We start from the raw sequence: 72,089 nt of genomic DNA, 5'->3' as shown, positions 1-72,089 counted from the left end.
CCCATATTTGGGGGTAAACCACTGTTTTGGCGCATGGCAGAGCTCGACTTTTTCAACTCAGAATTGGCTGAAATTCAGATCAGACACCATGTTGCGTTTGGAGAGCCCCTGATGTGCCTAAACAGTGGAAACCCCGCAATTCTAACTCCAACCCTAACCCCAACACACCCATGACCGCTCCTGGCACATAGTGATGGGTGTCAGCTGTGATAATCAGCTGACACCCAGCCGCGATCAGCCGCACTCCTCCCATGAGCGCGGCTGATCGGTGATGACGTACTATTCCATCCATGGGAATTAAGTCCCAGGGCACATGGAGCAGTACGTCATATGGCAGAAAGGGGTTAATATTTTATTGGTACCATTTTAAGGCACATAACATTTTTTGATCACTTTCATTCTGATCTTTTGGAGGCAGAATGAACAAAATCCAGAAATTCAGGAAATTTTTTTTTATGCTATTCACTTTGTGGTAAAAAGATAAGACAGCTTTATTTTTCGGGTCAGTGTAATCACCAGGCAGATCATTCCCTGCTATCCACCCCCACACGGTGTCTGCAGCCGAAGGAATTATGACACACACCGGTCTCGGGGATAACAGTTGCTTTTACTTCAGCAGGAACGGGAATTTTAACTTGGACAAATAAGCGTGTTACGGCACGTGCACATGTACTTAAAGGTGAATGTAGAAACTGTGGTGAATCCTATAATAAAGACTTTAGATGTGGTGAATCCTGTCAGCAATACTTTACATATGGTGAATCCTGTCAGAAATAGAATGTCTGTACAGGTTAGAGGGAAATCAGAAAAAATCAGAGGAGGTAAAAACCTCCTCCATGTGTGTTCCGCTTTCCCTGAAGGCATCCCTCAAACAAAAGAACATTCTAGACTTGCCTGAAAAACAGCTCCTCCTATTGACCATGTGACTAGGAGCTGGCCAATAGGAGACCGAATTCACATTTCAGATCCTTACAAAACAATAAGTAACTGTACACTTTCACCATTAGATGGCGACAGAACACAGCAAACGAGAAATGCGTTGCATCTAAAATGAAGGTGACTAGAAATGGAGAATTACAGCTCACAAATAATGTAGAGAGCCAGTTAGAGAGTGAGCTGTAGTGTACCGAAGCTACTCACAGTTCAGTATTACTTAAAGGGACTGACACACTCTGGACTGGGTCACTACATAAGTATGATTACAGCGATACCACATTTATGTCTTTTTTTTACGTTTTGCAGCTTTCACGCAATAAAAATTATTTTATAGAAAAAAAAAATTGTTTTTGCATTGCTTTATTGTGAGAGCTATAATTTGAATACTGATGGAGTTGTAAGCTGGCTTGCTTTTGTGAGACAAGATGGCATGTTCACCGGTAACATTTTTATTTCCAATAAACTTTTTGATTGCATTTTATTCTACTTTTTGTTTGGCATAGTTTTTTGCCACGTTTTTTAATTACATTTTTTACAGTGTTCACTGAAGGGGTTAACTAGTGTGACACTTTTATAGGTCGGGTCATTCAGAAAATGATAGCAAATATGTATAGTTTTTTTGTTTTTACATAGTTATGTATATTTATTGGCATATTTTTTTCATTGTTTTGTGATTTATTTTTAAAAAAATATTTTTACTATTTCTTTTAACTTTTTTTTACTTAGTCCCTCTATGGGACGTTAACTTGTATCTGATCGCTTGTATAATGAATTGCATTGCACTAGCAATGCAATGCATTATACCTGTCAGTGCTGCACTGACCATGATCTGAGCATGGCCTAACAGGCTTAAAGCTGGGTGACCTGGATGTTGTCATAATGACCTTGGGTTGCCATGGTAATGATGGGGCCCTCCTGATGATGTCACGGGGGCACCAATCTGAAGAGAGAGGGAGCCACTCCCTCTCCAAGCCTTCTAAATACTGCAGTCAATTTGATTGTGACATGTAGAGGGTTAAGTGGCTTGGGGTGGTGCAGGCACTGCTATTGGCAGTGACAGCCAGGTCTCACCTATAACTTAAGCCAAGCTCCCAGCAGTGTTCACGCGGGTACAGCTCCTGTGATTGGCATGACGTGCCAAACGTCAAATCAGGAACCCCTATCTAATGTAAGGGGAGTTTTGGAGAGGACTAAATTATGCCCTGCATCCCTTCATGCTAATTCCTAATAAAGCTGTACGTGTTATGTGCAAAATGGTGTGGTACTGTTTTATTGTGTAGTATGCTAAACAATGTTATGATGTTTGTGTACTGTGTAAGTTATGTATCTTTATGGACAAGGAGATATAGTGTTAGAATAAGGTCTAGTAATAGTAATGGGTAATAAACAGTTTAGTACAGTGGGGGGCACTGTAGATTAGGAGATAAGGTTAGGATAGGAACTGGATAAGAAATGGGGGATTTCCGATTTGGGAGGGGCCAGAGTAATGACAGTTGACACATTGGGCAAGGCCAGAGTAGTGACAGTTGAGACACTGTTCAAGGCCAGAGTTGTGACAGTTGAGACACTGGGCAAGGCCAGAGTAGTGACAGTTGAGACACTGGGCAAGGCCAGAGTAGTGACAGTTGAGACACTGGGCAAGGCCAGAGTAGTGACAGGTGAGACACTGGGCAAGGCCAGAGTAATGACAGTTGAGACTTCCTGATTTCAGTCAGAGTGTGGGACGAGGTGAAGTGAACCCCTCTGTGGTTCAAACTGCCCGATGGACAATAATATTTTGATGTGATAACTCCCTGATGCTCCCTGCTTTTTGCTGGGCTTTATTACATCGCTATGCCCTTCTATAGCATACTTGTGTCACTGAAGATTATATATTCATTGTGAATTAATACCTATCCACATAGTTTGCTGCCCATTTTTCTCTATGAAAGTGCCATCAATATTATCCTGTTTTTAATGTGTTTTTTTTAATATGTATTATAATAAAGTATGTGTTTTACATTTACTATCCTATGATGTGCAATATTTGTAGGAGTATATCATTGCATCATGTGTATTGCCCACAGATACTTACAGTGGGTACAGAAAGTATTCAGACCCCTTTAAATTTTTCATTTTTTGTTTCATTGCAGCCATTTGGTAAATTCAAAAAAGTTCATTTTTTTCAGTAATGTACACTCTACAACCCATCTTGACTGAAAAAAGCAGAAATGTACAAATTTTTGCAAATTTATTAAAAAAGAAAAACTGAAATATCACATGGTCATAAGTACTCAGACCCTTTGCTCAGACACTCAGTTTAATTAAACTGATAGGACTTGATTTGTAAATGCACACACCTGTCTACAGTATATATGACCTCACAGCTCACAGTGCATGTGAGGCCAAAAGAGAATCATGAAGTCAAAGGAACTGGCCAAGGAGCTCAGAGACAGAACTGTGGCAAGGCACATATCTGGCCAAGGTTACGAAAGAATTTCCGCAGTACTCAAGGTTCCTAAAAGCACAGTGGTCTCCATAATCCTTAAATGGAAGAAGTTTGGGACCACCAGAAGTTTTCCTAGACCTGGCTGTCCAGCCAAGCTGAGCAATCGTGAGAGAAGAGCCTTGGTGAGAGAGGTAAAAAAAAGAACCCCAAGATCACTGTGGCTCAGGTCCACAGATGCAGTAGGGAGATGGGAGAAAGTTCCACAAAGTCAACTATCACTGCAGCCCTCCACCAGTCGGACCTTTATGACAGAGTGGCCCGACGGAAGCCTCTCCTCAGTGCAAGACATATGAAAGCCCGCATAGAGTTTGCTAAAAAACACATGAAGGACTCCCAGACTATGAGAAATAAGATTCTCTGATCTGATGAGTTGAAGATAGAACTTTTTGGTGATAATTCTAAGCGGTATATGTGGTGAAAACCAGGCACTGCTCATCACCTGCCCAATACAATCCGAATAGTGAAACATGGTCATGGCAGCATCTTGATATGGGGGTGTTTTTCAGCTGCAGGGAAAGGATGACTGGTTACAATTGAAGGAAACATGAATGCGGCCAAGTACAGAGATATCCTTAATGAAAACCTTTTCCAGAGTGCTCTGGACGTCAGACTTGGCCGAAGGTTCACCTTCCAACAAGACAATGACCCTAAGCACACAGCTAAAATAACAAAGGAGTGGCTTCAGAACAACTCTGTGACCATTTTTGACTGTCCCAGCCAGAGCCCTGACCTAAACCCAATTGAGCATCTCTGGAGAGACCTGAAAATGGCTGCCCACCAACATTCACCATCCAACCTGACAGAACTGGAGATGATATGCAAGGAAGAATGGCAGAGGATCCTGTTGTGAGTTCATTTTCCCCTTCGTCAATGAGGTCTGGTGAACTCCCTTTTCTGGTAAAGGAAGGTAATGAGCCTGATTATCAGGCACCTGAGCCTAATGATGACTGGCAGAGTGGAGTCACGGACTGGATATAAGGCTGCCGACGCCCTTCTGCTCTGTGGGTGATTTCTCTGTGGACTTCTTTGAGACAAGTCTGATTCCTGCTCCCCTAAAGCTAAGTTTTCTGCTTTGCCTGTTAGCATTTGTGTTTTGTTTTTGTTTGCCTTGCTTTTCTGGATTCTGCCATTCCCTGCTGGGGTGAGCTGAGTCTCCTTTTGCCGGTTACTCTGTCTTCAGAATATTCCTAAGTACTGACATAGCTTTTTGAAGCTTAGCGTCTTCAGGGCCTTTTTTCACTGTCAGTTTGTTGGCTCTTATTTTCATAAGGTTTTTCTCGGATTGCAGACAGCAGCCTTCCTGTCCTTTCCTATCTAGTTAGCTTGGGCCCCGTCTTTGCTCAGTCTATCTTTCTGTCTGTGTTAGTTTTCTTTCTTCTTGCCTCACCGTCATTATATGTTGGGGGCTGCCTTTTGCTTTGGGGTCTGCTCTGGGGCAGTTTAGATTTCCCTTTCTGTCTTTAGGCTATATAGTCCTCCGGCTGTGATCAAGGGGTCTAGGGCATCGTAGGAACCCCCCACGGCTACTGCTAGTTGTGTTGATAGGTTCAGGGGTCTGCAATCCGATAGCTGCCAACTTCTCTGGTTTTCTGGACTTAGCTAGCATTTCTGTTTTTGCTTCCTACGGTGACTCATTCATATCAGGATCCACAAATCCAGGTGTGAAAAACTTGTTGCATCATTCCCAAGAAGACTCATGGCTGTACTAGCTCAAAAGGGTGCTTCTACTCAGTACTGAGCAAAGGGTCTGAGAACTTATGACCATGTGATATTTCAGTTTTTCTTTTTTAATAAATTTGCAAAAATGTCTACATTTCTGTTTTTTTCAGACAAGATGGGGTGTAGAGTGTACATTAATGAGAAAAAAAAGAACTTTTTTGAATTTACCAAATGGCTGCAATGAAACAAAGAGTGAAAAATGTAAATGAGTCTGAATACTTTCCATACCCACTGTATATTTGTGTGAAGGCTCCAATTTGTATAAGTTAGAGGTATGGAAGAAGCACAATTTGCCCTTTCAGTAGGGGGTGAGTGGTTGTATTTGGGACACTGGAAAGCCATAGTAAAAACTATGATAAACTTTATTTTCTTACGTACACTGAATACTGGGCAGCATAGGCACAATGTGTTATTTTTCTTGGGGAAGGGGGGTTGACTGACTGTTGTGGGTTCCCCTTTGGCTTTTAACCGAGCATGGGGTGTTTGGAAGATTTTCGTCTTTCTAATTGCTGTAATTTTGTGTAGGCGCGATCAGTTAACAACTATGCATATTTTTCAGACAAGGTTTTTTTTTTCAAATTTAAGTTTTCTTGAATTTTTCATCTCAAAAAAATATAACTAAAAACTACTAAAAGAAGAACGCAAGCACTTTCAGAGTCACAATAATGAAATACATAAGCGATAGGTCAAGACAGGAGTGTACAGTCCATACACATCTAATACCCTGAATAAGAGTTTTTGTGTGTAAAGTGCAACTATAGATAAGAAAGGCACATCCAACCCATGAACGGCAGCGCTTCCCAGGACTCACATCCAAAGATGATATTTCATATTTTTTTATTTCATAGGTTAAAAAAGAGAAGATACTACGAGTTTTGGATACAGTGTATATCCTTCACCAGGTATCATAAAAACACAGTACAAATCCTAACAGTATAAAATTCAGCTACACTTATATATAGTAGCAACCTTTTATCCCAGTCTCAGAAACTTCATTTAGGGCGTGGACCAAGTTCAGGAACACACCCACTGATTGATCCAACCTTGACAACATAGATGCAAGAAGGGAGAAAAAAAAAAAAAAGGCAATCTTCAAACTCTCTCTATGATATCATTCAATCCATTTGGATATAATGTTCCCAGGCGATATATCCAAAACGTTTCTTTCCGGTTTAAAAGAGCATTCCTATTTGCAACACCAGAGGGTATCTGCTCCACCGGAGTTACTTTTATGTTAAAAATTTTGTTATGTTTAATTAGCAGATGCCTTGAGAGACTATGTTTTAAAAAGCCGTTTTTTGCTCTATTTCTGTGACCATTAATGCGGGACCGCAGTGTCTGCACAGTGCGTCCCACATATTGCAAACCACAACTGCATGTGATGACATATGCAACAAAATCACTGTTACAGCTGAGTCTTTGTGAAATCTCAAAGACCTCACCAGTACTATTACATTTGATAGTTTTAGCCCCGTGATCTAGGATCCCACAGGTACAACATTTTTTAGAGGTGCATTTAAAAACTCCGGTTCCTTGAGAAACACCACACAAAATTTGATCCGTACTTTTTTTTATTGTTTTTTCCTTTTGAATCCAACTGTTTTTTTAATTTACTGGGGGACACCAAATTTTTCAAAGTTTTACCCCTTCTATATGTAATCCCTGGTTTATCAGGGAGATGTTTTCCCAAAACAGGGTCATGCTTCAAGATATACCAATATTTTGAAAGCACAGTTCTTATTACTTTATTTCCCCTATTGAATGTGGTCACAAAATTCAATTTCCAGTGATCATCACTTTTTTCTTCACTAATGGTCATATTATCCCCCTTCCTATTTTTTCCTTTTAAACATTCCTCCTGTGTTTTTACTTTGTTATCCCTATATGCACTAATTATCAAATTTTTTGGGTATCTTTTTTCCTTAAATTTTCTTTTTAGAATTTTAGACTGAGCTACATAATCAGATTCTCTCATACAATTCTTTCTTATACGAAAAAATTGGCTGTGGGGTATATTAACCTTCCACTTCTTGTAATGTGCACTGTTAAAATCTAAAAAGCTGTTTGAATCCACCTTTTTAAAGTGGGTTTTTAGTTTCAACGGTTTTATTGAAAAGGAAACATCATTAAACATGAAGTACATTCACATTAAAGTTCAAGGATCCCCTCGCAGGGGGAAGTATATAAGAAAAAAAAAACACAATATGTTGTACATTATCCTTGCCTTAGTAATATCAATCTATTCTTAACAGAGTAGGGAGGGAAAGAGGGGGAACGTATAATGAGTGCCGATAATATAAAGTAAATAAATAGACGTGAGGTACCAGAGAGTACACTTCAGAGACTATAATTGTAGGAGACAGCTACCATGTCAGCACGCTATGTGGATAAAGATATCATCCTGGAAAGGTCATCATCCCCATGTGCCTGAATCCAAGGGTCCCAGATATTACGAAAAACATCAAGTGAATCAGATCTAATGGCTTCTATTTTCTCGTATAACATTATCAAATTAACCCTTCTTATGCTTTCTCCCTGCGTTATTGATAACGTACTAGTCTTCCATCTGCTAGCTATGTGGTTCCTCGTTGCCATAGCAATAAAGTCAATAAGACGACAGGTCCCATTATTGGCATTCATTGGTCTGTCTCTTACCTTGTACTATGTTATTATTTATTTTTAGAGCACCATTTATTACATGGTGCTGTACATGTGAAAAGGGTTTACATACAAAGCACAAATATAAATTACAATGAAGAAAGCAACAAAGACAGACTGGTACACAAGGGAAGAAGACCCTGCCCTCGCTGGATTACAGTCTACAGGATAATGGGGAAAGTAACAGTAGGTTGAGGGGTTGCAGCAGCTTTCATGGTGAGGTGACAGCAGTGTCATTGCAGGCTGTAAGCTTTCCTGAATGGATGAGTTTTCTAGTTCTTTCTGAAAGTTCTGTATGTGGGATACAATTGGAAATACTGGTGCATGAATTATCAGAAGATGTGGGATGCTCAGGAGAAGTCTTGAAGGCAATTGCATGTGGAACATACGAGCGTGCAGGACAGAAGGAAGACTTGTGAAGTTATATGTGGGAAGAGATCGGGAGATTAATTTGGTGACATATGGTGGAGACAGATTATGATTGGCTTTGTAGGTCAGTGTTAGTAGTTTAAACTGTATCTGTAGGGGAATTGGGAGGCAATGAATAGAATTCCAGAGTGGAGTGGTGGAGGAGTAGTGAGTGGAGAGGTGGATTAATTGGCCAACAAAATTAAGAATGGACTGGAAAGATGTGAGAGGGTTAGTTGGGAAGCAAACAAGGAGGATATTGCAGTAGTTGAGGTGGGAGATGATGAGGGCATACACTAACATTTTAGTAAATTTGGCGTTGAGGAAGGAATGAATTTTGGAAATTTTTTGAGTTGGAAATGGCAGGAAATGGCAAGAGAGGATGTGCAGTTTTTGCGGTTTGAAAGACAGGGCATAGTCAAGGGTTACTCCGAGACAACAGACTTCCGATGCAGGAGAAAGCATGTTTCATTTATAGCGATAGATTTTTTTTCTACATAAGTATTAGTAAGTGTGATGAAAAGGAGGATATGGATGAGATGACACTCTGGGATTCTGTGAAAAGAAAAGGGGGAGACAGTGCGATTCCAATGCGTAGGTCTGTATGGAAAGTAGATGAGTGCACAGCGAGTGTTAGGCTCACCTGATAGGGTTGTGAGAGTCACAACACCTATAATCACATAAAACAGCTGCAGCAGTCTGCATGAGGTCCAAGGACTTGGTACAATAAGAGACTGCGCTGCTGTGGTAGAATTCAAGATATCTTTATTGCCAACGCGTTTCCTGAGCCAGTCCCAGCTCACTTCATCAGGGCATGTTACAGAAGATCATTGCAGAGGTATATATACATAAAAAAAAAAAAAAGGGGGAGGCACCAAGAATAGTGGGGTGACACGTCAGCATGGATACATATACATGAATCATACAAAGCAATAAAACTTTATTACAACCATATTAAAAACGATGTTTAAAATGCCATGAAAAGAGTGTTGGTATAAAAAACGTGATTAGAAAATAAAAAGACACGGGGGGGATCACGAGGTAAAAGATTAAAAAATGGCTCTCGAGTCCTGGGGTGGAATAGAACTTGCCTCAGAGGATATAACTCATGGTATTAGTCCACTATGCTACATGTGAAACTGGAAAGTAAGGAGAAAATGGTTAAAATCATGTGTAAATAGCCAAAACTAGTCTCAAATATCTTTTTTCTAGGTGGAGAAAAGAGAAGAACAAGAAGAAGAAACTCTCTGCTGGAATAGGTGATATAAAAATGGTTAAAAATTGAGTGTTAAGACTTAATAAAGATAAAAAAATTTAAAAAAAAATTAAAAAAAAAAATTCATGGGTGAAAAAAATGCATAAAAAATTTTTTCTTTAAAAAACGAAGATGATGATATAAAGGAATTGAAAGGATAAGATATTAAAACACAGGTTCAAAATAAAATCAATAAAAAACATCATTGATGATATTAAGACCATTGGGCTCAATAGATTTGAGTTTGTAGATCCAAAAAACTTCCTTTCTGCATAGTGATTGAAACCTATTGGGGATGTGGTCTGGTATGTGATCAATGGGATAAATGGTGGCTTTACTGAAATCTCTGGAATGTGTGGTGTCAAAGTGTCGTGAAAGTCCATGTTTTTGGAAGCCTATTTTGATATTGTGACTGTGTGAATTCATGCGACAATGTAGTGCTTGTGTAGTGCGACCTACATACAGTCTGGGACAAGGACAGGAAATGACATATATAACATGAGAGGAATGACAAGTGAGGTGGAATTTGAGGGGAAATTTTTCAAGTGTAATGGGGTGGACAAACACAGACGTGCAGTGTAAATGGTATGACAGCAAACACAATTAGGACGGTGACACTTATAAATCCCTGGTGATGAAATGGTATGGGTAGTAGGCTTCTGGGGTAGAAGTCTACTTGGAGCCAGAATATTCTTTAATGACCTGGCCTTTCGGAAGGTGATAGCAGGTTTGTCTGGAAGGACCCCATTAAGTATGGGGTCCTTCTTAATGATGGGCCATAAATTATTTAGAACATCTCTTATCCTGTTCTGTTGTGAACTGAATGTTGTAATAAAATTTGTTCTAGAGTTCAGCATCATCTTTCTTTTGTTTAGTCAGAGATTTGCTGAGGAGAATATTCTGGTTAAAATTTTTAAAAACATTATCACATGTAGAACTAATGAGTTTTTTGGGATACCTCTAAGCAAGGAACCTTTCCCTTAGGACCTCGGATTGTGTGTTAAAATCCTCATCATTAGTGCAGTTCTTTCTTATCCTTTGGAACTGATTGTGAGGAATATTAAAAAGCCATTTTTTGTAGTGTCCACTCTTAAAATGTACATAACTATTAGAATCCACCTTTTTTAAAAAACGTTTTACTGCAAATCTTGGAATCCCTGATGAAAAATGTGATGTCTAAAATATCCATGGACTGATTATTAACATGTGGGGTAAAAGTCAAGCCCCATGGATTATTCTGGATGGAACAAATAAGAGCACCCACATCTAAAACGTTATTGTCCCAGATTAAGAACAGGTCATCAATGTATCTTCTGTATAAAATGATGCCTTTATTAAAAGTCTCATTGGTGATAACATTTTGTTCAAAGACCCCCATGAAAAGATTTGCATACGTAGGTGCTACTCGTGATCCCATAGCGGTCCCACGTGTCTGGTGATAAAATTCCCCCAGAAAAGTAAAAAAGTTATTATGCAAAATAAAATCCATCCCTTTGTAGATAAAAGCTTTTTGTGCAACAGATAAACGAATGTCTGATAAAAGGAACCTGTTAAAACATTCAAGACCCAACTCATGTTCAATGTTTGTATATAAAGCAGATACATCAAATGAAATACAATAATAAGAGTCTTTCCATAACACATCATGAACCAGATTAATCAATTCAGTGGAGTCCTTCAGGTGGCTGGGTAACAAGAGAACATGATGTCGCATTATTCGATCAATAAAAAAGGACAAGTTACTTGTAAGGGACCCTATGCCAGAAATTATGGGTCTACCTGGGGGGTTGATTGTAGATTTATGTATTTTAGGAAGATGATAAATGAAGGGAGTGGATGGATTTTTATTGACCAGAAATTTCTTCTCTTGATCATTGATGGTTCCTTCAGTAAAAGCTTCATTGATTAAAAGGTTATAAGCAATGGTGGCAGAAGGGATGGGATTGTGGGGGAGTTTTTCATAAAAATTGGTGTCAGATAAAATCCTGTAGGATTCCTGTACATAGTCTTTCCTGTCCTGTATTACAATACCATCGCCTTTATCAGCAGATTTGATGATATTGCAGTTTTTCTCAAGCTTAGTCAATGCTGCCTGCTCCCTATTAGTAAGATTTTTGTTGATAGAGGTATGCTCCTTATCTAGATCTTTCAACTGGTCTAGAAGTAGATCAGAGACAGTTTCTAGATGGTGGCCTTTACTTTCCACAGGGTAAAAGGTGGATTTGCCTTTCACATCCAAGTGGAAGGAGGAATCAGTAGAATTAACCCCATTAGTGGGAGGAAGAGATTTTTTTTTTATCTCAAAGTGTCTGAGGAGTGTGATTTTCCTGATAAATCTTTGGGTGTCCAAAAACAAATCAAATCCATCACTCCTGGACGTGGGGCAAAAAGACAAACCTTTATTCAGTAGACTGATTTCTTCAGAGGAAAGAACCTGGGAGGAAAGGTTGAAGATATTAGATTTAGATTGTGTTAATGATCGTTTTTGCCTTTTTTTCTCAATTCCCTTTCCTCTGCATCCTCTAAAGGATTTTTTCATTTTTGTTGGACCTTTTGAAAAAAATGGGTTATGTTGTTCTTTTTGGGTGTTTTCTGTGCAGGATTCAGTGCTGCAGCTAAAAAAGAGACAGCAACTGAAGAGCCTGCAGTGGAGTTGTCTATTACAATTTTTTCAGGAATGGTAGAAGGTAAGGTCTCATCAGTGGGATGGATAGAGAGATCCAAGAGGTCTGGAGTGTCAGGAAAAACTTCAGGTTCCTGACAATCAAGGACTGTTAGAGCAGATGTGGTAGGGGTAGGAGAGGGACAGGGAGAATTAAAGAAGGGGAGTGGGAAGGAAGCAGATTTACTTCTATCATTGATAAGGTTCACCACTTCAGTAGTGCTGGTTAGATCCATAGTTGGGAAAAAAACATTATTAGAGGCAGTTTCTTGAAAGGAACTAATATTTGGGTTTGGATTTGGGAGCAGGTTTGGCATTTTGATTTAGTAGTGCAGGGGGTTCTCTGGATCTGTTCCTATGCTGAAGAACATTCCTACCTCTGTTACTATTAGTGAATACCCTCCCAGAGCCTCTATCAGAGGGTCCCCTGTGTGAGGTGGGGTAGGAGTTTGGTTTTCTAAGCTGTCTTGGAGCTTGGGGGATGGTAGGGGAATCCCTATCATCCTCAGGATCTTCAGGTGGAGAGCAGGGATCCTCCCTGTCCCTATTGAGTTTTTTAGATTTCTTCAAAATAAGTTCATGTTCTAGTTTTAGAGCAGATGTAGAGATGCTAGAGTCGATCTTCCTGAATAAGGGATGACATTCTGGAGTTGAGAATCTATTTCCAAAACATTCTGGGCAGCAGCCTCAGCTAAGAGAGCTCTTTTTTTGCATAAGCAGGCTAAAAGTCTCTGCATACAGTCTTTTTGTATGTTGTTCCAGGTTACTGAAAACTCAAGATCTTTTGGGAAAGGGGTCTGTAGAGAAATCCTTAAACCCTGAGGGCATAATTGTTCCTCTAGGTATATATATTGAGAAACCTAGCATGTAAGCTATGTACAATTTGGTCCTTGATATGGTTCTCAAGGGTATGGAACAGACCTTTCATGGTCTCCGTTTCTTCCTCTGTATAAGAACAGAAAATGGGATCCTCATGGCTCGATGATGCTGGAATTTGGCCGACGGTTTGGAGAATCAATCTCTCCCGAGATAATAATCTGTGTTGGAAGTAATCCATGATGGACAAATGCCTGGAGCTGCACCTGTAAGTGGATCACCAACTGCTGTACCCCCGCCAAGGGGTCCGAGTGAGCTGTGAAAAGAAAAGGGGGAGACAGGGCGCTTCCAATGCGTAGGTCTGTATGGAAAGTAGATGAGTGCACAGCAAGTGTTAGGCTCATCTGATAGGGTTGTGAGAGTCACAACACCTATAATCGCATAAAACAGCTGCAGCAGTCTGCACGAGGTCCAAGGACTTGGTACAAAGAGAAGGCTGGTAGTGCAATAAGAGACTGCGCTGCTGTGGTAGAATTCAAGATATCTTTATTGCCAACGCGTTTCCTGAGTCAGTCCCAGCTCACTTCATCAGGGCATGTTACAGAAGATCATTGCAGGGGTATATATACATAAAAAAAAGGGGAGGCGCCAAGAATAGTGGGGTGACACGTCAGCATGGATACATATACATGAATCATACAAAACAATAAAACTTTATTACAACCATATTAAAAACGATGTTTAAAATGCCATAAAAAGAGTGTTGGTATAAAAAACGTGATTACAAAATAAAAAGACACGGGGGGGGATCACGAGGTAAAAGATTAAAAAATGGCTCTCGAGTCCTGGGGTGGATTAGAACTTGCCTCAGAGGATATAACTCATGGTGTTCGTCCACTATGCTACATGTGAAACTGGAAAGTAAGGAGAAAATGGTTAAAATCATGCGTAAATAGCTAAAACTAGTCTCAAATATCTTTTTTCTAGGTGGAGAAAAGAGAAGAACAAGAAGAAGAAACTCTCTGGAATAGGTGATATAAAAATGGTTAAAAATTGAGTGTTAAGACTTAATAAAAAAAAAAAAATTAAAATAAAAAAAAAAAAAAATTCATGGGTGAAAAAAATACATAAAAATTTTTTTCTTTATGAAACGAAGATGATGATATAAAGGTATTGAAAGGATAAGATATTAAAACACAGGGTCAAAATAAAATCAATAAAAAACATCATTGATGATATTAAGACCATTGGGCTCAATAGATTTGAGTTTGTAGATCCAAAAAACTTCCTTTCTGCATAGTGATTGAAACCTATTGGGGATGTGGTCTGGTATGTGATCAATGGGATAAATGGTGGCTTTACTGAAATCTCTGGAATGTGTGGTGTCAAAGTGTCGTGAAAGTCCATGTTTTTGGAAGCCTATGTCAAAATAGGCTTCCAAAAACATGGACCTTCACGACACTTTGACACCACACATTCTAGAGATTTCAGTAAAGCCACCATTTATCCCATTGATCACATACCAGACCACATCCCCAACAGGTTTCAATCACTATGCAGAAAGGAAGTTTTTTGGATCCACAAACTCAAATCTATTGAGCCCAATGGTCTTAATATCATCAATGATGTTTTTTATTGATTTTATTTTGACCCTGTGTTTTAATATCTTATCCTTTCAATTCCTTTATATCATCATCTTCGTTTTTTAAAGAAAAAATTCATGCATTTTTTTTTCACCCATGTTTTTTTTTTTTTTAATGTATATATACCCCTGCAATGATCTTCTGTAACATGCCCTGATGAAGTGATCTGGGACTGGCTCAGGAAACGCGTTGGCAATAAAGATATCTTGAATTCTACCACAGCAGCGCAGTCTCTTATTGCACTACCAGCCTTCTCTTTGTACTCTGGGATTCTGAACAGCAGAGAGTTGACATCTGAGCCAGAGTGTCATCAGCATATAGATTATACTGGAAGCCATGGGGCTTTACGAGTTGTCCCAGGTGTGGTACAGTAAAGGGAGTTTTACTGGATGGGAAAAACATTTCTCCCAGCAGAATAATATATGGCCGGGTTTTTCCCTAAAGACAGGACTTGCGATGATGTCATGATCACGTGATCAGCCCATGTGATGTCTACCTCACTTGTGGGAGGGGTTATTGGCTATGTAATGGAGGTTGGTATTTGGCACATGGTGTGTGTCTGGAAGTTACAGGAACTTGGCTGGACTTAGCCCGAACTTGTATATAGGATCCCCGTGCTGCAGGACTATAGCAGCAAGACTCTCAACAACCCTGGGAATGGCACCTGCCGGATGCCGCAGGACCTGGCAGCCGCTTAGTTAAGCCCGTCACGTGCAAGGGGTGAGTCTGGGACCAGTGGTTCTCAAAGCTGGAGTATATTTATGTTTTTCCTTATTTTCTATTAACCTGCTGTTTGCAACGTGACATTAAACCACTGAAATTGGACTTTAAGCCTGTGTGTTGCCTCATTACTGCAGCCCTGCCATTACCTACCAGAGCGAATCCCTACACAGGGCAAAGTTATAGATGCAGAAAAGAACGAGTCCCAGGACAAAGCCTTGAAGGATAGAGAAAGATGGCAGGATGTAGAGGTGGTATAGGAAAGGGAGATGCTAAACATGTATTGAGATATAGAGAGATCCAAAAAGTGGTCAAATGAGTCGAAGGTAGAGTACAAGTCTAGAAGGAGGAGTATAGAAAAATGTCTATTTACTTTGGAGGTAAACAAATCATTAGTAATTTTGGTTAGAGCAGTTTCAGTGGAGTGTCGGAGACGAAAGCCAGATTGCAGGTTCTCGAAGAGTGAGTTGGATGAGAGGTAGGAGGAAAGGTCAAAGTGGATGTGCTGTTTGAGAGCGAGTGGAAGTAGCAATATGGGGCAATATCTGGATGCAGATGTTGGGTTAAGGAGATTGGGGGCAAATGGGACTAGCGATATGGAGTGTTGGTTTCTTTAGCATAGATGCGATTGTTGCATGTTTGAAAGCAGAAGGGAAGACACCAGAGGTAATGAAAGGTTGAAGAGATGAGTTAGGGCTGGGATTAATTGGGTTGTGAAGTTATGGAGAACATGGCATAGTATAGGGTCAAGAGAAAAAGTGGTGAGGTGTGATTTGGAGTGAAGAGTAATAAGCTTTTCTTCAATGATGTTGGGAAGGAAGGTTATGGGGGAAGGGCACTGGTCTGTTTTATGAAGGGGTGGTGGAACAGTAAAAACTTGTTTGATTTGATTGATCTTATTTTTGAAATGTGTGGCAAAGTCTTATGGGAAATGAGGGAGAGGTGGAGTTAAGTGTTGAATAATTGAGGTTATGTAATAAAGATGATGAGGGTTTTGAAATATTCTTGTTTACCCGAGATAAGGGTAGACTTGAATGTGAGAATTGCTTGTTTGAATATGCAAGTGCATTTTCTTCCAGATGGTGAGGTGTGCAAGGGTTGTTTATTGATTTGTTGCCCTTTGCTCTGTGCAAGAGAGACGACCAAGTCAATTGCTGATGACAGTGGAGTGTTGTAGAAAATGGTGGCTATCTCTGAGTCATAAAGTGAGGATATGGTGGACAGCAGTAGAAAAGTGTCAGAACGTGTATGTCAAGTTATGAGGAGCTCTTGGGGATGTGCTAGCTGCTGCTGGACTTGGGAATGTAGAAGTCATGGATGAGAAAGTGAGTAGATGGTCAGATAGGCTACAGAGATGGATTAAGATTAGGTCTAGTGTATGCCCGTCTGTATGGGTGGATATGGAGGACCAAAGGATGAAGCAAGTTACAGGAATTTGAAGGCTACCATCTAGTAGGTGCAATGTGCCATGATTTATGTAGTTTCAGTAAAATGTTATTTTTAGTACATTTGTGTCTGCACACACTGATCATCAGATCAATAAAAAGCAGATGATAACCTCATACTTTGGCAAATGGATACCGGACACCTTCAGTAATTAAGTGATAGTATCCACATGACAACTCCTATATCCTGTGCTCTAAATTCTATCACAGACACATTGTATGGATCTATATCGCAATCCTCATCAATTATCACTATTGAACTGTTCAAGCCAGACCCGGGCAAAGTGCAGCCCGCTGGCCACATCTGGCCCTCTGGCTGTCTGAGTCTGGCCCGCGGACCGAGACAGTCGTGGGACTGGAAACCAAAGGCCCACGGTCCGCACCGTGCCCGCCCGCTTGTTTTCTCCATAGGTGCTGACTGCATTGGTGGAGGAGGGGCCTCTGGCCACTTCCTCCACCAATCAGCGTGTGAAACAGCTGACGCGATTACGTCATTTCATCGTGTCAGCTGTGTATCGCGGAGAGTCAGCGCACTGGAGGCAGTGAGAGAAGCAGAGCACCGGGGAACGGGACCGAGGTGAGAATGTGTTTGTTTTTTTCATGTGTATGGGATGTTTGGGTGGGCATGATGCCGTATGTGGGGGTGACATGCTGCACATGGGGGTGACAAGCTGCACATGGTGCTGCATATGGACATGACATGCTGCACATGATGCTGCATATTGGGGTGACATGCTGCACATGATACTGCATATTGGGGTGACATGCTGCACATGGTGCTGCATATAGGGGGTGACATGCTGCACATGGTGCTGCATATGGGGGTGAAAAGCTGCACATGGGGAGGCTATGGAGGCATCATGCAGTATATCGAGAGGCTGTGTGGGGCTCATGCAGTGTATATAGGGAGGCTTGTGTGGGCCTCATAGTGTACATAGGGAGGCTGTGTGGGACTCACGCATTGTATATAGGGAGTCTGTGTGGGATTAATGCAGTGTATACAGGTAGGCTGTGTGGGGCTCATGCCGCATACGGGGGACGAAGGTGTGGGGCTCATGCAGTATATACTTGTGGGGGGTCTCAAATGATATACAGAATGGGCTGTACTCGGGATCAAACAATATATAGGGGGAAGTCAGCATACTTAATTCTGCTCAATTTTAAGTGATACAATTAATATAGTTATCAATAATATTATAATTATATATTGATTTTAATATTGAGTAGAATTCATTTCGTCCTATTGGTTTGGCCCTCCACAACAGTCACAGTCTCTCATGTGGCCTCTCTGGAAAACGAATTGCCCACCCCTGGTTCAAGCTAATGAAAGAAGAGTTGCTAAAATGTAATGTTCTTAGTAGTTCTGCTGTAAAAGACAAGTTGGGGCCAGTACTATGAGTAATCATTCACAATTGTGTATTTGGTTAGTATTTGTAAACCAGAGCCAACAGAAGACCCTACAAACATAAAAGAAATCTTGACATAGTCAGGCTCGGACTGGCCCATAGGGTAACAGGGGAATTCCCCGGTGGGCCCCTGTGAGAAGATCTGAGCCCCCAACCCCACTGTATGGGCAGTACTTGGCATAATTCACTTGATTAACTCTGTACAGACAAAAGCAGCATCTCATCATTCATTAACCAAACTTTCCAGTTTATTATTATATAGAGCTATAGGTAAATTTGTGAATGAGGGTAGTGTAATATTTATGCAGGTGAAAAGTAGGCCCCCAAAGTCAATGTTACTAGTGGGCCCTTCGTACCCCAGTCCGACACTGATTATAGTTATCTCTTCTGTTCTTCAGGCTCACTCCTGGGTTTGTCTTACAAATAATAAAGTCAAATTTTTATGTCAGTGAATCTGTCACTAGAATGGATTCCTTGAAATTATAGACGATATATAAGGTGGTATTGCAACTGCTGACTGACAGCCATTTTTTTTATTGGGGGGGCACACGACAGCACTTGCAGCATGCACTAGTTTCCTCGGGAAATCAGATGAGACTCACCCATTCAAGTCTGTCTGCTTGAAAAAAAAAAATTGTATGCTATACAGGGACGGTATGGAATCTGATATTTACAAATCTATTGCAATTCTGTAACATAGGAATCTGTAAATGATTAATAGCTACGGATTGTATAAGGACAGAACACGAATGACCCTGAGGAAAAAAAAAACTGAACGATTTTTTATATGTTCGTGTGAACCTACCCTTAGGCTATGTGCCCACTTAAGCAGAATTTTCCTGAGAAAAACTGGACTCCTTCTCAGGAAATCCGCATTTTTCGCGTTCTTTCCGGAACTTCCTAATACAATGAACATAGTGGGAAATCTGCAGATGTTCTGCAAAATTAATGAACATGCTGTGTTTTTTTCCGCGATGCACTTTTGCCGAAAAAAACCGCATCATGTGCACAAAAATTGCGGAATTCATTCTAATAGGATGTTTAATGCATGTGTTTAAGAGTTTTTGCTGGGGGAAACGCAAAAAAAAGCAAAACATCCTGAACGTGTGCACACAGCCTAACAGATAGCATGGTGGATGTTACCAAACAAAACCCACACGTTGCAAGGAGATATTCTACAGACTAAATTGATCAGCACTGTGAATTTGACATCTGCAGCCTGTTAGTCTAAGGTGCAGATCTCACCATTTGCAAAGAAAAAGTGAAATCTGTGGTAAAGCCACAGCAAAATGTGCAACATGGATTTTGTTGTTGATTTACTGTAGATTTTCTGGTGTGACAATCGTGTTACGTGTTACAGAACCACTCAGCACCCAGAATATGTTGTGCAGTTATATGTATGTATAATAGGTTCTATGTGAGATGCATGTCCCTAATGCATCAGCCCACAGGCTGCGCCCTGGGCAGAGGGGACACGATATTCTCCTTTTGTCCCCCCTTCCCCCCACCTTTGTAATTCCCACAGTAAACATCGGCAGGCTCTGGCCACCTGCGGCTTTTGTAATGCATGTCTAGCCTGCCGCTTTTCTATTGGCCGGCCCTCTGTATCTGTGTGATATATTCTGTGTCCTGTGAGTAAAGTGTTGTCAGACTGGAAATACGTGGAGAAGCAGTGATCTTTTATATGCGCCCATGTAACCAAGGAATTCCATCCAGCGTCATTCATTCAGACTCCAGCCAATGCAGAGCGGACCTCCGAAAACACGGGGTGGTACTGAAAGAGGTACCCCAGCTTGGGTAGACCCCGTTACAAATACCCTGATGGTTTGTGCCCGACGACAGATTTCCTCTTTTCTGATTAAAAAAAAACATTAGTCAAAATTATGTTTAAACAGAACATTTTTATTTTGAGTCAATGGTGTATAAAAACACGTTAAGTGTAATTTTGATTAATGAATCAATATATAACTGGAGATCAGCCCACATAGGCTCTTTAGAAAACAATACCACAATTTATGTTCAGTGCTTGTTACCTCCTTCACAATGAGGTATAGGAATGGTTATCAGGCATGAATGGTAGTAATAATTGCTATAAACTCTGAACTACAGGTTTTAAATCCAAATTAATCGAACAGGTACAGCAGACCAGGAACTTTATACTTATATTTATTACATAAATCTCTCAAAAAAAACAAACAAAAAAAAAAGAGTTACTGGTACCCAGTATATGAATGACAGGACTATTGTGTCAAGTAATTGCGCATAGAGATGTCACAACATATGGTAAACCTCAAGTAGGGGTAGTAGATGTGAAATGGCAGATGCATACTGGCATTGATAATACAATACAAACCCGATTCCTGAGAAAAAAAATTGTATTATTTCAGCTGTTTAGATACACTTTGAGGACTGTCTGGACAAGCACTAACATCTCAAAGGGATAAAATAAGCATTATGTTTACGCCAAATCTCCGGTATGGCTGAAGCAAGGCAATTCATTTAAGTCATTATTAACATCAGAACTAATGTGATTACCAATTAATGTGGAGTCTAGTCCACAGTCTGGCAAATTCTCAAGGAAATAGTAACATGTGAACAGATTGCAATGATTGCAAGGGGATCATGTCCCTTTGTAATTCTTAGGCCACGTGCACACGTTGCGGAGTTCGTTGTGGAAATTTCTGCGTGGTTTCTGCCTCTCAGGCAGAAAACGCAGTTGAAGTTCCACGCGGTTTTGTAAGCTAAATATATATTATTTAAAAAAAAAAAAAAAATTGTGATGTCATTTCCTTGTTCAACCTCTTCTTTTTCCGTCTCCATTGAGGACCACAATATATTATTACATACAATGTTCAAATATAATGTTTACACACAGAAAACAAATATAAGTGAATGAAATATATATATATATATATATATATATATATATATATATATATATATAACCAAGCCCGAGGTTTGGTAATGAACAGGTGTCAGCCAGATACCCTCATTAATAAAACGGTACATAAAGAAACACAATACATGGAGAGGCGTATATAAGACAGCTATCCATTACTAATCCTATAGTTACATGATAAAGACACAGAGAATAAATTCCTTTATTTCATATAATCACATGGACTTATTGAATCTTAATTTACCATACTTACTGAACGCCCAATCCCTCCGCCCTCGTGTCCTGCTACAAAAAAAAAAACAACAAACCAACATATAATACTCCCTGTCCGCCACAGTCCATTTACTGTCGGGAGATATGACTGCTCTACCTGGCCTCCGGAGATACACTGCGGGAGAGATTACCTCCTGTCAGTGTATCACTGAGCCACTGAGAGTTCACCAGAGTTCATCAGCTCCATTGCTCTCACAGCACTACTGCTGAGTGAGAACTTTCCCATGCAGCGGTGCCATGAGTGGGAGCACCGGAGCTGATAAGCTGCTGTACTCCGATGAACTCTCATGGCGGCTCAGTGATACACTTATAGGAGGTGATCACTCCCCCAAGTGTATCGCTGGCGGCCCGGTAGAGTGGTAACATCTCCCGATGTGACTGTTCTACATATGAGATCGCTGTGGGATGCTCGGATTGTCTGGACTACGGTGGACAGGTGAGTATATGTTGGTTAATTATTTTACATTGTATCTAGGAGACAAGGGCATTGGGTATTTGGTGTGAGGAGAGTATAATGGGTTTTTATTTATGTGACTATGTATGTAATTTTACATGTTTTTTTTAAACTGTGAGCACAGACGCCGGCAGATGAGACTATTCTCCCATCAGCGGCACCTGCTGTCACTGCTATCAGCGACAGCATACATAGCCCGATGTGAGCAGTAGTCTCATAGGCCCACGCCTGCTTTTTTACCACAGGTCCCGCTGTGGGTCACAGTCAGCTGTGGAATCACGCTGACATCTGCCAACATGATCCCACAGCGCTGTGACAGACAGTACCATTACTGCACACAGCCATAGACACCCGCCCACACACTCTTCTTCCTTCTGACAATTTCCTTTTCTGCAGCGTTTTTGGCAGCAAATCCGCAAACCTTTTTACACTTGTGCTTTTGCGGTGGATTTGACTGACTCAATGGGTGCAGAAACATTTCAGATCCGCAAAGAGAATTGACATGCTGTGGAAAATAAAACACTGCAAATAAGGACAAAAATTTCCACAGCATGTGCACAACAGGAATGCCATTGATTAACATTGCTTAAGTAATCACTTTTTGAAGCATTTCTGCACGGAAAAAACGCTGTGGAAATGCAACAAATCCGCAATGTGTGCATATAGCCTTATAACTAAAGAAGTGCCCGAGTCAGATATGTACATGGACAAATTGCCAAATCGCCAGTGAGATTGCTGTGTGTGATGGGGATAAGCGACCGCCCCAGCCCCCCCACGCCGGGTATCGCTGATAGTGCACTATCGTCCTGGGCAGTTTTATGATCGCTGGTCTCCTGCTGGCCAGTGCGCATCGCGACGCTGGTTTCCAATGTAAACAGCGGGTATCCAAGAGCCGCGCGGCTCTTAGATACCCGATATTTACATTGGAAACCAGCTTGCTTGCTGGTCCTGATCGCTGGAGGGGCTGTCTAACGATGTTCTAACGATCCCATCCATGTCAGATCGTTGGTGGGATTGCTGGGACATCGTTATGTGTAACGGGGCCTTTACTTTCAGCAAGATACCTTTTAGATCAAGCAACTGTCAGACGATGAGACAAGCCATAAATAACAGAGTAAATTGATGAGACTAGGAAGTATGCATGCTGCTTTTTTCTACTCCTTTAAGAATTTTTCTACATGACTTTCCAAACGCAGAAGCAATGTTTGGCACCACAATTAAAAAATCCTTGCAAGTCCATAGACAAAGGCTTGGAATACTGCTGTTGTAACCCATTCAGTGCGGAGGGGAAACAGGATTGGGCTGAGGCTGTTATAAGACTGAACATAACAAGGGTGATACACTGGAGTGCTTGGTATTAGGCTTTTTCATAATGACGTGTGCTGACAATCTCTCCCAGGGTAAGAGTCTGTTACAAGAGAGTAAAACACCGCTGTTAGTACAGTTCTATAATGCGATCAGTCATGAATAGAGATGAGCGAATTGGTTTGGATTTTGTCACCGAATCTGATTTTGACATTCATGCCATATTCAATCACTATTCGTGCCGAATGTATGTCTTATGATCAGTTCTGAACATATTGGGTAATTTCTACTCTCATTGACTCTAATGACGTTTGGCTGTGTTTGATGAATATTGCAAAAACAATATTCGATGCCGATCGTATTTGGAACCGAATCCAAACAGATTCGCTCATCTCTAGTCATGAAGAATTGCAATGTACATCATTCGTAGATGTAAGGCCATATTTTAGCATTGGTAGAATTACCTGTCTCACATTCTGACATACAGAATATTGTTATTTTTGTCAAACCAATTTCCCCATAGAAGTTTATAGGGAAATTCCTGTACTTGTGGGTAAACCTACCTATGCAGAACAGATCCTGTTCACATCATGTTTTGAGTCTACATTTGGAGTATATACACTGAAAAAAGCTCAATATACTGATAGGGCTCTACTTACTCAATGGACTACAAGAGTGTGCTCTGTCAGGGTGCTATGTGTCAGTGTACCTTTTTTTTTTTTAACAGCATAGGAAAAAGCAACAGAGTTCCACCATAAAAAGAATATTATGAAAGGAATGCATTGGAAAAGGTTCCTGATTTATGTGCTGATGGAAGGCTCAGATGCAATGTGCACTGAGATGAACCTGCACTCTGCTGTACAGTCCAGTGTAATCTGAACCATGAAACTTCTCTGTAATTCAATAGAGGGCGCTCAATGCTACCTCCTCACAAGGCAGACATAAGTGTGCATTCTGCCCAACAAGGGTTAAGCATTACAGAGTGGTTTGCACAAGATAGCTGGGTAAACACGTGAGGAATTGTTTCAGACACATGGAAATGAAAGCAACCTTCATTCAAGGTTAAGGACAGCAGTCATGTGCTGAAAGGTAAAGTTCTGCTGAAAACGGACACTGCCTTCCAGCAAATTAATGTTCCTCCCTATTCTCTGCGTAGATCCAGTTTATCCTAGGCTCATTGAATGTGCCGCCATCCTACTGGTGGAGATCTAAAGGATCTCTAAAGTCTATCACCTAACAACATTACTTTCATCATCTTTTGCAAAATATTGTTTCTAAATTTGACAACCAATAAGATTATATAAACCGGTGAGAATTGGGCTTTTCTTCCTGGGAACACTCAGAATCAGCCTATAAAGTGCTGATGCCCAGGTCGCTCAGGTGGACTCAGGGCGTAGTGCATTATGCCTCTACAGATACAGTGCATATGCAACACACTTGGTAATAGAATCCATATCACACCAAGATAGGACAGTGTTTAAATCAGTGGCAGACATACCACATGTGCACCAGGGCCTGGAGGTGGATGGGGCTAACAATGAGGGCAATGTGGACTGTTTCTCCAGCCCTGGGGGGGCCCCTAGCCAGACTGCCCTCATGTGCGGCGGGCTGAGAGTGATCTCTGTGGCAGCGGAGCAGAGCTGCAAGGATCCGTCCTGCTTCCTGCCCGCACTTCCTGTCACAGTTGCGCGGCTGGATGTCGTCATCATTCAGAGCGTGGCTGTGCTAGAGAGAGGAAGCTGCCGGCGACTGTGATGCTGTGGGAAAAGTGCCGAGAGGTGAGCAGTGCTTTGTGTGTGTAGAGGAGAGTGGTGCTGTGTGTGTGCTGCAGCTACCAGGTAGTGTGCAGGAAGGGGAGTGATGCTCCAAGTCTGTGTGTGGAGGTGATTGGTGTTGTGTGTGTAGGTGGAGGAGAGGGCAATGATGGAGGTGGCTGAATGGGTAATGATGGAGGGGATGGAAAAAGCAGTGATGGATGATGACAGTGGTGGGGGAGAACAATGATTGGGGTGTTGGAGAGGGAAATAATGAAGGTGGTGTTGGAGAGGGAAATAATGGAGGTGGTGTTGGAGAGGATAATAATGGAGGTGGTGTTGGAGAGGACAATAATGGAGGTGGTGTTGGAGAGGACAATAATGGAGGTGGTGTTGGAGAGGACAATAATGGAGGTGGTGTTAGAGAGGACAATAATGGAGGTGGTGGTGGAGAGGGCAATGATGGGAGTGGTGGGGAGAAGAATGGGGTGTTGGAGATTGCAATGATGGAGGTGGTGGGGAAGAACAATGATTGGGGTGGTGGAGAGGACAATGATGGAGGCGATGGATAGGACAATAATGGGGGTGGTGGCAAGGACAATGATGGATGTGGGGGATTCGGATGGGAGTAAGGGGGACTTATAATGGACTTATGAACAGGAGGAGGGGGAGAAGGACATAAGCTATCAATGCAAAATGAATTGGGTAGTGGAGGAGGGTGCTACGCCCCTGATAGCGTCCGCCCCCATCTCACAATTCATTGCGATGCTATCGGGGACTTAAAATTTATTGGAGAGAGGAGGTGATAAGGTGAATAGGACATTTTATAATGAACTGAAAGGTGGGGAAAGACTGTCAGGGACTTGTAATAAATTGGAAGGTGGATGTATGCTTAGTACCTGATAATGTCTTCTACCACCCCCAAATTCATTATGATGCTATAGAGGGCTTATAATGAATGGGGGGGGGGAGAAACACGGGACAGAAACTAAGGTTATGTGTACACGTTCAAGATTTGCAGGAGAAAATTCTGCTGCATATCCTAATGTGTTGGCAGGAAGGACGCTGCGCCAAATACATTTATTTTTATAGTTTATATTTATAGTTTTTGCCATGCTTACGCATTTTACACCACTCATTAGTATGGGTGAAATATGCTGCAAGAATTGACATTATGCAGATTTGAATTTGCTGCAAATCTGCAAGGAAAAAATAAAAAACGTGTCCATGAGACTTCAAGGATCTCATTCACTTTTCCTGTACTGTAAAATCTTGCATATTTTCCATGTGCATATAGCCTTACAGGTAATTGGGGAGAGTCACAGATTGAATAATTTATATTATTGGGTGGCAGAGATCATAGTTAATGGGGGGCACAGCGCTGCTTATCACTTTATATTTTTAATGGTGGGGAACATATCTGTACACAATGTATGTGACCTTGCTATTTTCAGGGCTGCGATGATCATTGTGACAAGACGAGTCGTGGCTGGGAGATGTTGACTTGAAGGTTTGACCAGATGGACGAGGAACAGGAGAAAGCGGCTCTAATCAGACGAGACTTCAGCGGTAAGTGCCTGGATGTAGATATTATTCTGTATCTGTTATGTGTGACTTGGAGTAATAATGTTATCTGTAATATCCCTTATTCTACATTCTCATATGTGTGAAATGTCATTGTGCTTCCTGATTTTTTTTTATTGGTTGGCACACAGACTGAGTTTTATAGGTCCATTGACACATACATGAAAATCACGGATTTGAGAATGTTTTGTTCTGATCCGATTTTGAGGATCAGCACAGTACATGCTCAATGTGCCTGTAAAAGCACACAGCACACCGACACTGCACATGGATACAGGAATGTAGCCTTATTATTTATAGCACAGTCCCTTTGTTTATAGTGTACTCAATTATGTATAGTGCTGTCCCTTAGTATATAGTGTACTCAATTATGTATAGCATGGTACCTTTGTATATAGTGTACTCACTTATGTATAGTGCTGTCCTCAGTTATAGTTTCCTCTTTTATTATATGTAACACTGACCCTTATTACGTACCATCCTCTCCATTTATATATGGTGCTGTCCCTTATTATATAGCTACCTCTGCTGTACAGCACTGTCTCTTCCATAGTGCATTCTTGTTAGTCACAGCACCCTTTTTTATTACATAATCACCTCTTAGATATAAAATGACTGCTGATGGAGCAGCCAGTGACCAGACTACCAGTCCATAAGCTCCTGCATCAGAAAAGAAGCTTTCCTGTGGTACATCAGCCGTCATTACATTATATATCTAACAAGAGATATAATAAAAACAGGGCTCTATATAATCCGATTTGTAAGGGATGGAGCTGTACATAACAAGAGAGGGCACTGTGTAATGAGATGGCAATATACATAATAAAGGAGACAATGTAAGATATATACATGTATGTATGTATGTATGTGATATAGATTATTCATCTATGTAGCTTTGTAACCATAAAACGAGGGCCCCCCCCCAAGCTGTTAGTGTCCGCCACTGTTTTAAAGAAATGCAAACCTCTTGAGAAAATGTGTGGACACTCACAGTAACAAACATTTGAGCTCCATGAATTTCTTACACCCACACTTAAGTCATGTTAGAAGCCCAGTCCTTACAGGATTCCATTAGTGATGAGCAAGCCTGCTGATAATATGTTCGAGTCCCTGCAGCTGTATGACTAATGGCTGTTAGACTACTGCAAGATATGCAGGGATTGCCTGTTTGTTAGGGAATCCCACATCTGTTGCGGCTGTATAATAGCCGCAAAACATGCAGAGACTTGAACATATTACCCGAGTGCGCCCAAAATTCTCAGAGAACACCCGAGCATGTTTGTCCATCACTAGATCCCATATAATGTGCTCTTTTCTCCTATCGACACATTTGTTTTTCTTCTGGTTATTATAGTTTACTGACCCTCCCCTCCAAAAAAAGGCACCTAGTCATTTACTGTTGTCTCAGATAGGCATATACCATGATCATTATGATATCTCATGTACCTATTTAAATATTGTATTTTACTTGTTTGATAGATTTATTTATTTTTTTTTTTTACAAATTATGAAAAAAGACTGTAAAACAAAATTGGGACTCTAAAATGCTGGAAAAAGTGTAATGTCTGTATATTTCATAAATATCATGTATGCACTTACCAATAAAAGCTTGTTGCCATTGACTTCTCTTAGGAGTATGGTCTCCTTCCCGTCCCATTTCTGCATATGCTTTAGCTTCCCATCCTCCAAGGTTACCAAGGACTGAAAAGACAATGTTTACATATAAGATGAAGGGTATTGCCACTGCCATGCACTTTGCTGGGCTAAAACTTCCTGTATGTCTGAATTTTGTATAGGTGAATATATACTGCTCAAAGAAATAAAGGGAACACAAACAGTGTTCCCTTTATTTTTTAAGCCGAATATAATACAAGACAATACCCTGAAAAGAAAAAAAAAAAAAAAAAAGTCCCAGTAAGCCCACTTCAGAGGATCCCAAAACAAAACAGTTTGTAGAGTTCAACGGTATTTAACATCCAGATACATCTGAGAGCCAACGGGCAAATATTTCCACCCACCACATAACAGATGCCTGCAAAATAGTTTCCGTTCTAAACCTCAGGAAAACCCAGCTACTTCTTTCCAGAGCCTGAGATGTCACTATATATTTATATATATACACACACACACTACATACATACACACACTAGATGTGTGCCCGATGCTACACAGCTGGCAGGAAAGACTGTGTTTTTGTCACGCCGCGCTCACCGGGAGGCGGGACTTGGTCCCAATGTAATTTCTTCTGGAGCCGCACTCGCTCCGGGGGTCCCGTCGGGTGCGCACTTCTCGTATCCTGGCTCCCACCTACTCCATGTCATGTATGCGCTTGTGCGCTCCTGTCAGTTCAGTTTCCAGGTCCGTCCTCTCTATGGTAAAGGAGGACTTGACCCGGAAGCTTTAGTGGTCATGTGCTATATTAGGCTACCTTCCCCTATGGGAGGTGCCTGATTATTGTTGTGCTTCCAGGCTGGGTCTGCTGTGTCCCTGCCTGGCTGTGCGCTGTATTCAGGTCCTGTACTCTGTCTTGTACTCTATTGTGCCTCCTGGCACACACTCTGATCCTGTACTCTGTCTTTTACCCAGTCGTGCCTCCTGGAACACGCTCTGATCCTGTGCTCAGTCTTATGCTCAGTTACACCTCCTGGCACACCTGCTGCCTAACTCAGTACTCAGACATGCTCCTTTGCACGCGTCCTGCTTTGCTCACTCCCGGACGTGCTAGTCGTTGCACGCCATACGTGCTCACGTGTACCCATTTTGCACTATCCTGTATCTAGCGCACTCCCGTGTACTCACCGGGTTTTCCCTAGTACCCTGTACCTTCTTTGACACACCACTCGTGTCTCCTGTGAGCCGGCCGCCTGGTGCCAGCTGTCATGGTACCTCATCCCCTGGGGGCTCCTGACACTCTCTGTATAGGGGGTGGTCCTCACTAGGCCAGCTCGCCCTGGGAGGGTTGGTGCCACGACCCAGAGGGTCCACTCCAGGAGTCGTCACAGTTTTGCGGCCTCACCCAATCTCCAGCCCAGGCCTCAAGCCGTGGTCTTTCCTGCTGGCTGTGACTGCATGGAGGTGGGTGGGCAGGCAGCGGCAGGATCCGGCGTGTGTAGTCAGGCAGTGGGGCCTGGCGGGGGTCCGGCGGCGGCATCACTCATTACCCCCCCCTCATTACACCCCTCTCATAGCCTCATGATCGCAGCTGCGTCCTGGATCCGAGCGGCATCACTTGGGTGTTCCAAAATGGCGGACATCCAGATGGAAGTGGATGACAGACAATTTAAGGCAAATATATATATTTATTTATCCTGGCAGAAATCCGTCCATAACCTGGTCTGGTGTAGTGGCACACACTTAATCTTATGCTTGTAGCTGATAGATATCTATCTATTTTCCAAAGAAATGAGTATTGCTGGAAATACAGATTACAGGAGCACATACTTATATAATACTATCTGCTCATATTGAGGGACTATTTTTACAGCGATTTTCTAACATAAACCTACATGGCAATTCACTTGTTTTGCAAACATGAGCAATTGGGAGTGCAGATACAATACATCAATATCCTCAGCCGGCCTCCCCAATGCTGTCAACTGATTGTAGACACCATTGATGGAAAATCCCAAAAGTGTCTATTCTGCTTATGCCACCAGGCAGAGGAGCTGGGCAGAATTCTTTCCCCAGTACCTGTTCTGAACCAAATCAGCACCAATGACACTTAACAGAGTTTTACAGTACATTTTTATATTAAAAATAGGTCCATGGGTATATTGACAAAAAGGAACACACAGTATCCTCACTTACCAGATACCCATTATTCTGCAGCACTGCTGCCTGTGTGCTTCCTTTGGCTTCCTCCTCCAGTGGGGGAAGCAATATGACATTCAGCCAATCAGGGGCCGCTGACTGTCTGCAGCCTGCACATTCTAATCTCTCTTTTGGCACGGACTGAATGAAAAGGCTGAATGAGACTGAAACCAGGAAAACGTCGGGAGACACAGGCAGCAGAATATCAGTGGTTCAAGGTGAGTACTTGTTCTTTAAAAAAAAAAAAAAAATTTGTACTGAGCATCTCCATAAATTGAATAACAGGACCTACATTAAACATGGTCCGTTCTGATGATTAGGTTACTAGCAAGAATTATTTACATTATTAGATTGTATTCTTTTTTACAGTTTATCCAATGATAACACTCTGCATTTCCTTTCCTCATTAGGGTATGTATTTATACAGCAGATTTCCCACCCAAATGTTAGAACTTCATCAACACCAATATAAATGGACCCATCCCATGGATCTAAAATCTGTAGCATGTTACTTTATGCTGCAAATAGTAAAATGTGTGTCAAATCTCTGGATACCATAAATCAAGTCATAGGCTAAAAAAGCACGATGTTAAGAATGCAGAATAGGGCCCAGTGAGCCGTGCTTCCCAAATGGTAAGGTGGCCTCAATGATGAAGTGCCGCTCAGCCTGGTGGGGCGCAGCTGAGGAGGCAGTCTGTACAGGTAATCTTATATTGATTCCTGCTGCTTCACAGATCTGATTCTGCAGCATAGGTAAAGTCTTCTGTAAAATGCTAAAAATAGATACACATGCAATTTTGGAATTGACTTTATCCACTTTTGTGGTCGGCTGCAGACGTACTTTTGCAGGTAAGGCCCAGATGCCAACATGTGAGCCAAAAATAACTAGGTCTCACCTTAACCTTCCGATCATCCGCTGTGGTCTCATCAAATTCTTCATTCAGTTTAAACTTGACCTCAGTGTTCTTGAAAGTGCTCTGTGTGTGCAGCACAATGACGTCCCCATCGTAGCTGATGATTGTAGTGGGTTTGGTAACATTTGCAATTTGTCGAGTGGCAAAGCCAACACCTTTTAAAATGAGACACAAAATTAAATAAATAAATGTGTATGTACAAAAGCACAAAGCTTAAGGAATGATAATGTGTTCAAGATAAAGAGACTGTTAATTTACTATTTTACTAAAGCATGGCTCAAAATTACAATATGTAGACATAAGAAGGGAAACATGAAAAATATCATCTTCCCCGTGGCTGTAAACATAACACATCTATACACCTGCACTTTTAATTCTAGCTTTCATAATGCTTCAGACTTTACACAACCTTCACACCAAGGTCAGTCAGTGAGGGGAACGTTGGCCATTTAGATAGTGCGTGTGATTCTTCTGGCAAGCCTGTGTTGTACGCTCTTGGCGAGGAGATAGGTCAAATGAAAGTCTTAAATCCAGATTGTTCACATAGAGTCCTGATATTAGTTACAATATTAGTAGGTAAACTATTTAGATTGACGAGGGAAATGTCTTTATATCCACTGACCAATTTCTGCAGCTAATAGTCATAATCTTTGTTTGTGTAGTACTCTATAATGTGGTGCCATGCAATCTTCTAGTGTGCCAGCTGTGCAGTGGGTGAGAGTCAAGCCATTCATTTTTTGTGCCGTCTCTGAAACAGTCACCCTTATGCCCACATAGCTTGTGTGCATTAGTACGGCTCTCCCTCCCTCCTCAAACTTCTGGACAGACACTAACAATGGAACAATTGTCAACCGACACTGAAGAAAAGCCAAGACTTGGTAGTACATACAGTGGGGCAAAAAAGTATTTAGTCAGTCAGCAATAGTGCAAGTTCCACCACTTAAAAAGATGAGAGGCGTCTGTAATTTACATCATAGGTAGACCTCAACTATGGGAGACAAACTGAGAAAAAAAAAATCCAGAAAATCACCTTGTCTGTTTTTTTTTTCATTTTATTTGCATATTATGGTGGAAAATAAGTATTTGGTCAGAAACAAAATTTCATCTCAATACTTTGTGATATATCCTTTGTTGGCAATCACAGAGGTCAAATGTTTTCTGTAAGTCTTCACAAGGTTGCCACACACTGTTGTTGGTATGTTGGCCCATTCCTCCATGCAGATCTCCTCTAGAGCAGTGATGTTTTTGGCTTTTCGCTTGGCAACACGGACTTTCAACTCCCTCCAAAGGTTTTCTATAGGGTTGAGATCTGGAGACTGGCTAGGCCACTCCAGGACCTTGAAATGCTTCTTACGAAGCCACTCCTTCGTTGCCCTGGCGGTGTGCTTTGGATCATTGTCATGTTGAAAGACCCAGCCACGTTTCATCTTCAATGCCCTTGCTGATGGAAGGAGGTTTGCACTCAAAATCTCACGATACATGGCCCCATTCATTCTTTCATGTACCCGGATCAGTCGTCCTGGCCCCTTTGCAGAGAAACAGCCCCAAAGCATGATGTTTCCACCACCATGCTTTACAGTAGGTATGGTGTTTGATGGATGCAACTCAGTATTCTTTTTCCTCCAAACACGACAAGTTGTGTTTCTACCAAACAGTTCCAGTTTGGTTTCATCAGACCATAGGACATTCTCCCAAAACTCCTCTGGATCATCCAAATGCTCTCTAGCAAACTTCAGACGGGCCCGGACATGTACAGGCTTAAGCAGTGGGACACGTCTGGCACTGCAGGATCTGAGTCCATGGTGGCGTAGTGTGTTACTTATGGTAGGCCTTGTTACATTGGTCCCAGCTCTCTGCAGTTCATTCACTAGGTCCCCCCGCGTGGTTCTGGGATTTTTGCTCACCGTTCTTGTGATCATTCTGACCCCACGGGGTGGGATTTTGCGTGGAGCACCAGATCGAGGGAGATTATCGGTGGTCTTGTATGTCTTCCATTTTCTAATTATTGCTCCCACAGTTGATTTCTTCACTCCAAGCTGGTTGGCTATTGCAGATTCAGTCTTCCCAGCCTGGTGCAGGGCTACAATTTTGTTTCTGGTGTCCTTTGACAGCTCTTTGGTCTTCACCATAGTGGAGTTTGGAGTCAGACTGTTTGAGGGTGTGCACAGGTGTCTTTTTATACTAATAACAAGTTTAAACAGGTGCCATTACTACAGGTAATGAGTGGAGGAAAGAGGAGACTCTTAAAGAAGAAGTTACAGGTCTGTGAGAGCCAGAAATCTTGATTGCTTGTTTCTGACCAAATACTTATTTTCCACCATAATATGCAAATAAAATGAAAAAAAAACAGACAATGTGATTTTCTGGATTTTTTTTTCTCAGTTTGTCTCCCATAGTTGAGGTCTACCTATGATGTAAATTACAGACGCCTCTCATCTTTTTAAGTGGTGGAACGTGCACTATTGCTGACTGACTAAATACTTTTTTGCCCCACTGTACATTAATATGCCTTCTCTCCGCAGGAGTTCCATGTGTTAATATAAGCTTATTTATCCGATCATACAAAAATGCATAAAGATCTTGGACAATAATCTCCTGTAGATAGTTGCTAGATTAATATTACTTTGTCACATATAGGGGTGACATTTGGGCATTTTACATCTGTAACAAGACTAAAATCAAGCCACTTGGGACAAGTTTATGACTTAGACTTGAACAAGGACTCTGACTGTAGACCCACCAGCTTAGTTTTACTAAATAACCACAAAAACACTTGTTTATGGCAAAAATTTGTAATGAAACAGAACTTTACACCTCCTAATATATGAATGAAGCAAAAGAATGCCTGTCTGACCATTGTACAGCTGACTGTCGTCCGCCTGACCTACACATGTGGTCAAGATTGTTGGTACCCCTCGTTAAATGACAGAAAAACCCACAATGTTCACAGAACTAACTTGAATCTGACAAAAGTAATGAATCAAAAATCTATGAAAATGAACAAAAGAAAGTCATACATTGCTGTCAGCCATGCTTCCACAGAATTTTTAAAAAGGTAAAACTCATGAAATAGGCCTGGACAGAAATGATGGTACCCCTGAAAGTAATGTGGCAAAAGGGACATGTTAAATCAAGGTGTGTCCACTAATTGGCATCACAGGTGTCTAGAATCTTGGAATCAGTGAGTGGGTCTGTATAGAGGACTACACATCATGTCACCACACTGCACAGTGAGTATCACACTCAACATGGACCAGAGGAAGTGAAGGAAAGAATTGTCTCAGGAGATTAGAAAGAAAATTATAGACAAACATGTTAAAGGTAACAGTTATAAGACCATCCCCAAGCAGCTTGATGTTCCTGTGACTACAGTTGCACATATTATTCAGAAATTTAAGCTCCATGGGACTGTAGCCAACCTCCCTGGATGTGGATGAAGGAGGAAAATTGATGACAAATCAAAGAGACGGATAATACGAATGGTAACAAAAGAGCCCAGAAAAACTTCTAAACAGATTAAAGGTGAACTTCAAGCTCAAGGAACATCAGTGTCAGATCGCACCATCCATCGTTGTATGAAGCAAAGTGTACTTCATGGGAGACAACCAAGGAGGACACTGTTGAGAGAAAAAAAAAAAAAAAAAGCCAGACTGGAATTTGCCATTTGCTAAACTGCATGTTGACAAGCCAGGGTGTTTAGATTCTGTGAAGGATATAATAAAATCTCAAGACTATCAAGGGATTCTAGACAGAAATGTGCTGCCCAGTGTCAGGAAGCTTGATCTCAGTCACAGGTCATGGGTCTTGCAACAGGATAATGAACTAAAACACACAGCTAAAAACACCCAAGAATGGCTAAGAGGAAAACATTGGACTATTCTGAAGCTGCTTTCATGAGACAACTGGAGCAATTTTCTCGTGAGGAGTGGGCCAAAATACCTATTGAGAGCTGCAGAAGTAACATTGGCAGTTACAGGAATCGTTTGATTGCAGTGATTGCCTCAAAAGGTTGTGCAACAAAATATTAAGTTAAGGGTAGCATCATTTCTGTCCAGGCCTATTTCATGAGTTTTATTTTTTTAAAAATCCTGTGGAAGCATGGTTGAAAAGCAATGTCTGACTTTCATTTGTTCATTTTCATAGATTTTTTATATATTATTACGTTTGCCAGATTCAAGTTATTTCTGCCACAATTGTGGGTTTTTCTGTCATTAAACGAGGGGTACCAACAATTTTGACCATGTGTATATGGCATAACCTATGTCTACCAATGGTCATATGCCATACTGGACCATGTCCCTTTTGAAAATGTAGGGTGGCAATACTGTAGAAGCCCTTGGGAGGGAAAGGGAGGGAAAAGTGGAAAGACAAAGTGAACCTGGCTTACCTATCCATACTAGGCCATAGCATACACCTTAACACTGGTCATATTACATACCATAGGTTTTTCCCTAATGTAAACTAAACAGTAGAAACCCCCCCCCCCCCCCAACATCCTGGAGGCAGTGGCTGGATAGCCAGAAGTATTTGCTCCCTTAGGAATGCCATCTGGCCACTGTTTTATCTCGCTGAAGACCAACCCCTTCCTACTACACATCAGGATACTCCCCCATGGTTAGTTCCCATTAGATCAAAGTCATTCAGTTTTAACCATTTCCTGACTGCCCACGGTAGATAAACATCGGCGCTTGCTGGGCTCTGTGCAGCGCCCACGTTTATGAACAGTGGGTGGCCTCACAGCACTCAGGACCCCCAGGGACCTGCAAGCACTTTGATTCTTGTGCAGAGCGGCTGCTCTGACAAGTGACATCATCGGGACCTGATTAGATCAGGTCCCAATGATGTTAACCCTTTGCTATCTTCTAGATGCTGCGATCATGGCATTTAGAAGATATCAGGAGGAGACCCCTGCTAAACTCACCTCTCAGACGCCCCCCGTGATGAGATCTGATCACATCACGGGGATCCCGCGTTGTCCCGGCAGTCGGAGGTCACGTGATGACCTCCAGGTCTGCCAGCTATGGTGGCTTGTTAGACTCAGCCAGCAGCCATCTAACAAGCGATGTACCTGAGCAACACTGACAGGTCTCATACAATGCAATCATGTGTATTGCACTGTATAAGACCATTAATCAGACAAGTAAAAATTGAAGTCCCATACTGGGACTAAGTAAAAAAGAAAAGAAAAAAGTTTTAAAACTATAAAAAAATATATACACACTGTATATATATATATATATACAAAAAAGTACACATATTTGGTATCGCCGTATCCAGAACAGACAACCTATAAAACGGTCACACTTGTTAACGCCTTCAGTGCACACCGTAAAAAAAACAAAAAAAAGGAGCAAAACCTTTGCTTTTTCATCATGTCGCCAAACAAAAAGTAGAATAAAACGAGATCAAAAAGTCAAATCAAAATAAAAATGGTAGCAATGAAAATGTCATCTTGTCCCACAAAAAAAAACAAGCTGCCATACAGCTCCAACAGTGGAAAAATAAAATAGTTATATCTCTCAGAATAAAGCAATGAAAAACAATTATTTTTTCTATAAAATAGTTTTTATTATGAAAAAGTGGCGAGACAAAAAAATAAATAAATGTGGTATTGCTGTAATCGTACTGACCCGAAGAATAAAGCTGCCTTATCAATTTTACCACATGTGGAAAGGTATAAAAAAAAAAAAAAAAAAAAAATAATCCTGAATTCCTGGTGTTTGATCATTCTGTCTCCCAAAATCAGACTAGAAAGCGAACAAAAAAATGTCATGTGCCCAAAAATGGTACCAATAAAAACATCAGCTTGACCCGCAAAAACAAGACCTCGCATGACTGTTGGCCGAAATATGGAAAAATGATAGCTCTCAAAATAAAAAGCGTCTTTTGGTGTGTGACAGCAGCTAAACATAAAAACCCGATGTAAATCTGGTATCGCTGTAATTGCACTGACCTTAAGAATAAAGTCACCTAATCACTTATATTGCACGAGGAATGGTGTAGAAAATAAATAAAACCAATACTTCACATGCTGTGGATTTTTTCATTCTGCCTTCCAAAGATCACAGTAAGGTTCAGAGCACATTTATCCTGCGCACTGCGCTGGACACTCACTTCGGGGTTTCTGTGTAAATCTCTGAAATACATGATTCAGACGGAACTCCCGGCGGAATATTCCCTATAATGAGGCAAATGGAGACACTGTGGATGCCATAAGACCTGTGATCCAGTGGTGTCTGTCTTTTTAGTCATACATAAAAGCGCAGTCAGCCAGTTTTGCATAGTGAATGCATCCCTTGGGAGTTTCATCTAAATGTCACTCAGATTTAGATGAAAACCTCAAAGTAAGTGCTGAGCATAGAGAACTGGATAACTGTGATCCCAAATGTTATGTAAAATGTTCCCAATAAAAGCTTCGACTCAATCCACAAAAGCAGCAAGTCCTCACTCAGATCCGTTATCTGCTAACAGAAATATAGGGGGCTTTCACGTTACTGCTAGTACAAAGGCTCTGGAAAAGCATTATGGCTACTCACCCACCTAAAAGAAATTCTGCGCTTCCAAACTCAAACGCCCCCCTCCCTTCTGAGCCCAACAGTGGACCTAAACCAAATACAGTGGTGGCCAAAAGTATTGGCACCCCTGCAATTCTGTCAGATAATACTCATTTTCTTCCTGAAAGTGATTGCAATCACAAATTCTTTGGTATTATCTTCATTTAATTTGCTTGCAATGAAAAAACACAAAAGAGAATGAAGCAAAAATCAAATCATTGAACATTTCACACAAAACTCCAAAAATGGGCCAGACAAAAGTATTGGCACCCTCAGCCTAATACTTGGTTGCACAACCTTTAGCCAAAATAACTGCCAACCGCTTCCGGTAACCATCAATGAGTTTCTTACAATGCTCTGCTGGAATTTTAAACTATTCTTCTTCGGCAAACTGCTCCAGGTCCCTGATATTTGAAGGATGCCTTCTCCAAACTGCCATTTTTAGATCTCTCCACAGGTGTTCTATGGGATTCAGGTCTGGACTCATTGCTGGCCACCTTAGAAGTCTCCAGTGCTTTCTCTCAAACCATTTTCTAGTGCTTTTTGAAGTGTGTTTTGGATCATTGTCCTGCTGGAAGACCCATGACCTCTGAGGGAGACCCAGCTTTCTCACACTGGGCCCTACATTATGCTGCAAAATTTGTTGGTAGTCTTCAGACTTCATAATGCCATGCACACGGTCAAGCAGTCCAGTGCCAGAGGCAGCAAAGCAACCCCAAAACATCAGGGAACCTCCGCCATGCTTGACTGTAGGGACCGTGTTCTTTTCTTTGAATGTCTGTTTTTTTTCCTGTAAACTCTATGCTGATGCCTTTTCCCAAAAAGCTCTACTTTTGTCTCATCTGACTAGAGAACATTCTTCCAAAACGTTTTAGGCTCTCAGGCAAGTTTTGGCAAACTCCAGCCTGGCTTTTTTATGTCTCGGGGTAAGAAGTGGGGTCTTCCTGGGTATCCTACCATACAGTCCCTTTTCATTCAGATGCCAACAGATAGTAAGGGTTCACACTGTTGTACCCTCGGACTGCAGGGCAGCTTGAACTTGTTTGGATGTTAGTCGAGGTTCTTTATCCACCATCCGCACAATCTTGCATTGAAATCTCTCGTCAATTTTTCTTTTCCATCCACATCTAGGGAGGTTAGCCACAGTGCCATGGGCTTTAAACTTCTTGATGACACTGCGCACGGTAGACACAGGAACATTCAGGTCTTTGGAGATGGACTTGTAGCCTTGAGATTGCTCATGCTTCCTCACAATTTGGTTTCTCAAGTCCTCAGACAGTTCTTTGGTCTTCTTTCTTTTCTCCATGCTCAATGTGGTACACACAAGGACACAGGACAGAGGTTGAGTCAACTTTAATCCATGTCAACTGGCTGCAAGTGTGATTTAGTTATTGCCAACACCTGTTAGGTGCAACAGGTAAGTTACAGGTGCTGTTAATTACACAAATTAGAGAAGCATCACATGATTTTTCAAACAGTGCCAATACTTTTGTCAACCCCCTTTTTTATGTTTGGTGTGGAATTATATCCAATTTGGCTTTAGGACAATTCTTTTTTTGTTTTTTCATTGAAGACAAAATAAATGTAGATAATACCAAAAAATTTGTGCTTGCAATCATTTTCAGGAAGAAAATGAGTATTATTTGACAGAATTGCAGGGGTGCCAATACTTTTGGCCACCACTGTATATCATCCACATGTTTGGCATTTCTGTAGTGATGAGAGCCCACCTAATTTATGGGTGCATGTATCCAGAAGCACGGGCTGGGCATAACATACTGGACACTGCTACTGGTTACTACAGCAGCAGTTTGCAGATTCTGCTTGTCTGGCATTTAGGGGCTCTGTATATAGAGTCCGGAAACTAATTTGTTCTCCAAGAGTTAAATAGTGCTCCGTCCTTCCCAAGTCTCGCTGTTTGGCTAATCAGCACCGTACAGCCACATATGGGGTATTGCCAAATTCAGAAGAAATTGTGTAACACATTTTGGCACCATTTTTACCCATTTTCCAGTGTGAAAATGTAAAATCTGGGGCTCAAACAATTTTTGTGATAAAAATGGCGTCACTTATGGGGGTTTCTGCTGTTCTGGCACCTCAGGGGCTCTGCCAATGTGACATGGCACCCTCAAACCAATAGAGCAAAATCTGCACTGTAATATGGCGCTCCTTCCCTTTTGAGCTTTGCACTGTGCCTCAAAAGTAGTTTTCGACCAATTATGAGGTATTGATTTACTCAGGAGAAATTGCATAACAAATTGTACTGTTCGTTTTCTCCTATTACCCCTTTTGAAGATTGCAAACTTGGGGTCAGAACAACATTTTAGTGGAAACAAAAAAAATAGTAATATTTAATTTACGCAGCCTAGTTTTATACAAGCTTGTGAATCGCCTGAGGTTTAAACATACTCACTAGATCAATTCCTTGAGAGGTATAGTTTACAAAATGGGATCACCTTGTGGGGGTTTCTGCTGTTTTGGCATGTCAGGGGCACATCAAATGTGACATGGTGTCCGCAACCTATCACAGCCAAAATAGCCCTCATTCTCTTTCCAGCCTTACCTTGCACCCAAGCAGTCGTTTTTCGACAAGTATGGGGTAACATACTTCAGAAAAATTGCACAACAAATTTTGGCATCCTTTTTTCCTGTTACCATTGTGAAAATTTTCAAAAAATGGGGCTGAAATAATATTTGTTGGGAAAATGTGTTTTTTGATTTTCACAGCTCAACGTTATAAAATTCTGTCAAGCCCTTGAGGTTTCAAGGTGCTCACCACACATCTAGATAAAGTCCTTGAGGGGCCTAGTTTCCAAAATAGGGTTATTTGTGTGAGGTTTCTACTGTTTAGGCACATCAGGGGCTCTCCAAACATGACATGGTTTCGGCTATTGATTCAAGCCAATTTTGTATTCCAAAAGTCAATTGTTGTGCCTTCCCTTCCGAGCCCTGCTGTGCGCTCAAACAGTAGATTTCCCCCACATATGGGGTATCACCATGCTCATGAGACATTGCACAACAAAATGTATGGTCCATTTTCTCCTGTTACCCTTGCAAAACTAAAAAAAAAAAAAAAAATTAGGTCTAAAGGAAAATTTTTGTGACAGTAAATGTTTATTTTTTCCTTCCACATTCCAAAAATTCCTGTGAAGAACCTCAAGGGTTAATAGACTTTTTGAATGTGGTTTTGAGTATCTTCACGGGTTTTTAGAGTGTTGTCATTTTTGTGCATTTTCTGTCATATAGATCCCTCAAAGTCACTTCAAGTGTGAGGTAGTTCCTAAAAAAATGGTTTTGCAAATTTTGTTGTAAAAATGAGAAATTGCCGGTCAACTTTTAACCCTTTCAACTTCCTACCAAAAAAAATTATATGTTTTGAAAATTGTGCTGATGTAAAGTAAACGTGTGGGAAATGTTATTTATTAACTATTTTGTGCGATATGACACTCTGATTTAATGGCATAAAAATTAAAAGTTTGAAATTTGCTATATTTTCAAGGTTTTCGTCAATTTTCCTTTTTTTTCCAGAATCATTGGGATCCGTTGAAGCGTTCCAGAGTTATTACCTCATAAAGTGACACTGGTCAGAATTGAATAAAATTGGCACAGTCACAAAGGCAAAAACAGGCTCTGGTGTGAAAGGGTTAAACCTAAAAAAACAGATCAGTTCATAGACTTCATGATAAATAACACCAATAGGTTCATCATAACAGTCTAATGTTCTTTACTTTCTTTAAACTGGCAATAAACAGCCCAACAGTAATAGATGAGGCAAGAAGGTGGCATATGGGGTAATATTAGTAGGGTTGATATCACCTTTGTATTGTAAGGGGACATCAAGCCCGGCTTAGTAATGGAGAGCGTCAATAAGATACCTATCCATTACTAATCCTATAGTTGTGAAAGGGTTAAATAAACACACAGCCAAAATAAAGTATTTTAATGAAATAAAACACTAAGCACAGTTTCCCCTTCTTTACTGTACTCCTAATTCCTGAGACACGCTCGATCACCTGTAAAAAAAAATAAAATAAACCAACGGTATACACCCTGTTCCGATGTAATCCATTTAATAACGAGTGTCCCACGATGATCACCCCTGATGTGACAGCTCTATAGATGTGACTGCTCTACAGGGCCTCCAGTGACACACACGGGAGATAATGGCCCCTGCAGTGTTATCACTGAGGGTTCACTGGAGTTCATGCTCTCACTTTATGGCATTGCTGCGTGAAAATTTTCCCACACAGCAGTGATGCAAGTGACAGCATGAACTCCATTGACCTCTGACGGCGGAGTGATACACTGCAGGAGGATACCTGCCATCATTGTATCACCGGAGGCCCCTGGAGAGCTGTGCCCATGGGAGATAGTCGTGGGACACTCATTATTAAATGGATTACATCAGAACAGGGAGTATACTATTGGTTTATTTATTTTTTACAGGTGATCGGGGGTGTCGGTGATTAGCTGTATGCTGAGTATGTACTGTATGTGTGTTGGTTTTTCTACACCTGAATAAAGTAGCCGGATGATGGGACTACTACTGTCCCATCAATGGCTAGCTGTCACTGTATCAGGCAAAGACAGATGGGACTAGTAGTCCCATCGGACGATGCCTGCCTACATATAGACCCACACACAGCCATGCAGATGTCCACACAAACAGTCTCCACTCACACACTCTTCCTCCTCCCGATCTGCAGCGTTTCTCACACACAATGGCAGATCTTTTTACAGTACACTTGCGGTTTTGCATGACTCAATGTAAGCAATGGGTGCAGTAACGCTGCAGATCCGCAAAAAGAATTAACATGCTGTGGAAAATAAAACACGGCAAATCCGCACGCGTATTTTTCCGCAGCCTGTGCACAACAAATCTCCATTTCCCATTGGCTAACATTGGTGGTGTACTACACTGCGGATTTGATGCAATTCCGTGCGTCCAAAAATGCTGCAGAAAATCCGCAACGTGTGCACATAGCCTTAAAGTTCCCATATGTGTGCTTTTATGATCATTTCTAAACCATCCATGTCTGGTAGATACTCAGGCAGCTGTCCTATTCTGGTCATGTTCTTAGCACGACACTTACGGTATGTGCACACGCTGCGGATTTGTACCGGATCTGCGGAACCGCAGGTAAAATGACCTGCGGTTTTACCTGCGGATTGGCCTGCGGTTTTCCCCCTCTACAATGGAGATGGTAAACCGCAGCAGAATCCGCAGAAAAGAAGTGACATGTCATTTCTTTCTGCGGATTCAAAACCGCAGCTTTTCCGCAGTTAAAAATCTGCAGCATGTGTACAGCAGATTGCAAATCACATAGATTTACATGCTACTGTACACTGTCTACAGAACTACTGCAGCGGATCCGCAGCAAAAACCGCAGCATGTGCACATAGCCTTAATGGTCCTGTAAATTTAAGAACATACACCAGATAAAAAGGTTCACGGCCCCTCTTCCCAGTGAACTTTGTCTGGTATAGCAGCTCAGATGCAAGGGATGGAGCTTCAACAGCAGACAGGTCTAATAGACAAACCTGGAGCTGTTTTGGGGGAAAGGTAGACCTTTTAAATTGTATCTGGTCTGGTCCAACCAGGAGTAGAGGTAAGGAAGCGTTCTCAGTCATGCCCCGTGCCATCTGACGTCAATACTAATAAATATATTCTGCTCTTCTCTGGATCTCTGCTTCATGTTGGTTTATGGCCAGTAAGTGATCTGTTTGGGGCAGGATGACCAGGGCTATAAAAATGGACTATTAGATTTTGGAGCATTTCTATAAAAATAATCACAAAGGCTCCTTGATTGGAGTAACGGGTGTAGGATCCAACTTTTTTTGCCTACTACTGTCTATGTGTATAATAATCCTACGCTGCCCATATCCCATCAGTGGAGGGTACTTCTTGGTTGTGTTTTCCTTATAAATATTACCATATGCCTCCAGGAATGTCCATGTTTGCTATTGTAAAGCAAATAGACTTCACATAGTGAGAGAAGAGGGCGGACATATATATGTATATACACGGAAACCACTTTAATGTGTCCTCAGATGTAAGCCTTAGGTCACAGTAATGTAATGGCAGCTCGCTGAAGCATGAAAAGCAAGCTGCCTGCCAGGGGTCACTGCTTATTACATATGGATCGAACGTGCTGAACGGTAATGAGCTGATACGTGCCTTACTGACATCACAGACATTACAATTGAATTCAATGAAGCTTTATTGGCAGGACCAAAAAAACATTAGTTTTGCCAAAGCTTGTGTCCAGTAGGGAATAGGGAGTAGGGACTGTGGGGAATAATGGGTGGGGACTGAAGGAACGATGGATGGGGTACACTTCTCAGATAAGCCTTTAGAAATGGCCAACTAGAAAGGGACCATCCTTATCATATATGTACCCTCATATAGAGCTGTACTGGTACAGTGTGCCAGATATGCAGCTCTAAAAGCAAGATGGTTTAGCTGTTTTCTAACGTCATCACAGATCCACACCATCACTAATGGGGTCTGCATCATGCCCATCATTATTATTGGCTGATGTAGGTGTCTGGCAGGTGGGGAAGAGCGTGGAGTACCCTTATCACTGCACCAGATAGCATGCATCGGGGGCACCTTCTTTATCATACAGCTGTACAATGTGTAGTGCTATGTGCCCCCTCTAGGCTGGAGGGCTACATAGAGACCCCAACTCTGCATATCATCCTCTTTTCATCATTACCTCCCCTTACACTTTGTCCCCCTGCCCACCCTGCCTCACAACACCCTGCCTCACCCCCTCACCAGCACCCTACCTCACCCCCTCTCAGCACCCTGCCTCACCAGCACCTTGCACACCCTGCCTCACCCCCTCACAGCCCCCTCCCCGGGCAGACACTGCTGCCTCTCCTGCAGTGGCCCTTTCCCCATCCCCCTGTGAGAGCCTGGTGTCAGAACACAGCCACCATCTGCAGTGCTGCAGTCCCTCGCCATGGTGCAGCCATCGTTGCATCATTCATGTGCCAGTCAGACATCTCTGCCACAATTACAAACACATATACATATATAATCACATCCATCCATCTCTATATACTGCACCATATCTGTATGCATTGCTATGTAGCGTGCCTTAATACTTGCGTTAACAGATATCTTTTTCTATTACTCACCAAGCCCTTTCATGTAGTCATCGAAATTCTTGCTCTCCACCAGCAGCCAGGTCCCTACGAATTTGTCCACCATGGTGCCTGATCGCGTCTGAGAGCCGCAGATTATTCCCTCACAGCGGCTCCGTGCTATATATAGCTTGGAGAGTGGTCACGTGCTCCGGACAGCCCTCCTATAGCATCAGGAGAGAGGTCACGGGCGGCGGCGGTCGGTGCACCGGGGCTTCTCAGCGGGTGAGCCCGGCATCACTCGGCTGGCGATGGGCACCTGTGGAACATACACAGAGCTGAGCCTACTGATGTGTGCTGCGGATAGATGGATTTTTTTTTTAATTAAATACATTTTTACTTAATTTTTTTTCTGTTGTATTATTCTTCATTTTATCAATGGAACAAGTAACAACAGAACCAGGCACAGGGCATCATTCAACATAAGTCTGTCTAAGGGGGTCCCCAGGCATGTAACTTCGAAGATATATTCCCAGACTAGGTGATTGATACCAGATTAAAGGGCATCTGATAGCTCCAATGACGATAAGCGGTGTACTGCGCAGCGTCATTCAACGTGTAACCTCCATGAAACTGGTATTGGTGACCTATCATATCACAGGTCATCAATGTCACATGCCCGGAGACCCCCTTTAAAGGGGCTGTCCGATCCAAATCGATGTCTGATGTCACTCTTTGTGAATCCCCCCAGCGCACGCACAAATGTATGGAGCGAGGCTGCACCCACTGGCCAGGCTCTGGCTGAAGTATGTATATGTAAGGGGGTGAAGCACAAAAAGGACAAGAAAGGGTTTTCCTCCTCTGCTCCATGCCCGGAACCATATAGCTGCACAGTAGGGTTGCCAGGGGGAAGACTCTTGGACATGGACCAACTGCATCATGGGCCTGTGAGTAGCAGTGGGGAGGAGGAAGTTGTGCTCCACAGGAAGGAAGCAGGGCAGAGAGCAGGAAGATAGGGCACGCTGCGGAGAGAGCACCTTGTGCAGCGGTCAGGAGAAGGCGCAGCCGCGCTCAGGGGAGGAGAGAGAACTCCCGTTCAGAGGGCAAATACCGGGGGACTGTACAGAGAGACTGCACCCTGTGAGTACGTGGAACCGAAGTCTGCAGTGACTGGAGAGGTACTCCCTGACTTCCGTGCAGAGATAGTGGCCCATACAGAGATAGTGGCCTGCGCAGAGATAGTCGCCCGTACATAGACAGTAGCCCGTGCAGAGACCACGTCCCCCGCGCGTAGCCCCGGTACCCACGATGCTAGTGCAGAGCCCCTGATTCCTGCTGAGAGACCTAACAAGAGACGGAGTGCTGTTTCCCCCGGGAGAGACTGTTGTGTTTAAACAAAAGACTCAGAGCAGAGGGGACCCCGTTGGCCCAGTACCCCCTCTGCCTCTTGCAGTAACCCCTGAGACCCCGGCTGTGGGTTACTAGAGACTTTGGAGCAGACAACCCTGCAAGCAAGTCTCCATCAGACTGTTACGTTTTCAAGAAAATCCGTTTAATACTGTTTACACACTGTTTGCCTGTTCGAGAATCTGTTTCACTCTGCATATATTTGCACTGTTATATTGTCAGTGTTAATCCCTGTAAATAAACCCCCCTTTAACTGTTGGTCCGTCTGTTCCGTGGCGACATACCCAACACCTGCACATTGCTACATTTGGCGTAGTCGGCAGGATGTCACACGGTAGCGCGGAAGGGGCAGATCAAGCAGTTGGGGGAGTCCCCAGATCTATTATCTCCCTGGGAGTCATGTTGGTTAACTTGCCAAAATTCTCAGGGAGCAATGTTATGTTGTGGAGTTGGACAGAGCGCATCAGAGGGATGATGCAGATGCATCCCATGACGCCAGCCCTGGAGGTGGAAATAGCTGTGATGGCCCTAGAGGGGGATGCACGGGAGTCTGTTATGCTCAGACCCCCTCAGGCGAGAGATACCCTTGACAAAGTATTACGGATACTTGAGGAGATGCATGGGGACCCCACCGGCGTAGGGGACCTGCGCATGCGACTGTTTTGTTGGGTACAAAGAGAGGGGGAGACCGTGACGCAGTTTATGAACGCCCTGCAGAAACTCCATACTGCCATTGTGCGGAAGGACAGCATAGGTGTATGGCCAATTGACGTTGTGCTACGAGACCAACTGGTGACGGGCTTGAGAGATGTGTTGATGAAGCAGGTCCTGCGAGAGCGCATGCGGGTAAAGCCAGACATAACTTTCTCTCAGGTTGGGATTGAGGCGCGCACATGCGAGCAGCAGCAGGGAGTGATAGCACCGGTGGGGAAGGTATGGAGCGGGGAGGTAGCTGCCCCTCAATGGGTAGAAGACTTCAAAGAAGAGATTAAGCGAGTCCATGAGGAAATGGCTGAATATAAGAGGGCCCCTGCTGTAGAGACCACCCCCCCAATGTGAGACTAGTGCCACTTGGCAAAGAAGACCGTCTACATGCTACAACTGTGGAGTACTCAGCCCGAATGAAGAATAGACATCATGGACCCGGGATTCCCGGCTGAAGCTAAGAAGAATCTGGGAGGAGATTGAGAGTCTGGGGGAAGCCCTTACTGCTGTCTTGAGGACCAGAGGCATGCCCCGAGGTAACGTGTGGAAGCAGACAGAGAGGGATAGAGGAGAGGTGCGGAGCATGAGGAAGACTTCAGAGGCGGCTCCAGAGTGTAACCATGTATCCGGGAGTGAAGAGCAACCACCGATGAGAGATGCTTCCCACTGAGGTCGACGATCCAGACCAAAGCGCCCAACAAACAGATGCAGATGTGAGTGCTGGGCGTGCAGAAGAGTGGGACACCTGTCCAGAAATTGCCCTACCCGAGAAAGGCGGTGGTAGAGATCCGCTTACCCCTCTGTGGGTCCTGCTAATTTGAGGGAGCGTCGCCCCTGGAAGGAATGGTGCAGTGGGAGGAGAGCTCCACTCAGAGCAAGACAGTGTTATGGTGTCGGACGCCGAGAAGAGGTGAAGAGGATGTCGACTGTCTATGATCAAATGTCGTACTGTCCCAGCACGTGGAGGCGGGATTAGTAGAACCCCAACCTCTGTCTAGAGGTCACAACGGTGAAGTTCGACCCGAAGAGGAGGAAGAGACAATTGCCCGAGTGGCCCATCGAGACGAGTTACTATCAGGCCCGCCACAAGCTACTAGCAAAGGAGAAGAGGTGACAAGAGTTTCTGAGACACACGTTCCTGCGGTTCTGTTCAATGAGAAGAAAGAGCCACTAGTGTCGTCCTCTGAGGTGGAGCATCTGCCAGCTGTCAGCTCACAAGATTCCAACTGGACAGAGAAGATAGAACAGCTGTGTGAGACAAGGAGTGTGGCTGAGAAGCCCTGGGAAGTGACGCCCGCAGAGCCCGGCACGGATGATGAAGGTTCCACCTTGCATGGTCTTAATCATCCGGTCCTAGTTTGGATGAGAGTGCCCCTGTCAAAGAAGGGGGGGAGCTGTGTAGAAGAGTCACTTGTACTAAGTCTCCAGACTAAGGGACCCAAGCAAGGAACCCCTGGGGTTGTTAATAATGACATAGGAAGGGACGAATCGTCTACTCAAGATGCTGCCAGCGGCAAGGCAAAAAGGAAGAAGACTAAGCCAAGTTCTTCCGAGGTATTTTCCTCTGTGGCTGATGAAGATGAGGATGAGGATGAAGACTGGGATATCTTGAACCGGCCTCACTTGAAGAATTTAGAGCCAGAAGAAAAAGAGGAGTTGCAAAGGATGTGGGCAGGATAGTGGAGTGCGACGACCCCTCGCCCGTGGAATGGCAAGATTTAAGAGAGGGGGAATGCTAGGGGGTGAAGCACAAGAAGGATAAGAAAGGGTTTACCTCCTCTGCTCCATGCCCGGAACCATAAGGCTGCACAGTAGGGTTGCCAGGGGGAAGGCTCTTGGACCTGGACCGACTGCATCATGGGCCTGTGAGTAGCAGTGGGGAGGAGAAAGTTGTGCTGCACAGGAAGGAAGCAGGGGGGAGAGCGGGAAGACAGGGCATGCTGAGGAGAGAGTAGCTTGTGCAGCGGTCAGGAGAGGATGCAGCCACGCTCCGGGGAGGAGAGAGAACTCCCGTTCAGAGGGAAAATACCGGGGAACTGTATAGAAAGACTGCATCCTGTGAGTACGTGGAACCGGAGTCTGCAGTGACTAGAGAAGTATTCCCTGTCTTCCGTGCATAGACAGTGGCCCGTGCAGAGATAGTGGTCCGTACAGAGACAGTAGCCCGTGCAGAGACCGCGACCCCCGCGCGTAGCCCCGGTACCCGTGGTGCTAGTGCAGAGCCCCTGATTCCTGCTGAGAGACCTAACAAGAGATGGAGTGTTGTTTCCCCCGGGAGAGACTGTTGTGTTTAAACAAAAGACTCAGAGCAGAGGGGACCCCGTTGGCCCAGTACCCCCACTGCCTCTTGCAGTAACCCCTGAGACCCCGGCTGTGGGTTACTAGAGACTTTGGAGCTCACAGAGACTACAGACGACAAATGCGGCTGGTGATCGGTGAGTACGTTGGAGAAGTTGACCCTGCAAGCAAGTCTCCATCAGACTGTTAAGTTTTCAAGAAAACAAGAAAATCCGTTTAATACTGTTTACCTGTTCGAGAATCTGTTTCACTCTGCATATATTTGCACTGTTATATTGCCAGTGTTAATCCCTGTAAATAAACCCCCCTTTAACTGTTGGTCCGTCTGTTCCGTGGTGACATACCCAACACCTGCACATTGTTACTTATAACTCATAATACCCTCCATTCCCACCTCTGAAACAGGCGAATCCCCGCAGTGCACAGTGCGTGTGCTCTGGGATTCATAGGTCTGCAGTCACACAGTGACTGCAGACATCGATTTGGACCTGACAACCCCTTTAAGGTTAGTCTTTCATTGAATGATGCCCTGTGCCAGGTTCATATAGTGCACCCTGACCTATTAAGACTGGCGTACATGTGGACTAAGGACCCTCTTACATTGAGTTCTTGTTTACGTCCAGTGGTCCCGTCAGGACTTGCTTCCCAACTCACAGCAAAACGGGATTTGGGCATATGTGCCAACATGCCCATTGCGTGTACACCTACTGGAGACGGACACTCAGACTCAATCTACTACTTCTGGATGTCCGTCTTCAGTAGGCATACATGCCCAAAAATAATGCACCACAAAGCACATGTTGCCTCTGTTGCATCATTATAGTCAATGATCCCATAGGGACATACACCCAAATTTTTTCGGGAAGTTCGGACGCCTACGGGATCACTGGACATGGGCAAGAATGCAATGTGACAGCACCCAAGGAAGCAGTGAATGAAGTCTTCATTAAGAAGTGCACGTCACATACATTTTGGTGTATCCTATCACTAGCTGCTCCTTGCTACATACAGATGCTTTTCACAAAATTAGAATATCATCAAAAAGTTAATTTATTTCAGTTCCTCAATACAAAAAGTGAAACTCTTATATAGAGTCATTACAAACAGCGTGATCTATTTAGTTTGTTTCAGTAGGCTCCACAATCATGGGGAAGACTGCTGACTTGACAGATGTCCAGAAGGAACTCATTGACACACTCCACAAGGAGCAGAAGGTAGTCCCAGTGACTCTTCTAGTGCAGTAAGAGGATGAGGGTGGCAACAATATATACAGAGTCAGCCGGGACGGGAGAATCTAATTTAATTGCACTGTTCAGCTACTGTGACATTAGACATATGGCCGAGCAAGAGCAATCAGTCTGACACAGTAGCCATAATACTACACCCCAGCCCTCTGTATATATTCTCTCTCGGCCCAATGACATTGTACTGCACTCCACTAGAATAGGCTGGTAAGTGGGATTAGAGGGAGATGTGGGGAAGGCTGTTCTTTCATAGATGAGTTACAGAATATATACTGCACATGCTCGGCCACCTAGTACCAGTTACACATAAAAACGCCTGGCAATATTACTAAATCAATAGGCAACATTCTTATGATAAAACATATTTATAAAACATATTTTTATATTTTCATATTTTATATGAGATGAGTTACAGAATATAGATGAGTTACAGAATATATACTGCACATGCTCGGCCACCTAGTACCAGTTACACATAAAAACGCCTGGCAATATTACTAAATCTATAGGCAACATTCTTATGATAAAACATATTTATAAAACATATTTTTATATTTTCATATTTTTATATTTTCATATATTTAAACATATTTTTAAAACATATTTAAAAATATCACATGGTTATAGATATATTTATATCTATAACCATGTGATATTTTTTATAGTCATAATTAAATATCTTTATTATGGTTTCACATCCCCTTGTTGTCCTAGCAAGAGGTGGAGGAAGAGGAGCCTTCCATGAAAGACAGAAGAGTGGTGGCTGAATGGGTCTGGAGGGAGATGTGGCAAAAAGTGCATAGATTTATACAATTCAAAAACATCTGATATCTGTGCAGGGGAGATTACAGCAGGCTATGAGGTAGACATCAGCCAAAAATGTATGCGGAAAGATTGGGCTGTACAAGGGTATAAGAACCATGGTCGCAAAGGTTGCGGTTGGGTGACGTGCAGATGAGGTGCTCGCTGACACAAGCACAATCTTCAACTGGATGTATGTCCTCGGATGCACATTCATCTGTACATCCGAGGACAAACATCCAGTTGAAGATTGTGCTTGCATCAGCGAGCCCCTCATCCGCATGTCACCCAACCGCAACCTTTGCGACTATGGTTCTTATACCCTTGCACAGCCCTATCTTTATGCCTACATTTTTGGCCGATGGGTCTCTGTGCCAGAAGTGTATTCTGGCACAGAGACCCATTAGGTCCATTCACAGAAATACATGCTGCCGGCTAATCAAAAGCCAGTAGCTAACATCGGAGTGCATGTGACTGAGAGACTGAGAGTGCTTGGCAGTGACGTCATGCGCTCCTGTCACTTGCACACTAAAGTCAGTCACGGCATAGGAGTGGAGAGAAGGTGAGTATAATGGTTTATTTTTTTCTATGCATTAAAGAAAAGCAGCACAATGGGGGGCATATACCAGGATGAGGGATATGTATACTAGGATCGGGGATATATCGTCTGCATTGTGATTGCTATAAGTGTGTGCTAGAAGTGTGAAGATTAATTTAAGAATTAAAACCAGAAGGATGTATACAGACTGTGCCCTGCTACCTGCCACCATCGCACTCTAACAAGCATCTCTATTCTTCCGACAGGTATGTCCATCCACCCAGCTCTCCTGCTCTCCTGCTGTCTGTCTATGAAGGACACACAGTGCGTCACCCAGCTTTGCACATAGACTTGCCTCTGCACCTAGCATTCACATGGTATGTCCATCCACCCAGCTCTCCTGCTCTCCTGCTGTCTGTCTATGAAGGACACACAGTGCGTCACCCAGCTTTGCACATAGACTTGCCTCTGCACCTAGCATTCACATGGTATGTCCATCCACCCAGCTCTCCTGCTCTCCTGCTGTCTGTCTATGAAGGACACACAGTGCGTCACCCAGCTTTGCACATAGACTTGCCTCTGCACCTAGCATTCACATGGTATGCCTTTCAGCTAACCCCAGCTTACCCCAGTGTTATTTATGACCTTGTTTACTCTGGCTTGATCATATACATATGGTCCACTCTTAATTGTCTGGCCAAGATGAGCAGAGACCACTCCTCTCTGCTTCACACCTGACTGCACTTAGTTGTACATATATTGCAGAGTACAAGTCTGCATAGACTTCAGTCTGCATTGTGATTTCTATAAGTGTGTGCTAGAAGTGTGAAGATTAATTTAAGAATTAAAACCAGAATTGAACCAGAAGGGAACTGAAGGTAACTGGACAGTCACTGTAAACAATGTTTCTGTTTGTTTTCACTTTCACCCCAATAATCCTTCACTTTCTGCTAATTCCCCTAATCCCTACTCCTAGTAAGGAACTGTTCATCTCTTCTTCAATCCTCCCCATCCACCTCACCTCCGCCTCAAAACTGTTCCTTAACATACAATCCTCTGTCTCCAAACACAGACAGCCCCCTCATGCCCTCTCCTGCTCCCACCTGATAACACTTTCTCTGCTCCTTCTCACTGCTGGTGATATCTCTCCAAATCCTGGTCCTCCTCACCACATTCCCACAGTCATTTCTACCTCCCATCCACGCTCTATCACAACCTTCCGTAACCTCTCCAACCTTATACCCATTCACCCAGCCCCCGCTTCCCCAGTCCCACTAACAGGAGCTCTGTGGAACGCTCGCTCTGTCTGCAACAAGCTTTCCTACATCCATGATCTTTTTGTCACTACCAAACTCTCCTTCCTCGCCATCACCGAAACCTGGCTCACCCCTTCTGACACAGCCTCTCCTGCTGCACTTTCGTATAGCGGCTTCCACCTTTCTCACACCCCCCGCCCCAGCAGCAAACATGGTGGAGGAGTTGGTTTTCTCCTGTCAGATACCTGCTCCTTCACCCCAATCCCACTGCCACCCTCTGTTACCCTCCCTTCCTTTGAGGTGCACTCTGTGCGCATCTACTCCCCCTCCAACCTCCAACTGGCTGTCATCTACCGCCCCCCAGGGCCAGCCACCACCTTCTTTGACCACTTCACCACCTGGTTACTTCATTTCCTTTCCGCGGACATCCCTACTATCATCATGGGCGACTTCAACATCCCCATTGACACTTCCCTCTCAGCTGCCACTAAACTTCTATCTCTCACTTCCTCCTTCGGCCTCACTCAATGGTCTTCTACAGCCACCCACAAAGATGGCCACACACTGGACCTCATCTTCACCCGCCTCTGCTCCCTATCTAACCTCTCTAACTCACCTCTTCCTCTCTCTGACCACAACCTGCTCACATTCTCTTCCCTCTTCACTCCATGTCTACAATCCCCACCCCACAAACTTTCACACCCTCGCAGGAATCTTAAACACCTTGACCTACACTCATTCTCCGAATCCCTCCTCCCTCTTACAGATATAAGTTCCTTACACAATGCGGATGACGCTGCCGCTCTATATAACACCACAATAGCTGTAGCTTTGGAATCCGCTGCCCCACTTACACATACCAAAACTCGCAAAATCAACAGACAGCCCTGGCACACCAGCCTGACCAAAGAGCTGAGGCGAGCTTCCAGGGCTGCTGAGCGCAGATGGAAAAGATCCCACTCCAACGAGCATTTCATCGCATTCAAACAGTCCCTCACTACTTTCAAGACCACACTCGCCACAGCTAAACAAACCTACTTTCTCATCTCTCATATCCTCCCTGTCTCACAACCCTAAACAGTTATTCAACACCTTCAATTCTCTCCTCCGCCCCCCAGCACCTCCTCCCTCCCCACTCATCTCAGCTGAAGACTTTGCCTCATTTTTCAAGCAGAAAATTGATAACATCAGGGACAGTTTTGGTCAACAACCCCCAGAGCCCTTCCTCCCGACTTCCCAGCCCTCCACCTTCAAAACCAACTTCTCCACCATTACAGAAGATCGACTCTCCACTCTACTCTCAAGATCACATCTCACCACCTGTGCACTCGACCCGATCCCATCCCACTTCATCCCAAACCTCACCACAGTCTTCATCCCAACCCTAACCCATCTCTTCAACCTATCACTAACAACTGGTGTTTTCCCCTCAAGCTTTAAACATGCCTCCATCACACCTATCCTCAAAAAGCCCTCTCTTGACCCATCCTCTGTATCTAGCTATCGCCCTATATCACTTCTCCCATACGCCTCCAAGCTACTGGAACAACACGTCTACCTTGAACTGTCCTCCCATCTCTCTTCTTGCTCCCTCTTCGACCGCTTACAATCTGGCTTCCGGTCACACCACTCCACTGAAACTGCCCTTACTAAGGTCACCAATGACCTCTTAACTGCCAAGAGCAAGCGACACTACTCTGTCCTCCTCCTCCTGGACCTGTCGGCTGCCTTTGACACAGTGGACCATTCCCTATTATTACAGACCCTCTCATCCCTCGGCATCACAGACTTGGCCCTCTCCTGGATCTCATCATACCTAACAGACCGGACATTCAGCGTCTCCCACTCACACACCACCTCCTCACCTCGCCCCCTATCTGTCGGAGTCCCACAAGGTTCAGTCCTAGGGCCCCTGCTGTTCTCTATTTACACCTTTGGCCTGGGACAGCTCATAGAATCTCATGGCTTTCAGTATCATCTTTATGCTGATGACACACAGATCTACATCTCTGGACCAGATATCACCTCCCTACTAACCAGAATCCCTCAATGTCTGTCCACTATTTCATCCTTCTTCTCCACTAGATATCTGAAACTCAACATGGACAAAACAGAATTCATCATCTTTCCCCCATCTCACGTGACCCCCCCTACGAACCTATCAATTACAGTAAATGACTGCCCACTCTCCCCAGTCCCACATGCTCGCTGCCTCGGAGTAATCCTTGATGCTGATCTCTCCTTCAAACCACATATCCAAACCCTTTCCACTTCCTGCCGACTTCAACTCAAAAATATTTCACGCATCCGTTCATTCCTTACCCAAGAATCTGCAAAAACCCTAGTCCATGCCCTCATCATCTCTCGCCTTGACTACTGCAACCTCATGCTCTGCGGCCTCCCCTCAAACACTCGCACCCCTCCAATCTATTCTAAACTCTGCTGCCCGACTAATCCACCTGTCCCCCCGCTATTCCCCAGCTTCTCCCCTCTGTCAATCCCTTCACTGGCTCCCAATTGCCCAGAGACTCCATTACAAAACCCTAACCATGACATACAAAGCCATCCACAACTTGTCTCCTCCATACATCTGTGACCTCGTCTCCCGGTACTTTCCTGCACGCAACCTCCGATCCTCACAAGATCTCCTTCTCTACTCCCCTTTTATCTCCTCTTCCCACAATCGCATACAAGATTTCTCTCGCGCATCACCCCTACTCTGGAACTCTCTACCACAACATATCAGACTCTCACCTACCATCGAAACCTTCAAAAAGAGCCTGAAGACCCACCTCTTCCGACAAGCCTATAACCTGCAGTAACCACCGATCGACCAAACCGCTGCACGACCAGCTCTACCCCCGCCTACTGTATTATCACCCATCCCTTGAAGATTGTGAGCCCTCGCGGGCAGGGTCCTCTCTCCTCCTGTACCAGTTATGACTTGTACTGTTTAAGATTATTGTACTTGTTTTTATGTATACCCCCCTCACATGTAAAGCGCCATGGAATAAATGGCGCTATAACAATAAATAATAATAATAAATAATAATAATAATAATATAGCCAGCTCTGGCAAAAATTAAGAGACCACTTTCAAATTTTCAGTTTGTCTGTTTTTTTCTTTTTATAGGTATAATTTTTGAGTAAAATGTAAATTGTTCTTTTAGTCTATAAACTTCTGACAACATGTCTCCGAATTTCCAAGCAATACATTTTGTGTTTTTTTTTCTGACAAAGAAAAATGGTCAAAATGAAAGAAAACCCAGTGCTTTCAGACCTCAATTAATGTAAAGAAAACAAGTTCATAATCATTTAGAAACATCAATACTAATTTTTTAACTTAGGAAGAGTTCAGAAATCAATATTTTGTGGAATAACCATGTTTTTTAAAAACAGCTTTTATGCGTCTTGGCATGCTTTCCACCAGTCTTTCACACTGCTTCTGGTGCAAAAATGTAAGCAGTTCTTCTTTGTTTGATGGCTTGTGACTCTCCATCATCCTCTTGATTACATTCCAGAGGCTTTCAGTGGGGTTCAGGTCTGAAGAATGGGTTGCCCATGACAGGGTTTTGATGTGGTGGTCTCAGAGCTGTATAATATCTTGTTGTATTGCTATAGCTAAAAGATTCTTAATTTTAAAAACGAATCACCGCGCTATACTGAAATAATGAAAAAACTAGTTGCTGAATACTCTCTCAATATTTGAGTTAGTTTGGAGCATATTCAGGAAACCAATGTCAAGTGGATTTCATCTGTTTGCAGATAATGCTTATGGAATAATGATAGAAAAATAATATAAGAAAATAATGGTAAAGAAGTATAGTGTGTGTGTAGTTGCACGGTATCGACGTGCTAACTTAGAACTTGTGGTACTTACTCGTTAATCTGAATGTCCAAAAATTCCCCTGGGAAGAATGATGGGTGAGGGTAGTACCAGAGAGGCAAGAATCAGAGCGCTTTTTGTAGAGAGGTTTTGCTTTGGAAATGGCAAAATGATTAGTATTTGCAATACCCAAATTGTAGTATAAGCACTGGACTACAAATAATGGACACTTACTGCGGTATAGGCAGCATATGTAGGTTTGAGGTAATCATGGTCCAATTAATAGAAGCACCAGTATGGAGCACTAAACAGATGTGACCAATGGTTAGAATTATTCCTCTAAAATAAGAATGGATGCTGCGTACAGTGCACTTACTTGTGCAGCCTGGTGCTCAGATAGACAGGCTAAGGTACTGCTGCTAAGCAGTGGGGATGCTGGTACACAGTCAGCGAGTGGAGGATGCTGACACCTCGCGCGCTCCGGCCGGAAGCGGCACTGAGGATTGCGGCGTGGCAGGGGGGCGGCGCTTCTGTGACGTCACAAGGAAGCGAGGACAGTTGCGCGATGTGGCACAAATCTGATGCGTCTCAAGGGGTGTATCCCCTCTTTGTCAGGGATGTGCTGAGTACTATACAGTCCATCCTTATATACCAGCTTGCTTAATGGTATGGTATAAAACTACCTTTTTTGGTACATCCGTTGAGTGCCAATATTTTAATTTTATCGCTCTAAAAAATGTAAATAATTCAATCTCCAACTTAAATCAGTTAACGTGTATATTTGGACTAAAAGAAAGACCCTTCTCTAACACCCTTGTTTCATCATATGATAAAATTTTGGATGAAAGATTTACCACTAAATTTGATCCTTTCTTTTCTGTGTTTGTCTCACAGAATTAATTCGGCCCTTGAACTTTTCTGTTCACAACAATGTTTTCTCCCTCTTCTACTCCTCTGTGATCTTCTTCTGTTCCCTTTGTTGATCGTATTAGAAAAAATGTCATCACATAAGAACTTATTATGTACAATGTCCATTTTCCTTGGGTATGGGTAACCAACTGCTTTAGCAAATGTTTTATTCTCATTCATCATCTTACTCCCATCTTTCTGCCAGTTATAAATGTGTCCCAAACGGTAATCATCAGCATCTCTATTCCATTCACGTCTTTTTTGCTCCTCCAAATCCTCTTTAATCTTTTTCAAACAGATAGTGATTGTTTCCTTAAACTTATCAAACTCCTCTCTACCCAAAGTCTCTCTCAGTTTACTTTCAATGCGGCTTGCGCATGCACACTGGAGCACTTTCCCTGCACCAAGATGGTGTTTTCTGAACATTCTGGTTGTGACTGCGCAACACCGGAAGCAATTTGCTAGGATGCCGGTTTTCGGGTCAATGTGGTATGAATTGATGGGGTGAGTCTTGTATTACGATGGTACACAGCTGGCTTTTAATGATCAATTATGTGTGTTTGTAAATTTATTACACTGTATATAACACCATGAACTTGCTTTGTGACATGCCCGCTAGGGCCGGGTTTACCTGGCATCGGACCGGACAGTTTTATGGGGCAGGTCACGGGGCCATGATCCGTTTCCATGGCCCTGGTCGTGTCATAAAATAGAGGGTAATTATGTGGTGTTTAATCGTGACACCACCCGTGGTGTTCGGCAATGGGTGGCAGACGTTGCGGTTTTGGTCCACTGGGGCTGATGGTGATGCAGCAAAGATGGTTCAGCTCCCTACAGGTAGAGTGTGGCCCCAGAGCACATGCAGTGTGGGGTACAGCACGCAAGCATCCCATAAACAAAGCATCACAGAAGCTAAGCATCAAGTAAACGGCAGTTATCCATGGCAGTTAGGGCTGGAGTCAGGTAACCAACACTTTGCTTTCCCCTTTAACCATGTGCTTTATTTGTATCCTCCTGTGCTCCCTTGCCATCCACATTCACCACTACGTCCCCCCTCCATCACGACTCATGCACATCAGCCCCTCTATACTTCCCTCTCCCATGTACAGCTCCCATGCATTCCTCACCTTCCTGATAAACCTCAGCCCATCTTGCCCAAACACATCGCAAAAAAATAAAAAAGTTATAGCTTGCAGAATAAAGCGATACAAAAAACATAAAAAAAGACCTAAATGAGGTATCGCTGTAACCGTACTGACCCGAAGAATAAAACCACTTTATCAATTTTACCGCACGCGGAACGGTGTAAACGCACCCCCCAAAAAAAAATTCATGAATCGCTGGTTTTTGTTCATTCTGCGTCCCAAAAATCGGAATAAAAAGCGATCAAAAAATGTCACGTGCCCGAAAATGATACCAATAAAAACATCAACTCGTCCCGCAAAGAATAAGACCTCACATGACTCGGTGGATCAAAATACGGAAAAATTATAGCTCTCGATATGTGGTGATGCGGGGGCGGGGTCTGCGTGCTGAAGATGGAGGGAGTGTGATTCCAGAGCTCCAGTGACTCCAGACTTACATCGGCTCACATCGGCATTCAGCGGCTTCCTCGACCGCCGTGCAGTGCACCTCCGGCTTCCTAACACCCCCGGGCACATGATGACCCGTGGTAGAACATAGAGAAAGGCTTCTCCTCCGCGCCTGCCCGACTTCTTTTTGAGGTCTCAGACTGCACATGCAGCAGGGAAAATGGCAGCAGCTTCCCCTCCCACAGGATCATCTCGTTCCTCCCACAGCTCCCAGGGCTCAGAGAGAGGTGAGACCTCAGCAGATACACATCACAGTAACTCTGCACCTATGACTAGGGGGGACATGAGGGATTTCCTGGCATCTATACGCACTTCTTTAAGGGAGGACATGCAGGACATGTTAAAGGAGATAAGAGGAGAAGTTAACTCTTTAGGAGTACGTACAGACCACTTAGAAAACAAGATGTCTGAGTATGTTTCTGTTATCAACGCTCTTGTGGATGAGAATCAAGCCATGAAAGGTAGATTGGCAGGGGCATTTGATAAAATACACGATCTGGAGGACAGATCTAGAAGAAATAATATTCGTATAAGAGGCATCCCAGCGACTATAGGAGATAAAGATCTGGCCCCCTTCCTCCAAAACTATATGCAAGCTGTCCTGCCATTGCTCTCCCCAAGGGACCTGTTAGTTGACAGGGTCCACAGGACGCCCAAGCCCAAGCACTTGGATTCGTCTCTCCCCAGGGACACTCTTGCAAGGATACACCTGTATACTACTAAAGAGACCTTTCTGAGACAAATAAGAAATCCTCCTGAGCTTCCTTCTGAGTTTCAGGCACTGCAAGTTTTCCCAGATCTGTCGGCGGCTACGCTGTCTAAGAGGCAGGGATATGCCCACGTCTGCAGAGCCTTAAGGGAGGTCTCCGTGAAATATCGGTGGGATTTCAATACTGTGAGGCTTTTCATTACTCATGACGGAAGTACAGTCGTCTGTTCCTCTCCTAAGCAAGCGGAGGAGAAGCTCACGAGCTGGACGATCCTTTTTTCACCGAGACAAGCTGACACGGGTCGGAAGGTGGCTTCGGAGTGGTCTATGGCTTGACTGTACTGCATGGTATGAGTCTGGATAACTGGACTCTCCTGCTACGCTTCCTAATGGGCCTTGGTTCGTGAACTTTTCACTTCCACCCCCCTCGTAGATCCTTGACCTGCGGATCGTCCGAACTGTTCTGGATGTTTATACGAGTGGCTCTCGTATATTTGACTATGGTTTGGTTTCTTATCTTTTTCTTTTTTACTTTTCCTTTCTTTTTTTGTCTGTTCTCTTTTTTATTTTCTTTTTGGCATCCTTTCGGGTCAATACTCTGGCCCGTCTGTAAGTATATCTGCTCCCATTTTTTCTCCCAGGTTTTTTCCTCCCAAATACCCAGGCATCTATGTGCTACAATGGACTCTCAGTGTATTTGTAGACGTGTTGGTTCTAGCATGCTATATGTGACTATATTAAGTGTGCAGTTCCATTCTGCCGGCAGCACTGTGAACTTCTCGTATCAGTATTATGAGTATACAAATCTTATCCTTGAATGTTAGGGGCCTAAATTCCCCTGAAAAACGCTCTATGATGTGGAGGGAGGTGGGGAGGTCACAGGCGGATGTTGTCTGCCTTCAAGAAACACATCTATTGGAAGCCGATAATTTCAGGCTTCGACACCCTCACTTCCCCCACATGTTTTTTGCTAATGGTCAGACCAAAAAGGCAGGTGTGTGCATTATGGTGAAACGTACAATAGCATTTCAATTGTTATCACAATATGCTGACTCCGTAGGTAGATGCTTGACAGTCACTTGCCTGCTAAATGGAGAGGTGCACACGTTGACAAATGTATATGCTCCCAATGAAGGCCAACACAAATTTTTGAAAACTACCTTTAATGATATCTCTTTAAAAGCGAAGGGTAGCAATATCATATGTGGTGATTTCAATCTCCCCATGAATGCGGACCTTGACTGCTCTTCAGGAAGGAAGAGAACTAGGCGGGGTTTGAACCTCCTATCCCATGAATTTCACCTACATGATTTTTGGAGATACTCACACGCATCGGAAAGAGATTATACTTTTTATTCTCCTAGGCACGCCACATACTCCCGTATCGACTATTTCTTAATAGATAGTGCGACCCTAAGCAGGTGTCTAAATGCTACTATTGGCCTAATCGCCTGGTCTGACCACGCTCCTGTCTCTCTGACCCTTGCTCTTGCCCACCAGGCTTGACCCTGCATTCAGGTGGCGTCTCATGACTCATTGCTGCTGAGGGGGGAGGTGGTTGATAAGGTTTCCTCGGAGCTGGAGAGCTACTTTCAAATAAACGATAATGGGGAGGTCTCTGATGAGACCCTTTGGTCTGCTCAAAAAGTGGTGGTTAGGGGGGTTCTCCTACAACAAGCTTCATATTTAAAGAAGAAAAGAGAAGCCAGTAGAGAGGCTCTGCTCTCCCGTTTACATTATTTAGATGCTATTAATAAGGCTGCACATACGCCCTCCGTCTCTGAGGAGATCTCCCAAATTAGATTTAAATTAAGGGAAAATTTCCTATACAAATATGCATACAATATGAGGAAACTTAAAACTAACTTATATGCTACCGGGGACAGGGCGGGAGCGCTTATAGCTCGCAGAGTTCGTAAACGGGAGGTCATGTCACGAATTGACCACATATTGGATGAGCAACCTTAGGGACCCACGGGACATAGTGCAAGCCTTTGCTCAATATTACACTGCCCTCTTTAATTTAAAAGATGATGCCTACACCCCTCAACCTGACCAAACATCTATTGATGCATACTTAGATTCTGTTAATTTGCCATGTATTACCATTGACCAATTAAATTATTTAAACGCCCCCTTCGTGGCTGCAGAAATTCAGCAGGCGATTTAACAGACTAAACTTCATAAAGCCCCAGGCCCGGATGGCTTAACGAATGATTATTATAGGACCTTTTCTCAGCAATTAACACCATATCTACAGCGTCTGTTCACACACTGGAGAGACGCTGGTACTGTGATGGCACCTAATTTAGAGGCCACTATTTCCACTATACCAAAACCGGGGAAATCACTCACACATCCCGGAGATTTCAGACCCATTGCTTTGTTAAATTCAGATGTCAAACGGTTTACTAAAATCATAGCATCAAGACTGAAACTAATTATACCGACTATAGTGTCACCAGATCAGGTGGGCTTTGTTGCAGGACGGGAGACGAAGGATGGCATACGACGTATGTTGAATTTGATTAAAATATCTGAGCTGTCTGGCCAACCCAGTGCATTCCTGTCACTTGATGCTGAAAAAGCTTTTGACAGGGTGCACTGGGGATATTGAAGAGCAGTCCTGAAGAAATTTGGACTGTCGGGCCCTATATTATCCGCAATCTGTGCCATGTACTCGACCCCCTGCGCCAGGGTTTTGACGTCTGGCTTCTTGTCCGGCCCGTTCCAGATCACGAACGGTACGAGACAGGGGTGCCCGCTCTCGCCTGTTATTTTTGCGCTGTGCATGGAGCCGCTTGCCGAGCGCATTAGAATGTCGGTGGGCATTTCTGGGATTAGGGTTGGACAGGTGGAGCACAAAGTCGGTCTATACGCCGATGATGTCATTCTATCCTGTGTAAACTTAGAATCTTCGTTTTCTGCAATTATTTGTGAACTTGGGGAATTTAGCAAGGTCTCATACTATAAACTGAACCCCACAAAATCCCTGTTGTTTCCGGTGGCGGTTCCTTGTGCGGCAAAGACAAGGCTGGAGGCCATTTTTCCGTTTAAGTGGATGAGAGAGGGTATTCCATATTTGGGCATTACACTGACGGGTTCGGAGCAGATTGTGGATAGGAACTTTACTAATTTGGAAATACAGCTTAAGAAACAATTGGAGCAGCTTCATGCTGTCCAGACCTCCTGGATTGCAAGGATTAATGCCTTTAAGATGATTGTCCTACCTAAAATATTGTACCTACTCCGATGCATACCAATGATAATCCCTAAAAAAAGAATTCTAAGATTACAAACTATGGCATATAGTTATATTTGGTCATATAAAAAGTCTAGGATCTCCAGGGCCCTAATGTATTTCCCGTATAAAAAAGGGGGACTGGGGGTACCTAACTTGTTAAAGTATCATAAAGCCGCTATAATGACGGGACTGAGAGACTGGTGGCAAGCGGACAGAGACCATAAATGGCTTCAAATAGAAAACTATTATGCTACCGCCAGGTCTACCCGATATATTTTGGAGGCTGAACTATTAAAACTACTAAATATTCCCCACTTTTGCCAACTATGAAAGCTGCGCTACATCATTGGAGGACAGTGGTCCCATCTGTTATTAAACTATCACGCCACCACTCCATATCATTAAAGGCCCTTGAGATGCATATTCCATACCTTAATCTTCAGTCATGGGTTGCTGCCGGAATTGTAAGTCTGGGAGACCTGGTGGGGAGTGGTGGGTTAATCCCGTTTGACCAACTGGCTGCTGAGTTTCCGGCCATCCGGAGGTGTTTTTACCAATACCTACAAATACGTCATATGTTGCATAATTCACCGGACTCGGTTTTTTTCAATTCACAACTAAATAACACAGTTAACGGTTATTTTCTGCTGCCTGATTCTGGCCTGAGAGGTATCTCATTATTATATAGAGCCCTGAATGACCCGCCGGATAATACAAAACTGCCCTATATGATCAGGTGGGAGCGGGATCTGGGTTTTCTCTCCGAACCTGTTGACTGGGAGGAAGGATTGTGTGAAGTTGTACGGGTCTCTTCATGTGTGAACCATCTGGAGCAGTTGAAAAAGACGCACCTGAGATGGTACCAGTTCCCGGTTCGAACGGCTCATTTTGGAGCTGGTGGGTCTGGTGAATACTGGAGAGGGTGTGGGATGAGGGGTACTCTTGAGCATACTTGGTGGTCTGTCCGATGCTCCAGCCTTGGTGGAGGGGTGTTGATTTATTGATCTCACAAGTCTTGGGTATCCAGATGACTCTGACCCCAAGCCAAGCCATTTTACACGTTGGCCTGAATGAAATTCCTCATATTCTTAGAGGTACGCTGTCACATATTTTGATAGCTGCTAGAGTGTTGACAGAGGCTAGATGGAAAGATCCCACCCCCCCAGAGGTTGCAGGACTAATTGATAGAATTAACACTCACTGCCAGCTTGAACTAGCACTAGCTCACTCGATGACCGCCATAAAAAAAAGACAGAACATTTGGCACCCCTGGATACATAGTAGACACTCCATGGTTGCCCCGCTCCAGCCTGCTTAGCCGTATAGAATTAGATATTGGATATTGGATGTTGTTTGTTTTCTTTCCTTTTTGGAATATATTACTGTACTGCAGAACACTGAGACTTATTATGTGTACTTTCTGTTACACATAGTTCTATCGATGCCACTAATGCCTGTTCCTCCCTTCACCCCTTCCCCCCCCTTCCTTTCCTGTTTTTCATTTGTCGGTCCCCACTTTCTGATCCTTATTTTCTCCTCTCGTTCCCCTAGTTTCATATATATGGTGGTTGTAACTATGGTTGTCATTGTTTTGACTTGTTTTCTTGTTCAACCTCAATAAAAATAATTGAGAAAAAAAAATGTGGTGATGCAAAAACTATTTTTACAATAAAAAGCATCTTTTAGCGTGTGACAGCTGCCAAACATAAAAACCGCCATAAATAGTAACTCAAACCCCCCGTTATCACCCCCTTAGTTAGGGAAAAATAATAAAATAAAAAAAGTATTTCCATTTTCCCATTAGGGTTAGGGCTAGGGTTAGGGCTAGGGTTAGGGCTGAGATTAGGGTTAGGGGTGTGTTGGGGTTAGGGTTGGAGTTATAATTGGGGGGTTTCCACTGTTTGGGCACATCAGGGGCTCTCCAAATGCAACATGGCGTCTGATCTCAATTCCAGCCAAAATGGGGTCACTTGTGGAGAGTTTCAATAGTTTAGGTACATCAGGGGCTCTCCAAACGCACATGACAACCGCAGACCAATCCATCAAAGTCTGCATTCCAAAACATCACTACTTCCCTTCCGAGACCCGACGTGTCAACATACAGTAGTTTTCTCCCACATATGAGGTATTAGGGTACTCAGGATAAATTGGACAACAACTTTTGGGGTCCAATTTCTCCTGCTACCCTTGGGAAAATAAAAAAAATGGAGACTAATTGATCATGTTTGTGGAAAAAATAAGATTTTTTTATTTTCATGCCTGGGCATTATAAACTTCTGTGAAGCCCTTGGGGGTTCAAAGTGCTCACCACACATCTAGATAAGTTCCTTAGGGGGTCTATTTTCCAAAATGGGGTCATTTGTGGGGGGTTTCCACTGTTTAGGTACATTAGGGGCTCTCCAAAGGCAACATGACACCTGCAGACCATTCCATCAAAGTCTGCATTCCAAAACGTCACTACTTCCCTTCCGAGCCCCGACGTGTGCCCATATAGTAGTTTTCTCCCACATATGGGGTGTCAGCGTACTCAGGACAAATTGGACAACAACTTTTGGGGTCCAATTTCTCCATGTACCCTTGGGAAAATAAAAAAATTGGTGACTAAAAGATCATGCTTGTGGAAAAAATATGATTTTTTTATTTTCACGCCCGGGCGTTATAAACTTCTGTGAAGCACTGGGGGGTTCAAAGTGCTCACCACACATCTAGATAACTTCCTTGGGAGGTCTAGTTTCCAAAATGGTATCATTTGTGGGGGGTTTCTACTGTTTTGGTACATCAGGGGTTTTCCAATCGCGACATGGTGTCCGATCTCAATTCCAGCCAAAAACGTCAAATGGCGCTGCTTCTCTTCCGAGCTCTACCATGCGCCCAAATAGTCATTTACACCCACATATGGGGTATCAGTGTACTCAGGACAAATTGCACAATAGCTTTTAGGGTCCTGTTACCCTTGGAAAAATAAAAATTGGGGGTGAAAAGATCATTTTTGTGGAAAAAAATATGATTTTTTAATTGTACTGCTGTACGTTATAAACTTCTGTGAAGACCTTGTGGGTTCAAAGTTCTCACCACATATCTAGATAAGTTCCTTGGGGGGTCTAGTCTCCAAAATGGGGTCACTTGTGTGGGGTTTCCACTGTTTAGGTACATCAGGGGCTCTCCAAACCCGACATAGCGTCCGATCTGAATTCCAGCCAATTTTGCATTGAAAAAGTCAAACGGCGCTACTTCCCTTCTGAGGTCTGCCATGCGCCGAAACAGTGGTTCCCCCCACATATCAGGTATCAGCGTACTCAGGACAAATTGCCCAATAACATTTGCAGTCCAATTTCTCCTGTTTCCCTTGGTAAAATAAAAAAAATTGAACCTGAAGTATTTTTTTTGTGAAAAAAAGTTAAATGTTCATTTTTTTTAAACATTCAAAAAATTCCTGTGACGCACCTAAAGGGTTAATAAGCGTCTTGAATGTGGTTTTGAGCACCTTAAGGGGTTCAGTTTTTAGAATGGTGTCACTTTTGGGTATTTTCTATCATATAGACCCCTCAAAGTGGCTTCAAATGTGATGTGGTCCATAAAAATAAAATGGTGTTGCAAAAATGAGAAATCGCTGTTCAATTTTTAACCCTTATAACTTCCTAACAAAAAATAATTTTGGTTCCAAAATTGTGCTGATGTAAAGTAAACATGTGGGAAATGTTATTTATTAAGTTTTTTGTGTGCTGTATCGTGATTTAAGGGCATAAAAATTCAAATTTGGAAAATTGTGAAATTTTCAAAATTTTCGCCAAGTTTCCATTTTTTTCACAAAAAAACGCAAGTTATATGAATGAAATTTTACCACTACCATGAAGTACAATATGTCACGAGAAAACAGTGTCAGAATCACCAGGATCCATGGAAGCGTTTCAGAGTTATAACCTCATAAAGAGACAATGGTCAGAATTGTAAAAATTGGCCCAGTCATGAACGTGCAAACCACCCTTGGGGCTTAAGGGGTTAATATTACTTGCAGTCCCTCATCTCCATCTTTTAATTGTGCCCTCTGGAATCCATGGTCGGTTTGTAACAAGCTTCCTTTCCTGCAGAACTATTTTCTGAACAACTCTCTTAATCTTTTGGCCCTCACTGCAACCTGGATTCAGGATTCTGACACTGTCTCTTCTGCTGCCATTTCCTATGGTGGCTTACAATTCTCTCATTCCCCAAGACCCACAAACAGACATGGTGGTGGAGTCGGCATACTCCTGTCCCCACAATGCACTTTCCAGGTCATCCCCCAGTTCCATCACTCTCATTCCCTTCTTTTGAGGTCCACACCATCAGGCTCTTCCGTCCCCTCTCCCTCAGAGTAGCGGTCATATACCGGCCCCCAGGCTCACCCACCCACTTCCTTGACCATTTTTCAGCCTGGCTGCCGCACTTCATGTCCTCAGAACTACCAACTCATCCTGGGAGACTTCAACATCCCCATTGACAGAAAAAATTCAAGAAGAAAAAAGCGTATAATGAACGTGTAAAAATATAAATTTTATTCAAAATTATAAAAAAGACATAGAATCAAGAGAAAAGCAAAAAAAGGTGCCAATAGTGCAAAGTGATGAGCCCAAATGAACTACACATGTGACACCAACACTGGACAGGTAGGAGAATATATTATATCATTTATATGCAATTGAAATATACTAGCAGCCTCAATAAACAGTAATCCTATACATAAAAATCATCAGTATTGTGCTGCTAAATGCAAAGAGTCATATCAAAAAGCATCCAGAGTGACCTACCAAGCTTCCAGTGATGGTGCCACTAACCCAACGCGCGTTTCGGCATGTTACTGAGATACAAGCACTGGGACCTGAGCGTTAGGACAAAAAACTGATAACTTTACATAGGCACCTCCATGTTGGAAGAGGTGCTTTAAATAGTAAGTGTCCTCTAGCTATTGGCTTGGGACACTTTAGAGGAACGCGCACAGCCCCTTTCAGAAACAGGAAATGTGGGCGTGCACGCCCTAAGCATGGTGCCTGGGCAGCAGCAGACGGATGGATCAGGACCAGGGCTGTGATGGTGAGTACATTGGTGTCTCTGCAGGGAGAGAGGGACTGCAGGCAGAGACGCGAGCTGTTGTGAGTTCATTTTCCCCTTCGTCACTGAGGTCTGGTGAACTCCCTATTCTGGTAAAGGAAGGTAATGAGCCTGATTATCAGGCACCTGAGCCTAATGAGGATGACTGGTTGAGTGGAGTCACTGACTGGATATAAGGCTGCCGACGCCCTTCTGCCCTGCGGGTGATTTCTCTGTGGACTTCTAGGACACCAGTCTGATTCCTGCTTCCCTAAAGCTAAGTTTTCTGCTTTGCCTGTTTGCATTTTTGTTTTGTTTTTGTTTTCCTTGCTTTTCTGGATTCAGCCATTCCCTGCTGGGATGAGCTGAATCTCCTTTTGCCGGTTGCTCTGTCTTCAGAATATTCCTGAGTACTGACATAGCTTTTTTGAAGCCTAGCGTCTTCAGGGCCTTTTTCACTGTCAGTCTGCTCTTATTTTCATAGGGTTTTTCACGGATTGCAGACAGCAGCCTTCCTGTCCTTTCCTATCTAGGTAGTTTGGGCCCCGTCTTTGCTCAGTCTATCTTTCTGTCTGTGTTAGTGTTTTCATCTTGCTTCACCGTCATTATATGTTGGGGGCTGCCTATTGCTTTGGGGTCTGCTCTGGGGCAGTTTAGATTTCCCCTTTCTTTCTTTAGGCCTATTTAATTCTCCGGCTGTGATCGAGGGGTCTAGGGCATCGTAGGAACCCCCCACGGCTACTGTTAGTTGTTGTGATAGGATCAGGGGTCTGCAATCCGATAGCTGCCAACCTCTCTGGTTTTCTGGACTTAGCTAGCAGTTCTGTTTTTGCCTCCTACGGTGACTCAATCATAACAGAATCACCCGCCATACCGCAGATCCTAGGGTACTCAATAGCAGGAAAGAATTGTGTTTAGAAAAAAAAAAAAAAGGTGTGTATATTCCTTCCTCTATATCTCTGAGGCCATAGGGGGAATTTTTTTTTCTCTCAATGGAGATAAAGCAATTGTCTGATCGTGTGGAGCAGCTCGCTGCGGAAGTGCTGGGAATTTCCACCTACCTTGCTCGTTCGCATGCTGTTGAACCAAAGATCCCTACACCTGATGTATTTTTTGGGGATCGATCTAAATTTTTGAGTTTCAAAAATAATTGTAAATTATTTTTTGCCTTGAAGCCTAACTCATCAGGGAGCTCCGCGCAGCAGGTTAAAATTGTCATCTCTTTGCTGCGTGGCGATCCCCAGGATTGGGCGTTTTCTTTGAAACCAGATGATCCTATTCTGACTAATGTGAACGCATTCTTTCAAGCTTTGGGGTTGTTGTATGACGAACCTAATGCTATTGATCAGGCTGAAAAGACCCTGTTGGCATTAAACCAGGGTCGAGATTCTGCAGAGTTGTACTGTCAAAAGTTCCGAAAGTGGGCGGTCCTTACTACCTGGAATGATAATGCCTTGGCTGCTCTATATCGGAAGGGTTTGTCAGAAGCCATAAAAGATACTATGGTGGGATTTCCTGTTCCCTCTGGTCTGGACGATTCTATGTCATTAGCCATTCAGGTTGATCGGCATTTACGTGAACGCAGGATTGCACGAGAGGTTTGTCAGAAGCCGTAAAAGATACTATGGTGGGATTTCCTGTTCCCTCTGGTCTGGACGATTCTATGTCATTAGCCATTCAGGTTGATCGGCATTTACGTGAACGCAGGATTGCATGAGAGGTGTTGCCACCGGTTGAACAGACGTCTGAACCTATGCAATGTGATAGAGTTTTGTCTAAGGCGCAACGTCAGGAGTTCAGAAGGCGTAATAAGCTGTGTTTTTTCTGTGGAGATGCCTCGCATATTATTTCTGTTTGTCCTAAACGAGAGAAACGCTTTGCACACACGTTTTCTGTTGGTGGTGTTCAACCTAAGTTTCTTCTGGCAATTACTCTGATCTGCTCCCTGTCCACATTTTCCGCCAAGGCTTTTGTGGATTCTGGAGCAGCGCTAAACCTAATGGACTTGGATTTTGCTAAACGTTGTGGATTTCCGATGACACCTCTGCAGACGCCTATCCCTTTGAGGGGGATTGATGCTACTCCTTTGGCTAAAAATAAACCTCAGTTTTGGACCCAGGTGGTCATGAGGGTCGCCCCAGACCATCAAGAAAATTGCAGATTTTTGGTGTTGCATGGTCTGCATGATGCCGTTGTTGTGGGGTTTCCCTGGTTGCAAATTCATAATCCAGTTTTGGATTGGAAGTCTGTGTCTGTGGTGAGTTGGGGTTGTCGGTGTGCCTTTAGTGAGGCTCTGGTTTTTTCCACCTCTCCTCAGTCGCATGATGTTCCTGACTATTTGGCGGACTTTTATGATGTATTTAGTGAGAATGAGTCTGCGTCCTTGCCTCCTCATAGGAGTTATGACTGTGCTATTGAACTAAGCCCGGGGTGTAAATTTCCCAAGGGTCGGCTCTTCAATTTATCTGTACCCGAGGACGAGGCTATGCGGTCCTATATTAAGGAGGCGTTGGAGAAGGGTCATATTAGACCATCCTCTTCACCCTTAGGTGCCGGTTTTTTTTTTTTGTGGCCAAAAAGGATGGTTCTTTAAGGCCTTGTATTGATTATCGTGCCCTCAATAAAATTACTATTAAATATCAGTATCCGTTACCCCTGATTTCGGATCTATTCTCTAGAGTTAGAGGTGCTTGCTGGTTTACCAAGCTTGACCTCAGGGGGGCGTATAATCTTATCCGCATTAAGCAGGGGGATGAATGGAAGACGGCGTTTAATACTCCGGAGGGACATTTTGAGTACCTGGTGATGCCTTTTGGGCTCACTAATGCCCCTTCTGTCTTCCAGTGCTTCATGAACGATATTTTCCGAGACTTTGTCGATAAATTTTTGATTATCTATCTGGATGATATTTTGATCTTCTCCAAGGATTGGGATTCTCATGTGGAACATATTCGGACTGTGTTCCGGATCTTGAGGGAGAATTCCCTGTATGTCAAAGGATCGAAATGCCTTTTTGGAGTACAGAGGATTTCATTTTTGGGATTTATTTTGTCTCCGTCAACCATTGAAATGGACCCGGCCAAGGTACAGCCCATTTATGATTGGGTTCAGCCCACTTCTTTGAAGGCCCTCCAGAAGTTTTTGGGTTTTGCTAATTTTTATCGGAAATTTATAGCAAAATTTTCTAGTATTGCCAAGCCATTGACTGATCTGACTAAGAAGGGTGCTGATGTGTTGAATTGGTCTCCGGAGGCTGTTGCTTCCTTTCAGGAGCTGAAGCGAAGATTTACCTCCGCCCCGGTTTTGCGGCAACCTGATGTCTCACTCCCGTTCCAGGTAGAGGTGGATGCTTCTGAGATTGGTGCAGGAGCTGTTTTGTCCCAAAAGGATCCTGTAACATCTAAAATGAATCCCTGTGCTTTCTTTTCCCGAAAGTTCTCTCCATCTGAACGTAACTATGATGTGGGGAATCGGGAACTGTTGGCCATGAAATGGGCATTTGAGGAGTGGAGACATTGGTTGGAGGGAGCTAAACATCAAGTTGTGGTCCTCACTGACCACAAGAATTTGATTTACCTAGAGTTGGCTAAACGCTTGAATCCTAGACAGGCTAGGTGGGCCTTGTTTTTTTACACGTTTTGATTTTGTGGTCTCTTTTCTTCCTGGAACTAAGAATGTCAAGGCAGACGCCCTCTCTAGGA

The 72,089-nt window shown here is 43.2% G+C and overlaps 1 protein-coding gene across 1 annotated transcript; it reads right to left on the bottom strand.

Moving 5' to 3' along the window:
- Nucleotides 1-20,037: 20,037 nt before the first annotated feature.
- On the bottom strand, nucleotides 20,038-45,092 carry FABP3 (fatty acid binding protein 3). Its single transcript, XM_073564294.1, has 4 exons — nucleotides 44,850-45,092; nucleotides 31,132-31,304; nucleotides 28,025-28,126; nucleotides 20,038-23,190 (listed from the first exon to the last, which is right to left on the bottom strand). Exons 1-4 carry the CDS (start codon nucleotides 44,920-44,922, stop codon nucleotides 23,140-23,142), a joined length of 399 nt encoding a protein of 132 aa, XP_073420395.1. The 5' UTR covers nucleotides 44,923-45,092; the 3' UTR covers nucleotides 20,038-23,139.
- Nucleotides 45,093-72,089: the final 26,997 nt, after the last annotated feature.

The sequence above is a fragment of the Dendrobates tinctorius genome, unplaced genomic scaffold (assembly GCF_039654945.1).
Source record: "Dendrobates tinctorius isolate UK_male_01 unplaced genomic scaffold, ASM3965494v1 ptg000015l, whole genome shotgun sequence".
In the NCBI taxonomy this organism is placed as follows: domain Eukaryota; kingdom Metazoa; phylum Chordata; class Amphibia; order Anura; family Dendrobatidae; genus Dendrobates; species Dendrobates tinctorius.
This window is presented reverse-complemented; position numbering and strand designations above follow the sequence as displayed.

What these genes read in the sequence shown, in the direction of transcription:
- FABP3 (XM_073564294.1), bottom strand. Translation starts at nt 44,922, where the DNA reads ATGGTGGACAAATTCGTAGGGACCTGGCTGCTGGTGGAGAGCAAGAAT. An exon ending in TGACTACATGAAAGGGCTTG is followed by an intron (nt 31,305 to 44,849) that starts GTGAGTAATAGA and finishes TCATTTTAAAAG; the next exon opens with GTGTTGGCTTTGCCACTCGA. An exon ending in ATGGCAACAAGCTTTTATTG is followed by an intron (nt 23,191 to 28,024) that starts GTAAGTGCATAC and finishes CTCTTGTAACAG; the next exon opens with ACTCTTACCCTGGGAGAGAT.